The 71,790-nt window shown below is 42.9% G+C and overlaps 3 protein-coding genes across 7 annotated transcripts; 2 read left to right on the top strand and 1 right to left on the bottom strand.

The window, feature by feature from the left end:
• Positions 1–14,770: 14,770 nt before the first annotated feature.
• On the top strand, positions 14,771–18,876 carry TOC64-III (translocon at the outer membrane of chloroplasts 64-III). Its single transcript, XM_087331338.1, has 13 exons — positions 14,771–15,153; positions 15,647–15,799; positions 15,884–16,008; positions 16,174–16,299; positions 16,393–16,575; positions 16,667–16,829; positions 16,925–17,093; positions 17,209–17,343; positions 17,593–17,796; positions 17,903–18,030; positions 18,119–18,170; positions 18,256–18,325; positions 18,422–18,876. The coding sequence occupies exons 1-13, from the start codon at positions 14,786–14,788 to the stop codon at positions 18,505–18,507; spliced, it is 1,962 nt and encodes a 653-aa protein (XP_087187464.1). The 5' UTR covers positions 14,771–14,785; the 3' UTR covers positions 18,508–18,876.
• A 2,542-nt stretch (positions 18,877–21,418) lies between these two features.
• LOC147854181 (protein SEMI-ROLLED LEAF 2-like) lies at positions 21,419–30,463 on the top strand. 2 transcript variants are annotated; one of them, XM_087330937.1, is made up of 18 exons: positions 21,419–21,934; positions 22,842–22,916; positions 23,030–23,145; positions 23,221–23,335; positions 23,486–23,614; positions 24,038–24,085; positions 24,787–24,935; positions 25,051–25,244; positions 25,421–25,854; positions 25,932–26,336; positions 26,863–27,012; positions 28,506–28,581; positions 29,002–29,129; positions 29,206–29,394; positions 29,467–29,604; positions 29,724–29,846; positions 29,923–30,078; positions 30,149–30,463. In XM_087330937.1, the coding sequence occupies exons 1-18, from the start codon at positions 21,809–21,811 to the stop codon at positions 30,302–30,304; spliced, it is 2,907 nt and encodes a 968-aa protein (XP_087187063.1). In that variant the 5' UTR covers positions 21,419–21,808; the 3' UTR covers positions 30,305–30,463. The 2 variants fall into 2 exon arrangements, with proteins under 2 accessions (XP_087187063.1, XP_087187064.1); XM_087330938.1 differs by lacking the exons at positions 21,419–21,934; positions 22,842–22,916 and having other exon boundaries at positions 23,033–23,145; positions 23,213–23,335.
• Positions 30,464–31,432: 969 nt separating this feature from the next.
• On the bottom strand, positions 31,433–44,187 carry LOC147854180 (uncharacterized). Of its 4 annotated transcripts, XM_087331210.1 has the most exons (7): positions 43,950–44,187; positions 42,870–43,128; positions 40,369–40,575; positions 33,848–34,118; positions 33,573–33,761; positions 31,585–31,853; positions 31,433–31,456 (listed from the first exon to the last, which is right to left on the bottom strand). In XM_087331210.1, exons 1-6 carry the CDS (start codon positions 44,098–44,100, stop codon positions 31,599–31,601), a joined length of 1,332 nt encoding a protein of 443 aa, XP_087187336.1. In that variant the 5' UTR covers positions 44,101–44,187; the 3' UTR covers positions 31,433–31,456; positions 31,585–31,598. The 4 variants fall into 4 exon arrangements, with proteins under 4 accessions (XP_087187336.1, XP_087187335.1, XP_087187338.1 ...); XM_087331209.1 differs by lacking the exon at positions 31,433–31,456 and having other exon boundaries at positions 31,545–31,853; XM_087331211.1 differs by lacking the exons at positions 31,433–31,456; positions 31,585–31,853 and adding an exon at positions 32,477–33,324.
• Between the last annotated feature and the right edge of the window lie 27,603 nt (positions 44,188–71,790).

Raw genomic sequence — 71,790 nt, 5'->3', positions numbered from 1 at the left:
CGAGAGGATCAGTTGGATCCGTCTCTCTCGTCGCTGCAGTCACCCGAAGCAGAATCGGTCCAGACAATCAGATTCAATAATCGGTATTTGGCATATATATTCGGAAGCGAACCGGGCTCACTCCGACTCGGCAACATTCGGGAAGACCAGTCGGTTCTGTCCCTCAAGTTACCGGAGTCAATTCGAGCAAGTTCAACAATACATATATCCAAAGCCGAAACGACTCGGGTTCAAATCCGACTAGAACGATATCGGGTGAGCCAACCGGCTGCACTCCAACAAGGTTCGTAGTCAACTCCGAACCGAGCTTCGTCAACCGAAACCAAATTTGATGGCATCAACATCCGGCTCGTCAGAAATGAGTCTACGAAAGTTCGATGGATCGAACTTCAACTTCTGGAAGGAGCAAATGCAGGACTATCTCATAGTCAAGGGGCAAATCGATCCCATCGAAAATGAAGAACCTCCAGAAGGATACAAACCAATTGAGTGGCAGAAGCTGGACAGAATCGTCCGCGCCACGATTCGGATGCACCTATCGGAATCGGTATACTTTACGGTGCAATCGTGTACGACAGCATTCGAACTGTGGAAAACACTGTCGGACACCTACGAAAAGAAGGTCGCTGCAACGAAGATGTTTCTGATCCGGCGCCTCTACAACTTGCGGATGAAAGAATCCGATTCGGTTCAAGCACATCTCAATGAGTACGAAAGCATAAGCTCCCAAATCTCGTCACAGGGGACGGCAATCGAGGATAAACTCAGAGCAATGATACTCATGAGCAGCCTTCCCTCATCATGGGAAACTTTCGTCACAACCGTGTGCAACGCGTCAACCACGGCTGTTAAATACTCCGAAGTCACGAGCGCAATCCTGACCGAAGCAGCTCGGAGAAAGTCTTTCGCCAAAGACTCAATAGACGACGCTTACATAGTACAAGGTTCGACAGACCGATCGAACATACGAGGAAGAGATTCCTCACGGCCGCCGAACAATCAGCGAAGACGGAGCCAGTCACGGGATAATCGAATCTGCAACTATTGCAAGAAACCCGGACACATCAAAGCCGACTGCCGCGCACTCAAGAACAAGAACGACAAGTCTCAGAGATCAGACAAGAAGAGTGGCCGGCATGAGGAGATCAATTACGTCAGCTTCTCAGCTGATGTGCTACCAAACGACCCGAATATACTATCAATCGAAAATCCAGTCGGATCAGAAGTTCTGCTCACGACTGAAGAATCGAGCACATGGTTCTTAGATTCGGGCGCGTCATTTCACGTGACTCCTCATCGATCCCAATTTCGGCAATATACGATCCGTCACTCCGACTCAGTTCGAGTCGGCAACTCGCAACACTGTGACATCATTGGAATCGGCACAGTAGAGCTCAACCTTGCAAGTGGCTCTACACTTGTACTTCACAATGTCCGACATGTACCCGAGCTCTCAAGGCCATTGATCTCAGTCGGACAACTAGATGAAGACGGCATTCGTGCCGGTTTCCCTTCGGGAGGGTGGACACTCCACAGGGGGAACCTCCTGCTTGCTAGAGGACCCAAGATACACTCACTGTATCCGTTACATGTTACGCTCAGAGAGGGTAACCTGTTTTTGGTGGATATTCCTGTGTCATCACTATGGCACAGAAGATTAGGACACCTCAGCAAGGCCGGCATTACGCATCTATCTAGAGCCGGATACATCCCTAAACTCTCCTTCTTCGACCATCAATTCTGCGAGCATTGCCAGTATGGCAAACAAGCAGCCGCATCACACCCGACATCAACACCAAGAGAAACGAGACCTCTCGATTTGGTCCACTCGGACGTCTGTGGCCCAATGCCGCATCAGTCTCTCGGCGGTGCCTCTTACTTCGTCAGTTTTATTGACGATTCGACTCGAAAGGTGTGGGCTTATCCAATTCGCACCAAAGATCGTGTCTTCTCGATCTTCTCCGATTGGCTCGCTATGGTAGAAAATCAAACCGATCGAAAACTGAAATGCTTTCGGACCGACAATGGGGGAGAGTTCAAATCAGAAGAATTCGTCAAATTCTGCCGACAACGCGGCATCCGACGTGAATTTACGGCACCACACAGTCCGGAGCAAAACGGGATTGCCGAACGCATGAATCGGACAATCCAAGAATGGATAGTTTCCATGCTCCAACACTCCGGACTGTCGGATGGCTTCTGGGCAGAGGCTCTACTCACGGCAGTACACATAATCAATATGTCGCCAAGCAGACCTCTAGGACTTCAAATTCCTCAGGAACTATGGATCGGCAATAAGCCGAATTATGACAAGCTGAGGATCTTCGGATGCGAGGCATACGCCCTTATTCCGAAAGATGATCGCCGAAAACTTGCACCTCGGTCCAGGAAATGCATTTTCCTTGGATATGGATCAGACGGCGAAATGGGATACCGACTCTGGGACCCTGAACGCAGACAAATCGTTCGAAGTTCGGACGTTGTGTTCAACGAGTCGGCTATGAATCCATCAGTCGAAAAACCGATCGAAGTCCGAAGGGTAACATTTTCCGATGTGCCGACCCTTCAAGAAGGCCCCGCTCTTAACACACGGTCAGCTTCACGGGTAGCTGAACCTTACACTACCGACTCGGACAACTCCGACTCGGCACAGCAGAATAATTCGCTTTCGGACCATCCGACCTCGATACCCGATGCGACCAGTCCAATCATACCTCGACGATCCGAGAGACTGTCGCAACCTCCGGAGAGGTATTCTCCTGGAATTTTCTTCACCGACGCCGGCGAACCGACGTCTTACGAAGAAGCATCGACATCTGTCGATTCCGCCACCTGGCATCTGGCGATGGAGTCGGAAATGCACTCCATTCGGGCAAACAAGACTTGGGATCTAGTCGAATTACCTAGGAACCGACGTGCTCTTCCTTGCAAGTGGGTTTATCGACTAAAAGAGACGTCTGATTCGACCACCCCAAAGTACAAGGCCAGATTAGTTGCGAAGGGCTTACGACAAGAATATGGCGTCAACTTCGACGAGATTTTTTCACCAGTGGTGAAAATGACAACCCTTCGTTTTCTACTCGGCGTAGTGGCAGCCGACAACTTGGAGCTGATTCAGCTAGATGTCAAAACAGCATTCCTCCATGGTGATCTTGAAGAGGAAATTTATATGCAGCAGCCAAAAGGCTTCGTGGCAACTGGCCAAGAACATCTAGTCTGCCGACTCAGGAAGAGTCTATACGGCCTCAAACAGGCACCGCGACAATGGTACAAGAAGTTCGACGACTTCATCCAATCGATCGGCTTCTCAAAAAGCGATGAGGACCATTGTCTTTTTACCAACACAGCTCAAGATGGATCACCCATCTTCCTCATCATTTACGTGGACGACATGCTAATTTCTGGACGCCACGCGGGCGAACTTGCCGATCTCATTCGGCAACTGCGGTTGAAGTTTGCCATGAAGGACCTCGGTCCGGCACGACACATACTTGGCATGAAGATTAGTCGGCATCGCGATCAACGACATCTTTTTTTGTCTCAGACCGACTATATCGGACGTGTCTTGGAACGCTTCAACATGCAATCAGCCAAATCTGCTTCAACCCCGCTCCCCATGAATCTTCGGCTCTCTCAGCGAGACTGCCCGACATCCGGTCCGGAGGGGGAAGATATGAAGTCGGTACCGTATGCACCGGCAGTCGGCTCCCTTATGTACATGATGGTCGCGACACGGCCTGATATCTCTCATGCCGTAGGAGTCGTTAGCAGATTTATGCACAATCCTGGCCGATCGCATTGGAACGCAGTCAAGCATGTGTTCAAATATCTGGCTGGCACAAAAGACCACGGCATTCTTTTCGGTCCGAACTCAACTACAGGCGTAGTCGGTTACACCGACTCGGACTTCGCTGGCTGTATAGACAGTCGGAAATCAACAATCGGATACTGCTTCAAATTCGGCAATGGAGCAATTTCGTGGAAGTCGAAACTTCAGGAGTGCACAACGACCTCAACGACCGAAGCAGAATATGTAGCTGCGTCCGACGCTGCAAAAGAAGCTTTGTGGCTCGGCCGGCTGGCGCACACGTTTCGGCAAGTCGACCATGACTCGGCTCCAGTTGTCTATAGCGACAGTCAAGGTGTTGTTGCCTTGTCGAGAAATCCGGTTCACCACAACGCCTCCAAACATATCGACGTTCGATATCACTTCGTTCGGGACTGCGTCATTTCAAGGAAAATCGGTCTAGAGAAAATATCCACAACCGACAATGTCGCAGATGGAATGACCAAGTGTCTTTCGGCAGACCGCTTTCGGTCTCTTCGGCATCAGATGGGCGTAACGACAAACCAGTCCGGTTAGAGCCGGACACAGCGCAGGATGGTTTCCGACAACCGACATCAGTTCCTTAATGATCGGCTTCAACTCTCTCGAACCGACCAGTTCGGTCTTCTGCCTTCGGACCCTGCCGACTCGAACAAAACTGATATGTCCGAGAACCTAGGTTCATGCCTGTAATCTTAGATAACCCATGTATACGCCCATTACGGGGGAGTGTCGAATACAAGTGTATAATGGACGTATTCACACTATCCTTTTGTATAGCTAAAGTTTGGGCCATTTGTGTAATTAGCATAAAGGGTAGTTGCCCTAAGTTTGTCACTATATAAAGTGACCTTGTAACCTCTTTGTAAGGTTGGGTTGTATTATTGCTTTATGGAATAGAAAGAGTCGTTTTTGTGTGTGTGTGTGTGTGTGTGTCTCTCTCTCTCTCTCTCTCTCTCTCTCTCTGTGCAACGACCTTGAAACTGTCATACGCAGGTACAGAACAGAATCGAATGCTTCTTAATCTTCCGCATAGACGACCTTGTATCTAACAAAAAATGTCGGTGCTGGCGTCGGCGTCGGTTTGCTCACGGCGGCTTGTAAGTCTGCTGTAAACCGCGGCACCAACTCTAGCAACCGTGCCAACGGCAGCACGATCTGACAATCTTGTAATGCTTGCCATGTCGGGTTTTCTCCTGGCTGTACGATTTCCTCATCCTTTGGCATATTTTGGTCTCTTACTTCCGCCGCACCTTGTTCGTTGGCTTCTTTGATCCATTGTGCCGCTTGTTTTTTGATTGCTTCCTGGGCTTCCCATTCGGCGGCCTTCCCCTTCGACCGCGTGGTAACCTGCTGTACTTCGGCTGTCACCATGTTGACTGTCGGCTGCTTGTCGGTTGTTTTGCTTGGGCATTGATTACTGTAATGCCCCTCTTTTCGGCAGTAATAACAGTACACCCTGTGCGTGTTGCTGGATTCTCCTTTTTCCCCTGTTTGGGGAAGGGGCATTCCCCGGCGGTTGTCCTCGGTTTGTCGGTTCTCCGGTGCCGCTACTGGTTTGTCATTCCTTGCTGCCTCCCGACGCTCCTCTCTACGAAAGAATCCACGCCTTTGGTTCCGTCGGAAATTCCGGTTCCCTGGCCGCCTTTCTTCTCTGCGTCGCTCGTATTCCGGGGATTCGTCTCGGTCGTACCGGTCCCGGGGGTAGCTATCCCTGCGGTTCTCCTCTCGGTCATAGCTGTCGCGTCTTCTATCGGGGTATCTGTCGCCGCGTTCTCGTCGGTAGCGGTCGTCCCTCCGGAATCGATCCTCTTCCGGGTCCCGGTTGCGCGGTTCTATGTGTCGGACCGGTGCCGCTTGTCGAGTTAACAGGTTATACTCGCATCGGTTCGTTGTGTGGGCGCGAGAATTGCATATCATGCACTGTGCACGCAGGGTGCAGTCGACGGTCGAGTGCCCCGAATTTAGGCATGTTGTGCATTGTAGGGCTTGTCGGAACCGGAGGTCCTCCTCCTTCGGAAGCGCCTGGTGTAACGCCCCCATCGGCAAGAAGGGGCTCGTCTTGTCCATTTTCAGGACCCGATCAATGACTTGGTCCATTGTGCTGGTGCTGAAATCGAGGATTCCACACATCGCTCGAAGTGGCTCTTTCAACGCAGCCAAAAAGACTGCTTTGGCCTCCTCTTCGGGTGGTGCTCTTGCTAATTGACTGTGTAAGGTCTGGAAACGAATGATAAATTGTGGGACCGTCTCGTTTTCTCCCTGCCGGGTGGTGTAGAATTGTCCGACCAATTCCCTTTGTTCCACTCGTCTGTGAAACAGGCGTAAAAACTGGGTTTTCAATGCCTCGAACGTGGCGAAGCTGCCTGGTAAGTGCTTTGCGTGCCACCGGGCCGCCGGTCCTTCTAATGTCATGCCGAATTCGGCGACTTTGGATCGGTCGGCCTCGGGCTCCGTCAGTCTCTGGGACACGTGGTTGGCTTCCCATGTTCGCAGGAATGCATACACATGTGCCTCTCCGTCGGGCTCATCCCGATACTTTGGGTACGGATACGGCATCGTGTCGTCCCACTGATTCTCCTACGCTGGTTCCTCCGAAGTCGGTATCCGCTCCTGCGGTTCCTCCGCAGGTGGTGTTGGTATCCGCTCCTGCGGTTCCTCCGCAGGTGGTGTTGATAACCGCTCCTGCGGTTCCTCCGCGGGTGGTGTTGGTATCCGCTCCTGCGGTTCCTCCGCGGGTGGTGTTGATAACCGCTCCTGCGGTTCCTCCGCGGGTGGTGTTGGTATCCGCTCCTGCAGTTCCTCCGCGGGTGGTGTTGATAACCGCTCCTGCCTCCTCGGCAATTGCCGGTCACCGAACTCCAGAGTTATTTCCTCCTCTGGCTCCGATGTTGCTGAGTAATCCGACTCAAAGGGGTTGTTCTCGTGGCTGCTTTTATAACGGGATCCCACGCTTTCCCCGCTATCCGAATCCGCCTCTAATGTTGCAAATGCCGCTGCGTCCCCGTCGCCGCCGGCGAGAGTCTGTAGTAGTGTCTCCGCTTCTTGGAGGCTGGTTATGCTACTGCCTTCGTCGGAAGCTTGTAGAACCTGGAACTGCAGTGCTTCTTCTGCGATTTGCCGAAGCGTTTTGGAGAATGACCGATCGCGCCGGATCTCGTCGACGGCTTGCTGCAAGGCTTCCCGTCGTCGCTGCCGTTCGGCGTGGCGTCTCCCTCTTTCGGTGATGTGGTCGTTATTTTGTCTAGACATCCATCCCCCGGTTGTCCTCTGCACTCTGCAGGAAATCGTGGTCGCCAAAATAGTGTTGTATGTATGGCTGGACTAGCCGCAACACAGGTGTCTATCCGACACTTCTCCAAAGGGGTGGTAGGGATAGGATGTTAATACACGCGTATGATAATTACACTTAAGCACAGACGAAGACAAGATCAATAAGCATAAGCAAAACTATATTAATTCTTCGTCACTTCATTACAAAACATCGGATCCTTTTATAGGCATCCGGCCAGATTACAATCGGTGCTCTTAGGCAACCGTTAACCGAAACCGAATCGGTTCGGATCCGGATCGGTTACAACTACCGGATCCGTCCCTCCTAATAATTCTATTCCTATTTCTATATTTATCCGATCCGACCTTGCTTTCCCATTTGCCTTCTCTGACCGGTCAACAGGAAGCCGGCAAGACAAATCCGCTACGGAATGCTGGTACTGTGGCAAAAAGGGCCACAGGGAAAGCGAGTGCTGGAGAAAGCGTGCCGATTCGGACAAATCCGGATCCGGCAAGACCGGTAAGGATGGCCGGCAAAACTCGCACTACGCAAACGATTCAGAAAGATCCGGAACCGGAAAGGCCGGTAAGGGGCCAGCCTTGGTGATGAATCACAAGGCAAACTCAATGAAGAAGACCACTTCCGAAACGGAGGAAGTGTGGTATGTTGATTCCGGCGCGTCGAACCACATGACGAGCCACAAAGAGTGGTTCTCCTTTTTGGAGAGACCGGATCAACCAGGAGTAGTCGAAACCGGAGACGACACTCCTCACCCAATCGTGCACGTCGGAGAAGTCCCTCTAAGCCACGTCGGACAGAAAGGGAAGCTGATGAACGTGTTACACGTTCCGACGATCACGAAGAACCTGGTGTCCGTCGGTCAGATTGTCGACCAGGGGATGCAGGTGCGGTTTACGCACCTCGGGTGCTTCATTGAGGATGAGGGCAAAGTCATTGCGCAAGGGCGCAGAGACGGGAGGATGTTTATCCTCGACACCAATGACTTTGGCACCGCTCTGTTCGCGAAACGACAGAAGGTCGAGTTGGACATCGACATGTGGCACAAGCAGATAGGCCACGTCAACTACCGGAGGCTTCAAGCTCTGCAAACGAAACAAGTCGTTTTCGGTTTGCCGAAGTTCAGTGGCCGGAGAGCCGAAATTTGTGAAGCCTGCCAACTTGGGAAGCAACACTGGCTTCCATTCCCCACCGAACGGAACCGGAGCCGTAATAAGCTTGATCTCATCCATTCGGATGTGTGGGGACCGACACAAAGTGTAAGCCTTGACGGGAGCCGATACTTCGTCTCCTTCATCGACGACTATACTCGGCATACTTGGATCTACCTCATTGAGCGGAAGAGCGAAGTATTCGACTGTTTCCGGAGCCTCCAGAAGATGGTGGAACGGGAATCGGAGAGGAAGATCAAATGCCTTCGGTCGGATGGCGGAAAGGAATATTTTTCCGGCCAATTCACTAGTTATCTGCAGCAGAAGGGAATTCGGCGAGAGTTCAACTGCAAATACACACCGGAGCAAAACGGTGTGGCCGAAAGGAAGAACCGGACACTCGTCGAAGCGGCAAGGACAATGTTGGAGGAGAAGAGCATGCCCCGGTTCTACTGGGCGGAGGCGGTCCGGACGGCCGTCTACATACAAAACCGCATTGGTGACAAGGTGTCAGCTCATGAGCTGTATTTCGGGCGCAAGCCGAACTTGAGACACCTTCGGATATTCGGCAGCATAGCGTATGTGCATGTGCCGGATCAGAAGCGGAGAAAGTTGGATGCAAAATCGGAAAAATGCATCCTAGTCGGGTATGCTAAAGAGCAAAAGGGGTATAAGTGCTATAACCCCCGGACGAAGGAAGCCCGAGTTAGCCGGGATGTCGAGTTCGATGAATCGGCATCCTGGTACTCTGTACCGACTCCGACTTCCGATCTCGACCCAATGCCAGAAGATCAGGCCAGTGAGCCTGAATCAGCCCTGGCAGAGGATGATGGAGCCAGGACTCAAGATGAGAGTCCGGAATCATTACGGTTGAGTGGACCGAACGAGCGACTGAGTCGGTTGGACCAGTCGGATGTAGAGACGGCAAGTGGTGGAGACTCTACCGTGCTCTCCCCGCGCAAGGAACCGAGGAAACGGTTCACGCGCAAAGAGAAGGGGAAGAGGAAGATGCCGGAATTCGAAACCGGCAACGATGAGTCGGATCGGTGCGTATCCGACTCAGGAAAAGAAAAAGGCGGATCTTCGGCAACGAAGACCGAACTGGCCAAGAAGGGACTCAAATCAGGTGACGGTGCGTTGCGCCGATCAACCCGCCAGAAGGATCCCGTCATGCGGTACAGGTACAATGAATACATGGCGCATCATTATGTGTACATGACTAAGGTGACAGAAGTGTGTGAGCCGGAGAGCTACGTAGAAGCGGCAAAGGACGCAAATTGGCCTGCCGCTATGGACGAAGAAATGCGGGCACTCGATGCCAACGAAACTTGGGACCTAGTTGATCCTCCCCATCACTGTACACCGATCGGATGCAAGTGGGTGTACAAGGTCAAGTACAACGCCGACGGTTTTGTTAACCGGTACAAAGCCCGGTTAGTGGCGAAGGGATACGCGCAGACCCACGGAGTCGACTACGAGGAGACCTTCGCTCCTGTGGCGAAGATGACGATGGTTCGTGTGGTACTGGCGGTTGCTGCGGCAAGGGGGTGGCATCTTCACCAGATGGATGTGAAGAACGCCTTCCTTCAAGGAGAGCTTGAAGAAGAAGTCTTTATGACTTAGCCCCCCGGATTTCACTCGGAGATGAACAAGTCGGCGGTATGCCGACTGAAGAAGTCGCTTTACGGCTTGAAGCAAGCCCCCCGAGCTTGGAACGCGAAGATCACGCACCGGTTGCGTAAGCTGGGATTTGTTGTCTCTAAGTCGGACTCTTCGTTATTCCTCCGGCAAGGCTCTGACGGTCCGGTATGTATACTCTTGTATGTGGATGATTTAGTCATCACCGGACCGGGTCTTCCCGAAATCAACCACGTCAAGTCCCAGTTGTCAAACTCATTCGAAATGAAGGACCTGGGGGACCTTCATTATTTTCTTGGGATCGAAGTGATTCGGACCCCCGACGGCATATTGCTCTAACAATGACATTACGTGTTGAATATGCTGTATAAGTTCGGCATGACGGATTGCCGACCTGTCTCCACACCCCTGGACCGGAACCAGAAGCTCCGTCCCAACTCCGGACCGGCCTGCAATGAGAAACGGTTCTGACAGGTTGTCGGAAGCCTGATCTACTTAACCATCACCCGACCCGACATCAGCTATCCGGTCGGCATGGTAAGTCAGTTCATGCAGAAGCCGACCGTGGAGCACCTTCAGTGCGTGCAACGAATATTACGGTATGTCAGCGGCACTAAGGACCGGGGACTGCTATACCGGCGAGGTATACCCGAAGAGCTTGTCGGTTACACAGATGTTGACTGGGCCGGCGATGCGTCTGATCGCCGCTCCACTTCCGGATACATGTTCTCTATAGGTAGCGCGGTCGTTACGTGGAGCAGCAAGAAGCAGCCCACAGTGGCTTTGTCAAGCACTGAGGTTGAGTACCGGGCCGCTACCGTTGCCACTTGTGAAGCCATCTGGCTTCGGCGACTGCTGCGAGACTTGCGGATCGAGGTGCCGACCCCGATCCCGATTTACTGCGATAACATGTGCAGCCTGCAGCTCGCCAGGAACCCTGTGTTCCATGCTCGCACAAAGCACATCGAGGTGCACTACCACTTCGTGCGTGAGCGGGTCCTGAGCGGTGAAGTTGACCTACAGTATGTTCATATGGATCGGCAAGTTGTCGACATCTTCACCAAGCCACTCGGATCGGACAAGTTGCAGCACTTTACCGACATGCTTGGTATTCAGCATCTTGACGTGCCGCACTTGAGGGGGAGAAGCAAGGGCAAAGTTTCTACCGAAACCGGCAAAGGCAAAAAGACTGTTGAACCCGTCGGTAAGAGGAGAGCCGGAAGAAGAGGAGACAAGAAGATGAAGGAAGCCGAGTCGACGAAGGAAGTCGATACATCCGAACAGGTCGGAGCAAGCGGCTGTGAAGAAGAGTTGTGCACTCAGGAAGAGAAGTGCATGTTGTGCGGAGGTCATCACGACGGTACTGACCATGATGCGGAGTCGAATGAAGAATTCGATTTCGGTTCACCAGCTGAAGAAGCCGAGGGAAGCATGGAGAAGGCCAAGACTCAGAAGTGGTCCAATGTGGTGAGAGGCCTGAAGCCGGAAGTCGAATCGGAGTGTACCGATTCGGACAAGAGCTGGAACGAGTCGGAGACAGCTGACTCGGATCAACAGATGGATCCGGATGAGACGGATCGACTGAAGGCCAAGGGGACACGGACATAGCGGAAGTCAATGCCATCGTGGGAGAACCGACGGATCGGCAAGCGCCGGAGTCACAGCAACGTGAGTGCTGAGATGGGCCTATTTAGCAGACATGCCGACCGAGAGGGTCGAGGCACGCAGAACCAAAGGGGTCGCGGCAAACGGGACCGGACCAGACGAGGAGCGCGAGCAAGGCGGAGTGACGCCAGGAGGAGTCAGTTGAAAGAACCGACTGCCACAGAGGTCGACACTACGACCCCACCTCAGGTTGAGCTTGAGGGGGAGTGTTGAGCGGCAATCTCAACCGGAGCCGGATCGGCTGAATAAGCCGGAGCCGGTAAGCGAGACGGATCGGGCGAAACGGATCGGTATGACGGTGTGCAATCCGTAACCGGCAGTCCAATCGGAAGCCTAGAATAGGATAGACTACTAGGTATCTATAGTCTCGTAGTAAGTGTCAGATGCTCGTGTGAGCATTGAAGTACATGGTACTTCTGTCAGTCCCAAGAGGACTTGTATAAATAGTGCTACTTAGCACAATGTGTAAACACTGAGTCTTAATATAATTTTGAAATTGTGTCCTGCTCTCTCTGTCTCTCTCGCTCTCTCTTTCTCTCTCTCTCTGTTGTTCTCTGTTTTACGCTTCCGCAAACACTTACGTTTACAACACTTAATTCAAAGAAAGGTTGAAACCCAAGTGTTTTATTGTAATATACTTTTATGGCTTAAGGGTAAATAGAAAGTGTTAGGAATATGTCCCTCTAGTGGGAGGAGCCGACTGCTCGGAGAGAGTCGACAGTCGAAGACAGGGAGTAGCCAACTGGTCGGATGAGATCCAACGGTTGAGGAGTCGACTCAGAGAGAGTTGATGACCAGGCCGACAAGTCGGACCGACCCAATAGTCAACAAATGAGTCGGTTGATTAGAAAGACTATTATTAATATTAGAAAATAATAGGAATGGCAGTAGTAGTGGCTACATTTGTAATTAGTCCATGCAGGGTATAAGTATAAATACACTTAGGGCAAACAGTTTGTGTTATGTAGAAAACAAGGAAGAGCATGGATGAGAGAAGTAGTGAGAGCGAGTGACGCTATAGATGTGTTTAGTAACAACATACGCTAAGAGCCCTACGAGGTTGTTTACACTTTGTGCAAAGAATGTTGTACTCTGATCTCGTCATTGTATATCCATTGTATAGTGAAGCTCCTTTCTCTGTGGTTTTTCTCCCGTTTTAGGGTTTCCACATTAAATCTATGTACACTGTTTTCTGTGTTTTCGAGTTGTGTATTTCAACGTATTCCTTTTGTTGTGGATTGACGATTCATTACCCAACAAAAAGAAATATATATTTACGTCTTCTAAGGCCAAATTTTGGCCCATGAGATAGTTGGTGTACAATAAAATAGGGTGTTTACCCAATCATTGAAATACAAATAAAAATAAAGAGAGAGAGAGAGAGAGAGAGAGAGTGAGTGATAACAAGGCTCAAGCTCCACTCGAGTCTCCATCACTAGATTTTTTCAAGAAGAATAGAAACAAGACTCACCTACGACGACAAAGAGGGGGAGTGAGGACAAGTTTGGAATTGAGGGCATTGTTTTGTAGCTCGTAGCTGATGGTGGATATATATTTAGGGAGTGTCAATGGGCATATTGTGTCTGGCAATGGTTTTAGGAAAACTGTGGCATGATTTATAGTACCCTCGAAGTATGGCATGCTTGACAAAGATCGAGGTAAGGTACATTGAAATCCATACCATGTGTATGAGGATGAAAGTTGTCTTTATCATTGTCTTGAATTCATGGCCACAACCCTTTTGAATGTTTGAATTTGAATTGAACTAGCAAGATGAAAGACGATATATGCTACAACTTGAAACCAACAAAGTTGGAGCGATGATTCAATCAACCTCGCTATGAAGATTCACATAAACGCTGCACCTTAATTCCACTCCACTCACATTGTTAACCCTTGATGGATATCTAGGGCCACTCATTGATGAAAAGCATAACTAAGTGGCATACATGATCATAATATGGGAAGGAAAGCATAAACAAATTCACCATAACCAAAACAAATGTTTCGACAATAACATGTTCTCCTCAACATGTATGGTAAAAAGATTTTGACAACCAATTGCATATTTTCCCCATGATCAACGCTTTCACCACACATGATATTGAACAATAATGGGACACTAAGATGCTCATACAAAATATTTCCATGCACCAAAAGGCCATTCAACAACATTCAATTTGCATGACGACAACTTGTCAAAGCATTGTCAATAACAGAATACCAAGCTACCAACTAGAAAACAACCAAAGGTCGCTTGCCAATCTCAATAGAAAATCATGCTTGTTATAGCGGAGTTGCACAAGAAATTATAAAAAACCAAAAGTCACAACGAGTCTACAAATAATGTCGATGATGGCAACACACAAAGTCACAACACGAGACGATGAATGTACATGAGTCAAATTTCAATGGCCTCAACGATTTCAAAGATGCATATAGAACAACATGATCCACAACCTAATTGAAGTATGTCGCAAAATGGAGGTTTCCACATATGCTCAAGCAAAATCATGAACCAACATATAACCACACAATTAAAAGTGAATGAAGGCTTCAATAGGCCATTTCAGAATTGGATGAGTTCATAACATAATCAAGGCTATAAATTGCTACAATAGAGTAGTAGTTACATATTGGCTCAAACGCATGAAGCTAGGTGTTCGAAGCCGGTTAGCCTAGATTTGATAAACATGGGGATGCATTGTGTGCCTTGTTTGCTGCGTCTCGGCCCCGAAGGTCCGATGATAGGCGGCCGGCTACATTACAAATTTACATTTGTTGGGCCCATTGGACAAGTCGTGGGTGTGCGGCATTTTGCTTGCTTGGTTTGGCCCTTTTCTGCGTAAAAGAACTAGGAAGATATTCCAAAACCTAATTACTAATTACACACACACACACACACACACACACACACATCATAAGCGAAGAAAGAATATATACATATACATACATACAGAGAGGAAATACGCGCAGCTTGCGACTGACTGCTAAAACCCTTGAGAGAGAGAGAGAGAGAGAGAGAGAAGAGAAGAGAGAGAGAGAGAGAAAGAGCAGAGGAGGGTTTCTGTCTTTGCAGCAGCAGAGCATCCATCTCCATCTCCATCTCCATCTCCATTCACCCCCGTCTCTCTCAAACGACTGCACACACACACATAGACACACACACACACACACACACACATTCTTTCTCTTTCTCTCTGTCTCTCCATCATGTCCTTCAGAAGAGAGACCAGCATCATCAACAGACACACTCCTGCTGCCACATCCCCTGCTCCTGCTGATAGCACCTCCACTTCCACTTCCACCCAAGGCTCCGATGGTACTCTCGTACTTGCTAGCGATGCTCCGATCCCCGCCTCCAAATGGTACTCTGCCATTGCCGCAGCCGCAGCTGCCCTCCTTGTGGGCCTTGGCATTGCTGGCACCGCCGTCATCTTCACCCGCTCCCGCCGCAAGAAACCCAACAGCACGGATTTAGACGCCTTCATCAAGTACCTGGAGCTTCTCCCTCCTTCCCAACCCGCCCCCCCTGCCGCCCCCTTACCTCTTACCTCTCTCACCTTCGCGGTTGCAGACATGTAAGTTCTCATGTGTGCGTGCGTGTGTCTCGCTTCTCTTCTCTTCCAAAATTTGATCTTATTCTTTGTTGTAAAGGTCTCAAAATCTTTTTATATTCTTAGGAAGACACCACTTAATCTGAATGGCGATGCATCCTTTCTTGCTTGTGTGCTACAGATTTGGTGTTTTATTCTTTTGTAATTACTTATAATGCATCCTTTCTTGGGATCAGCATTTAATTTAATTATTCAATGTTGTTGAATCAGCATGTAGATAGACGAAGATATTTAATCTGGACGATAATGCATCTATTCTTGGTCGTATGTCATAATTGTGATGTTTAAGCTCTTCCAAAGCTACTTCTTTTCAATGCTAAATTTCCACATTTTAATTTGGATGACAAATGCATTGGTCTTCATGTTTCAAAGGTCTTGAAATTACTGAGATGTTCAAAAAGAATTAAACGTATTTTTTCCGGACAGTAACATGAAAATCTCCTTTTTTCATCAACAGATTTGATGTGGAAGGATTTGTTACTGGATTTGGTTCCCCTGATTGGCAGGCGACACATGAATCTGCTTCACGCACAGCAACTGCAGTAATGAACCTGATCCAAGCAGGAGCCACTTGCATCGGTAAAACCCACATGGATGAGATGGCTTACAGGTTAGTTATGACTTATTTTCATGTTGTTGTGCTTGATTTATAAAGAGCTAGTTATTATATACATTTCTTTCATTCTGTTGACAGCATTGATGGGCAAAATAAACATTATGGAACCCTTGTGAACCCAGCCATGGCTTCTCGTGTTCCTGGGGGTCCATGTAGCGGCTCAGCTGTTGCTGTAGCTTCAAAATTAGTTGATTTTGCCCTTGGTAAGCGTCTCACCTACTGTGTTATGATAAAATAATGCCAGAGTTTTTTGCATTGTGAAAAATCATTTGATTCTTCATAGAATATGTGTTATCGGGTCCTCAAAATGACTCCTTTGCCGCGAGTCATGAGTTTAACACAATACATGTTTCCCTTTCCTTGTGCAGGCATAGATACTGGTGGTGGGGTGAGGATACCAGCAGCATACTGTGGTATTCTGGGCTTCAGACCTTCTCATGGAGCAGTGTCGACCATTGGGATGATTCCTGTTTCCCAAAGTCTTGACACTGTTGGTATGCATTCTTAACCCCTATTGTTGAAATATTAGAATTCTTTAGATTTGAATGTCCAGCCCCCAAATTTTTTACTTACTCAAAAATTTTCAGGTTGTTTATCAAGGGATCCAGAGCTTTTGCGCAAAGTTGGCCACAAGATGTTGCAACAACCTACTTTAGAAGCTAAATTACCCAAGCGAGTTGTTATTGCTGAAGACTGCTTTAACCTACTTAATGCGTCTCAGAACAGGGACCTGTGGATAACTCTTTCTGCCACTGAGAAGGCATTTGGAAGTGAGTGAACAAATTTCACAATGTTAGACAATGCAGGTTGTTTCTTTTTTTTTAGATCTAAGAAAGGGGTTTATGGTTTGCATTGTTGCAGAACAAGCGGTAACACGAGTGAAACTTGGAGAGTATTTTGCATCCAAGATTTCAAGTCTTAGGATGTCCCTTGTTTGCTTTCGAGTGGATGGAGAGAAAGGAAAAGCTGAACGTGGTAATTCAGCTTTGAAATCTTTGAAGGATGCATTTCTACTGCTTCAAGGGTATTCTTCAGACTTAACCATTTCTATCGTTAGACCTGGACGTTGTAAGTCCTATTTCGAGTTAGTGAATTTCTTGTATCTTTTCAATTGTTCAGTCATGAATTCAAGCTAAACCATGAGGAGTGGATTCAAAAAACTATAGAGAGTTCAAATTCAGGGGTGTCTGAACACATCAAAGAAGCACTAGAAACAGAGTCGGAGCTTGTGTCGGAATGCTTAAAGTTGAGGAATGAGGCCCGTTTGGCGATGAATGAGCTTTTAATGGTATACAATATACCCAACTTCAATATTTTTGGTTTAAGGTCTCTGTAGGTCTTGAGATAATGTAAATGTGACTCTGTCTTTGTGCTGCCGTTCATGCATCCTCTCTGATTCACAGAATGATGGAGTTCTAGTTATGCCAACAGTTCCAGGTCCACCTCCAAAGATACCAGTAAGAGAATTGGTACAAACAGATTATAAGGATCAAGCATTCACTCTCTTATGTGTTGCAAGCATGTCAGGATGTTGCCAGGTAAATTGAATAGATTAAAGGCAGGAAAAAACACTACAATAAACTTTACTTGCTGGGTATTGCTCAGAGTGTTCCCAGGTTTGAATCAGTAGAAACATTTTGTACTATGTAAGGTTATTCTATTACTTTTTGCAACACTAAGATATCTAGCAAGTTTGCAACATTTTGTTTTTTGGCCTTCTAACTAATGTGAGGCCCAGTGTTTGGAAAATTCTTAATTGTACAAATTTCATATCTCTGTATGCTAAGGTGAGCATCCCCATTGGAGAACATGATGGATGCCCTTGTGCTGTCTCATTGCTCGCTAAAAATGGAGCTGATGGAATGTTGCTGGATACCACACCTCTCCTTTTCCCAGTTCTACAGAAGGAAGTAAAGGCTTATCCAAATAGAAAAGAAGAAGTGGTTAAAGAAGCTCCGAGGCCAGATGATGCTGAGAGTGCTAAAGAGAAGGTCAAAAGTCTAGTCTGTGGTGCCTATTTGCGCTTATTTCATTGTTGTCTCAGATGTTGTGTTTCTTATATTTGTTGCCTATTAAGTGCCAACTATCATTATACAGGGAAATCTAGCATTTAAGAAAAAGGATTTTAAGGTAGCTATTGAGAGTTATTCAGAAGCAATCCGATGTGATGAGGACAATGCAACCTATTACAGCAATCGTGCGGCAGCGTACCTAGCTTTATACAAGTACTTGCTAAATTCTGTTTGTATGGCATGTTCGTTGGCTTGTGATGGGTTTTGTGTTCTGTTCTCATATGTTGTGCTATCCTTCCAGTTACCATCAAGCAGAGGCAGATTGCTGTAAGGCCATTGAACTTGATAAAAAGGTTGGCATTTTTGAAGTTCTATGTATGTCAGACTGTAACTTTCTGCATGGATAAAAAATAAAAAGTTTGTTTTATAAAAATGCAGAATATTAAAGCTTACTTGAGAAGGGCTACTGCACGAGAGTATCTTGGCTGCTATAAGGAAGCCAATGAAGGTGATAACGTTGTTTCAGTGAACTTCTATTTCGTTAGGAAATGCATTTTTAATGTGGAAAGTAAATGTAACCTTCGTTTGGTTCTCTGGTCTACAGACTTCAGATATGCCCTTGTTTTGGAGCCGACAAACAGAACAGCTATTGATGGTGCCAAGAGGTTAAGGAAACTGTTGTCTGACTAAAATCGTTATGAGAGTATAGAAAACTCTTATCAGAATGTGGAATGTAGAAAATTGGGAAACATCCAGTACTATTTTAAAAAATGCGTTGCAAGGTTTTGGCCCAGTTTAGGTCAAGTGTTTTTTCCAGACAGAAGCCTGACTTACTGTATTTAGGAGTGCTTGAAATAACCCGGCTAGGTTTTTTGATAGCGATATTTAAGAGGTTCCCAATGGGGCATATGACTGTACAATCAAAATACATGTATATCTTATAGAAATGTTTTCTGGATTTTACAAACTTATTGCAGAAGCTTTACTTCTGTTCATGATACTTCATACCTTGGATAATTTAACTGACATATAGTTTTCAGCAAACAAGCTTTTGGACAATGAGTGGTCTATATTGAAGAGTTCACCTTGCCCTATTTTGATCTAGTGGAAATAAAAACATTGAGCTGGGTGTCATTCCCAATTGCAGATCATAGGCTTGAATGTTGTCCAATCCTCATCGCAGAAGAGACTCTCATGGGGAATATATTATTTGCAATTTTTTGGTTGTGAGGCGGTTTAGAGTCTGGGGTAACATGTCCTGTTATCAAGTTGACTATACCTGTTAGTGATGGCAGATTTGTGGTAGATTCTGGTGCTTGCATTTTGACATTTTGTATTAACACCCACTGAAAAATGTCAGCAAAATTCAGATCCATGTTACAGCAAGGAACTTGCATTGCAAGATGTGATAATTTTTTTGAGTGTCCAAAGTATCACCTGGTCACTGGTAGCTCATGAGTGTTGTTGTAAGTATCACCTGGTCACTGATTGAATTCAGAGAATGGGATTGGTTTCTCTATCTTATCTTTCCTATTCCTTGTGATGTATTTATATGCATGGTTAGTAATTTGCAATTATGGATTGTGGTTCGATAGTAATGAAAAAATTTATATGCATACAATTTTGAGCTATTTAGGTCTTTCCTTGGTATGCTTAAGTTGGTTTTGGTTCATGAAAGATTAGGTTTGACGATAGTCTATGTTAGTGTCTAAATGTTAATCAAATGTGTTGCTTTTGTTTGTTTCCTTGAGCCTACCTTGTTTAAGGAGTGCACCTCGGAGAATTTTTGACATGCTTGAGAATAAACTTGAAATTAATACTTAACAACATAGGTGCCAAATATAAGTCTGCATTTGCAAACTTGTGACTTGCAATATATTGGGGGTTATAGAGAAGAAAATATTCTGTGCTTATTTGTATCTGTTTTTGCTTCGGACAGTGAAACCTAACTTCTTATGATGTGCCTTCTTTGTTGGTCAGTACTCCCCAATTGCAAAATTGCACCTTGAAAGCACGGCCCCATGAAAGTGTGATTGTGCTGATTGCACTAATTAGTTTTTTTATTTGTCTAAAGAACTGCCTTGTAGTTATTTGTTCAATGTGCATGTGATTGTGTAAATGGAACCCGATCTTGTAGTCAATTGTTTTACATGTGAGGGATATTTGAAAAGATAGATGACGGAGCACATTTTCCTATTAAGGTTCAAAACTTATCTTTTTTAAGCAACTTACACAATTGATGACTATTTGGTAGCTTGATAATCATGTATGTTGACAAGCCATGTCCAAACCACCACCAAAATTCATGAGTAAAGTTGTTGTGTGGCATCTATGTGGTGTTGGATGGAGTGATTCATCAACCCATTATCTTGGGGGAAGGCTTTAACTATTGCAGTTTTTTGAATGAAAAAGTATATCTTGAGTTATTTAATCATGGCAATGTTTGAAGAACCATATCAATGATAAATTGTTTTCATGAAATGATAACGAGTGAACACTTATTATCGAATTACTTGTCCACACACTCAACTGGAGAAACAATCAAAACATATAAAAAGGTCAATGTGATAGGATTACTAGGATAAGCATATGAAGAAGATGGTAAGGTGTACTACTTGTCAATATTCATAAAACAATTATAGGGGAGGCTAGTAGGGTTTGAGCTATGGTGCTCTTGATGGGCATGTATGCTTGAGGTTTGGAGGGGGTTTGCAAGTTGACAAGAAACAACCAATCATGCAAAGAAGAGGATAACTGTGTTTTGATGACCACAATGATGATCATAGTAAGACAAAGGAAAATATTGAAAGCTAATAAGACTTGAGCCATGGTTGTGGTGGACATGTATACTAGCATAACAACTTGTGGAAATGCAATTCAACATGTTAGCTTTCAATTGACCATGGGATCTATAGATATACATGCATGCATGTTCTTTCCCTATGGTGCCATGTAATTAAGTCAAATAACCTTGCATACTAATGGAATCCCTAAATGCTAGGAAAGAAGCACATTTTTCCACGACAAGTAAACATATGCTTTTCGAAGTGACCACTTGCCTGCCCAATGCATGTGAACAATGTATACAATGAGTTAGTTTGAGGACCATGCGTCTCATGATAATGCCCTACTAACCACACACGTACTTTCACGCACACAATATAACATGTTATATAGAAGCATGGCCATGTATGTTTTGAACTAAGATACAACCACATTGAAAAACCATCGTGCTCTCTATCTCCCTCCATTCTAGATCAACCTAAATATGCAAGGGAACTTTCGAAGGCAATTTTTTTTTACAATATATCAATCTGATTTGAGAATCATATACGTATAGATGACGAGATTCTTTAGTGACATTTTGGTCTATGCATGTCACATTTTCATTTTTGCTTAGTTACATTTATGTACTTAATTTGGTCCGTAAAGACAAGACAACATTTTAAGATATAGTAATCTCTTGTTGGTCGTGTATTATTATTACATATATGATATATGTATAGGCCATTTTGGTCCTCTTCAACCACAGACACGACACCAATATATGTACATATATGTTTCTTCTTCCTCTTCTCTCTTTCTCTCTGCTCATCGACGTTTTGACTTGAACCTTCTTCAGAAACCACATCGCATTTCGTTGCATTTGCATTGCGACTAACTCCTCCTGCCCGCGGCGACGAAGGCAAAAAGAAAGCTCGATTCCTTGGAAATATGGCTTATCATCCATGAATGAAATGCAGCTTCACAGGGAAAGAATTTGGCACGTTCCTGCCATGGAAGGTGGAAGAAACGAAACAGTTTCACCTCCTTGATCGTTGAAACAAACGGCCTCCTTTCTATGGCTTCTCCCTGTGATCATTAAAGAAACAGATGTGATTCTTTCTTTGATCGAGGAGTAGGAAACGGCTATATATTTTCTCTCTCGGATCTAGAACGCAAGGAAGCCGTTTTCTCTTGTTTCGCAATTTTTTCTTTGTTAGAGTAGAGTATGGGGTTCATGTCGAGGAGAGTTCTTCCTGTTTGCGGAAGCTTCTGCATTTGCTGCCCCTCTCTCAGGTCACGGTCGCGGCAACCTGTGAAACGCTACAAGAAATTAGTTGCAGACGTCTTCCAGGTAGGATTTCTTCTACTTTCTGCTCTAGTCACTTCTGTAAGAAATTGATAAACAAGAGTACGAGGGAAATGTGCTGATGTTATAAATTGCTAGTAAATACACTCCACTTTGGTTCAAGAAGTAGGACAAAGTTTGTCAACCGTTTGGTTTATGTGACATCAACATTAATAGCAAGGCTTGGTGGTGCATCATCATTATTTTGTTACAATTGTTAGGATATACGTAGCCACCGGGATGCATGTAAGTGTAATTTTACGTGCTGGGAAATTTAGGTTAGAGCATGTTTCGAAGTAGATTCATGATACTACTATATTGTAAGGACATATATAATCATTTGGATATATGTATGTATATGAATTTATAGTAAGAAGCTTAGATAGAGTGTGCTATGAAGCTCTCAGTGTCTGAAGTTTCATGATAAAAACTAGGTGCCTCAAATCTTAGGGAGATCTTTAATCATCTAGATGTATATAAGCATAAATCTGCAAAGTTGCGTTATGATCTAGGTAGGAGGTTCTTAGTAAACTAAAATCTTCATTATGGTTTAGTTAAGGGGTACATGGGCGTTCATGATACAACCAGGTGATGTGCTCCATGTTGACAGCAATTGTTCCAAAGAATTGTGATATCCGAATAAAGGAAGAGGTTACCCTAAAGACATTATACATGTTGAATAAACGTGTCTTTGTCAGTCTTGGGATATCCTGCAATTGTGGCTCTCCTTTCGAAATACAAATTCTTATTATTTTTCTTCTTTATTAGGCACATCAATCATTCTTCATTTTTAAAAAAGTCTCAAAGCACTAATGAAGTTCTGTCTCCAGGGCATCTTTCTTCATTGGTTCCCCCCACCTCAACCACCCATTTTGCCTCGTTGTAGATATTGACTATTGGTTTATGATGATAGGAGGAGCTTCCAAATGACAGAAAAATATCGAAATTGTGTGATTATGCGTCAAGAAATCCTCTACGCATACCAAAGGTTTGATTCCCAATTGAAGTTAAGAATTGTGTAGGAAATTTTCTGAATCTTCTGCTGCTACTCAGCTTTTGGAAATCTTAAAAATAACTGGATAATCTGTTTGGATTTTGCAGATCGCAACATCTCTTGAACAGAAGGGGTATAAGGAGTTGCGAAATGAACATTTTGGTGCTGTGAAAATCGTCATGGCTTCATATATGAAGTTGTTTTCTTCATGTAAAGGTCAAATGTAAGCTGTGAAGTTTGTCGACATGTTCTGCTTGAAAATTTAGTAAATAAATATCTGATTTGACCAGGATTGCAGGCCATTGTTTGCTGTTAGTGCTATCAATATAATCAAAACACTCCTGGAGCAAACACGACATGATGATATGAGAGTGGTTGGATGTGATGCACTTTTCGAATTTGCATATAATCAGGTAAGACGCTTGTTTTTATTTAATGGCTTAAAAATTGGCATATGCTGTTATATTTTTGTTTGATTTAAATGTGGTTCTATTACCACTGGCTTGAAATGTTTGATCTGTTGCTGAGGCAAATGATTATCCTTGTTTTTGAGTTGACAACAGGTTGATGGAACTTATATTCACCATCTTGATGCACTACTACCAATTCTGTGCTCTCTTGCTAGAGAGACCGGAGAAGAACAAAGGCGAAACAAGCTACGTTCTGCTGGCCTACGAGCTGTTTCAGCGTTGGTTTGTACAATGATCTTCGTTTAGATATATACTAATTGAGATGAATTTCTCTTGTAATGTAAATTCGATACATATATTTGTATTAGTTACAATACCTTTAGTATGGCTTTTCACTATCTACTCACACTTCAATTGTAGGCCTAGGCTATTCTTGATCTTATAAGGCGTGTATATATATATATATATATATATATATATATATATATATATATATATACATACATACATATATACATATCTATATATCTCTCTCTCTCTCTCTATGTGTATATATATATAGGTATGTATATTTGGTTTGATCTTGTTGTCTAGCTTCTACTTTAAAGCAAATCAGAGCAGGTTTGTTTTTTATCTCTAGTGCAGAAGGCTATTTTTTGAGACAAATGATTGAAGTTGTATTGCTTCTCTTAAAATGTGGTGCAGATTTGGTTCATGGGACAGCATTCATACATGCCATCTGAATATGACCATGTAAGTCATTTTTGAAATCTCTTAAAAAGTATAACCTAATGAAGTTTGATGTATATTCTAGTTGCTACAAGCTGTGATAACGCCCTTAATTTATGGCCCCAGATTGGAGTACTCCTGAGCTTCCGTTTTGGCGTTGATTTATAGCATTACTGCACAAATGGATAAAAGAAAGAGACTTTTCTAGCAAAAGGGTAGCGTCCTTGACTCTAGTAAAGGTTCACTTAATCTGCTGTATTTAGCGTATAGAAAAACCCTATGAATTGGAAATTGTGACCAGTTATTGATACATCAAAACGTAGAGTGATGTGATTGCATGATTCCTGGGGTAGTACCTCTGGATGTAACATACCAAAGGGCCAAAAAGAGTGAAAAATAAGGAAAGACGATGGAGTTTGAAAGAAGTTCTGAATCTTTCTACCAACTATTCCCAACTATCCATTTTGTCCCGGCATGCTATCCCCTGCTACAAGGACATACTGAACTTCCCCAAATGAATATCTACAGTCCTGGGCACATTTTGATGATGGCTCCTCCTCTTCTGTGCCATGGCTCTTCCATAGGTCTCAGAAAATCCATGGGGAAAAAATGGAGATCCTATTCTGATTTCTTCTCTTTTTAATCGTAACGTTATTTGTGTTGATAAAGCTAGATAGGGTTAGCATCCTTTGTTGTAATGTGTTTGAATAAATTTCTGGATGCAGGTAGTTTCTGCTATAATGGAGAATTATGAACTCTCTTCTGTCAATGAAGATATCGATGGTAAAACTGAGGTTGTTAATTGGGGTGGAAGAGCAACAGCCACAGACACATTTGTGATGCTTCCCTCTCGTAAAGAAGACTTTTTCTCAGGGTAGGTAGTTATGCTGATAATAATTTCGGAGAGTTACATATGGTATGAGATGATTAATCTATCAAATGGCATTTTTTTACCATCAAGGAATTTCTGAGTTATCATATTCAATCAGGAAAATGGAGATACCCAGTGTCTGTGCACATATATGTATAGAGAAGATTGCTCAATTTTCTAAAGAAGCAACGACGACACGCCGCTTCCTTGAGCCAATGTTCTGTTACTTTGACGTGGGCAATTATTGGTCACTTGAGCGAGGTTTTGCTTTGGATATTTTACATCAATTTCTACATTCTGCTGAAAAATTGGGTATGTGTCCTTTCTGAAATACAGCTTAGGCTAGACGCTCACACCATTCATAGTTTTTATGCTGCAAGATAATTAAGTATTGTTATTACATCTGTAGTTACATTTCAGAAGTATCCATAAGATTTCACTATTGTTATTGAGTTTCCATTAAATCAGACACTTTTCCCATACTGCAGGTAATTATTGCTTTTTGCTACCGGTTTTGGTTAGGCACCTTGATCATAAGAATATGACCCAGCAACCCCAGATGAAGGCTGATATAGTAAAAGTTGTTGCAAGCCTTACTGAAAAGTCGAAGTCTGAAGGGACCATAGTGGAAACTGGTATATTAAATGATATGCTACGACATTTACGCACCAGCTTTCATCCTGCTGGGGAGGAGTTTAACAGTGTTGAGTTAGGATGGAATAACAAATTGCAGCTTGCTATTCAAGAGTGTTTGCAAAGACTTGCAAAGAAGATGGGTGATCCTACTCCTATTTATGAAATGGTGGCTTTAAATCTTGAAAAATTGTCATCAGTTGCAGCCATTTCTAGAAGTACAATTAGCTCCTTATTAGTTCTGAGCCATATTATGGTTTCTGTTCCTGAGCTGATGCAAATGCAACAAGTAAATTTTCACGTTATTTTAATTACTGATAATTCCTCTTGAAATTATGTTTCTCTGATATTCTGCTATTATTATAGTGTTTTTCAGAAACTTTGCTTCATCAATTATCACTGGCTATGGGTCATTCAGACGCGCAAACTAGAGTTGGAGTACACAATATCTTTGGCACTGTTGTGATTCCAGTATCTGCATGGCTTGATGAAAAATGCACGCCTTCTGGATTAGAACCTTTCATAGAGAATGTCAAGGAGTATCTTTTGACAAGTGCATCCAAATTTTCTTCTGTAAAAGTTTTGTTGGAAACACTATGGAAAGATCAAAATGCTTCTAAGCAGCTAATTAAGCCGTCTACCTGTGACAAGTTTATATTAACAGATGGGAACCTGAGGACTGTATCAACAGTTCAAAAACAAGATAGCTTAAAAATTAAACAAACTGAACCTCTAATGGAATTGGAGCTGAAAGCTAATAGCAAAGAACTCGTAAGTTTTCAGCAAAGAAATCCATTGTCAATCTAGTGTATCTAACACTGATCTCATTTTGTAAGGCAAAACGTTTTTAAAGAGAAGATTTACTAGTGAGCTCTTAATTTTTTCCTTTTAACTTCAGTTAATATTATTATAAAGAACTCTATATATGGGCCCTTGATAATATAATGCATATTATTTAAATTATTGAGAAATCTATTCTAAAAGATCAAGCCTACAGCAGGTTTGGTATTATTATTCAGCAAGTATGAAAATCTGTATATGGAGATTTAAAGAGTCACATTTACATGGCTGCATATCATGTAATAAAATACTGATGGTTGTGTGCTTATCACACCAGAAAATGAGTAAGGATCATACAGTCTCTTGACATGAAATTTGGAATAGTTTCATCAACTAACATATGCTATTAAGTGTCTCATCAAAATATAGTGTGTGCCATACGTCAGTAAATAATCAGTCATCCTAATATCTGAATTCGGTGGTCAATACTGTAGTTTTGACTTCGCTTTCATAACAGGAAATGACTACAGTCAGGTTAACTGGAGATCAAGCAACTTTGCTGTTGTCATCATTGTGGAGTGAAGCAAACATGGATAACAATTTTCCATCAAACTATGAAGCCATCTTTGTGACTTTTAGTTTGATCTTGCTGTTTTCACCTTTAAAGGTTAGTAACAAATGCATGCCTCTTTAGTTGTGTAACCGTGTACACTTCTGTAATGGAAAATTTTGAACATATGATATGCATGGATATTCATTTATCAAGGGGCCTCTAGTTTTAATATTCAAATAACGTTTGTTAGTTGATGCTGTTGTTGATGTGTCATTTGACTTTTCTCTTGGGCTTGTTGGGATTCCTTATCAAACAATGCCTCATTTACATTACCGTATGATTTAGTTTCATTTCCGTAGTTGCATTTTTGTTATTAATGTTGGATTGTTTTCAGTTTTACTTTCTATCTATATTCTTTTTTCACTTATTGCTTATGGAAAATATTACTTCTTAAAGGTCAGCTTTTCCTGTTTTTTCTGTCAGTTTGTAAGCTTGAAATGTTTTCCTCTCAGTCTCTGATAGAGTAATCTTACAACCATTTTTTCTTACAATTTATGGGTCTCTTTTGTGAGAAAAGCTGTTAATAGCAGCAGCGGAAGACTTAAAACAAAATAGACACAGCCAAGCTGTGAGAAGGCTGTTAGACAGCAGTAGAAAAAATTGTTGCAAAGAGCAGAGACACAGCCAAGGAATAGAGCTTGCTTTAAGTAGCAAAATGGAAAATGAAAACTATACAAAAGAGGCTGGTATAGCCTATTTATACAAAATTGGGGAATGTGGGTGAAATGGCTGTTTGGTAGTTAAGTGACTCTTGTACTACCAAACAGGTACAAAAAACTAGGAATAAAAGGGAATATCTTGGAAAAAGTAGAAGAGAGAAAAGGTATTTAAAGCATTGCAGATTCAGAGAGAAAAAGCATTTAAAGAGTTGCAGATTCTAGAGAGAGAATAATCTGGGAAAAGAGAGAATGTAGTACAGAGATAATAAATATGAAAGAGAGTGCAGGTCTGGAGCTGCCACCCTCCAACATCTTTATAGACAATAATATAGTATTTCTCCTTGCAGTTCTAGTTGTAGGGTTTCTGCAACTGGTTTCTTTTCTGAGATCTACTTACAAGCTCTCTTCCTTGACATGAAATTTTGTTCAACCCTACACCTAAGGCCTGGTACAGAGTATCACCAGCCCTATAGTGGTATATAAGTGTTAAGATCCACCTCTCTCATCTTCTGTAAAGATTTGAATCAAGAAATTTTGGATGCTATAGGTGTATATAGTCAACGAAGAAATGTGACTGCATGCACTAAGTATATGGTCGGACTATATTATTTTCAGAGAATTTAATACTCGTACGTTAAACATGGACTTTCATGTGAATGTCAAAACGTAAAGTTTTTATCTCATGAAAAATGACTAGTTTTTCATGTAAGCCAGTACTTCTTCATTGGTTGAGCTTGACGGACTAAAGTAGACCCTTAAATCCATTATTGTGTTTTTATTGAATCACATCACTTGGCCTTGGCCTTCATTTGCTTTCCCCTGTTTGTGGTCTGGTACACATTTACATTAATATTTCTATGTATGAACCTTTTCTTCAATCTATTGCAGGATTCAGGTCACATTGTCTTTATTAAAGTTTTCCAATTGGCATTATCCTTGAGAACAGCAGCACTCCATACCACTGGTAATGAATCATGATCTTAATTTTGACTGTTAAAGATTATGTTTTTGTATTTGGTTTTTATATGGAGGACGTTAGACTATTTTAAGTCTTCATAATGTCAGCAGACAGTACCAAGTATATCATAAATAGTGACCTTCGGGCCTTCAGGTGGCTTTAGTTGTTTGATATACTCCTTTATTATACTAAGTTGAAGTGACAAAGAAGGGGGTAAAAGAGGTAGGGAACCGTGATTCTGAAACTCATGTAGGCTGATGTTTTATTTATCCGACATTCCATGTGCAAGGTTACCAGATGCTTTTCTGATAATTTTCGACATTGTCGTAAAAGATGGTTTGTTTAAGTGTAAGAATTTAGTTTTAGTTATCTATTTTATTTAAGATATGGAAGAGCAACTATCTGAAACTGCTATGTTTGTTTTAGTTTACTCGTGTCCTTCAAGGCAAAGGTCCGTTTTTGTGCTGTCGATGGCGATGCTAGTTTTTGCATCAAGGATTTTTAACATACCTGGCATTACTGCTCGGAAGAATGCTCTTGTGGGGAAAGGCTTGGTAAATATGAATTTAAGTTTAATATGGACATGGACAGGTGCCAAAGTATTTTTTGTAATTATATGTACATTGATAGGTGGACCCTTACTTAGAGCTTGGTGCGTATGATTTAAGAGTGCCTACAAATATGGATACCTCTCACTATGCATCATCTGCTGATAATGCATCCGCGTCAGAATTTCTGGATATAGTTAGGACACAGAATGATATTTCCACTGAATCAATGGTTTCATTGGTTTTAAGCAACCTGTCCACATCTTTTGGGGTAAGGTTTTCAGATCAATGTAGAATGTTCTGTGTGGGTACGTTTTAACCTCATCCTGACCATATTTGATAGATGGAACTGCATCGATTGCGGGAGGAGCTTCTCCAACCATTTTCTCCTGATGAAGGTATTGCAGGTCTAGATATGCAGTTAAATAAAGCTCATTCTTGGACCTCTGCCCAATTCCAGAGGAATGTTTCGTTTGATGAGGTAACCCAAGATTTGCCAGGTTGCACATATCTACAATGTCCTGTGTAATTTGCTATTTTATTATCTATCAATGTCCTTTTTCCAGAGGTATTTAATTAATTGGGATCACGAAATTTCAGGTTGTAGAGCCCAAAGAAGACCTCATCAGCGATGTTTCTTGTACAGACCTCCCTCTGTTTCTGCGAACACCCATCCACACCCCGTCAGCAAATGTTATTAGTGTCAACCAACTACTGGAATCTGTACGAGTGCTAATGTTCTACAATTTTCATTGTGTGTTTCTCCATGTTGCAACTCTGACAAGAATTGCAACTACAGGCTCTTGAAACAGCTGGACAGGTAGCTGGTGTTTCTGTTGCTGCATCTCCTCCTCCCTATTCTGATGTGGCGATGCGTTGTGAAGCTTTTGGCGAGAGTGCCAGGAGAAAAATGCCTATATGGATGGACATAGGTGGAAGTGATCACATAGGAAAGGTAAGTCATACACACTCTTTTATGCTCTTTAAAATATTCTTATCAGCTCTTCAAACTATGTCCTCTGCAGGAAAACAATGGAACAAATGGCAAATACACTGGTCATGTCAATCAAGCAACTGTAGCACTGAACCCGTTATATGTCTCATCCCTGGATCCATGGCAAATGTTGCAACTTCCTCCTGTCAGCCATTATGACAACTTTTTGCGAGCTGCTGGATGTTGATTTGAATAATCATGCGATATTTTATGTGGTGTAAGTTTAACCTCCCTGTTCAAGAAAAGAATGGAAACAATTGGCAAATACATGGGTCATGTATTGTTACATTCAACCTATTGTATCTCTCATTCCTTAATCCATGGCAGACCTTTCAACTTCCCCATCCATCATTTCTGTTGTAATCTGCTAAGAGTTTTTCCTCTGATATTTGTGTGGTTGAGCATTTGGGTCTACGTAATAATAACAGGTGCTATCCAACATTGTTAAATGACGCGGTTACAGTAAATTTTCATATGTAAATGTTTTTCAAATGTTCAAACTTGCAATGGCCACTAATATTTTTAAGGGAAAAGTACCAGGATACCCCTGGAAGTTCGTCTATTTACCAGAATGCCCTTGGAAGTTCCAAATTTACCAAACTACCCCTATGTCCAAAAAATTACACTTTATAAAATAATTATACACTCAAATCTACAAGCCCTATTTACCAAAGATGGAAGAAATGGGCCCGAACTAACCCTATTTACCAAAGATTTGAGTGTATAATTACTTTATAAAGTATATTTTTTTGGACATAGGGGTAGTTTGGTAAATTTGGAACTTCCACGGGCATTTTGGTAAATAGACGAACTTCCAGGGGTATCTTGGTACTATTTTTAATCTATTTATGAATTAGTTGCAATGAAGAGAATAGACTTGTTACACTCAGATCCATTGTCTCCAATGCATGATACCCAATCTTGTAATGCTATATTTTATGTTACACTTGTAGTCAAAGTTCTTTGCATTGTCAGCATAGCTATGTGGATGACAGCGGACTGTTACTACCATCAAACTCAGGTAAAGGTGGTACTTTGGCCTCAGACATGTATAAGAATTCAAATTTGTAGTTTTTCGTTTCTTGGTGTCTTTATAAATATGCTATTCAAATATTTAAGATTCATTCAGCGATGCGAAAGAATACATTGAAAATGAACGTAAACCATCTTAACCAAGTATGTCCTTGCATAGATATGTCCTTACATGGGTAAGCTTAATCTGTTATTGTATTATGAAGTTCACAATACCCATATATCACTCATAGCAGACCTCTTCTCCTTAAAATTAAACCTTTTCAAATAGGGATACTGTGACATTTCCTTGTTCATTGACAGATGCCTGCATAACAAATCAATGGTGTAAAAATAATTTATGGAACCTCTTTGCAAAATACGTTTTCGGAGATGAACAATAATGGAAAATGCTCCAAAAATATCTGAAATATAGAAATACCATGATTAACTCACTTTCATGATCAACTTTATGTTGTGACTTCACGTAATCTAGTACATGTTAATCGGCTATAGTTGTTGGGTACATCAATGCTGGCCAAAAATGCTGGAATAGTATGACATGTGCGAAGGTAACCCTCTAAGAGTGCCTCATCTGGTATATCCAATGCAAGCCTTATATGGATCATGGCTTGGCTTGTGGCATAGTCATTGAGATCAGTTCTTATCTTTTCAAGATGTTTGAGTAACTTTACATAATCATCTGCACCAAATGGTGACCCAGCCTGCATCCATATCACAAACTTACAAATGAATTTTGAATTTCATAAACTTGAAGATTTCTGAAAACATGCTTAAGAGATTAATTTGTGTATGCAAGACTATCTTTTGTTTATGTTCCGAGCAATGCACAAAACTATTCAATGGAGAATGAGATAAAATGTACAGTAAAACATACAATCAAAACACTTATCAATACACATTACTGAAAAGGGGGCATGCCAGAATTTGTTCCCTACACAATTTGAAGAAATGGGCATTTTCGCAAATAGAGAAACATACCCAGAAACATATGGTTTAGGGTTTAAAAGACATTATATTCAAGCTGAATAGAGCATCAAACTGTGTTGGTGGCAGTTGAAGTAGAGTAGAAGTGTCAATGAATATAGTGCAATTGTAATTGCCCATGTAAATGAAGAAAGTGCAATTGTATTGCTCCCTTAGGAATAACTCTCCCATTTATTGCATAACATAGTTCAACATCATTTAATTCATGCTTTTGTAATGAGAAATAGGGATTAAGTTGAATGACTTAAGGTGCGGCCAACCACTTAGCTATTGTTGTGAAAATCTTATAGTGCTCTTTGAAAACTTCCAATCTACCTTTTCTCAAAGTTGAGCAGTACCATGAAAATCATATACGTTATTCCACATTCATTTATGAAAATTCAACGGCAGCATCTAACATTTTACACATTGCTCACAAGAATTGAAAGCTTTCTGGTTTTGATTTGTTTGGTTGGAGCATAACTCGACCAACAATGGAGAACCTCAATGTTGAACAAAATGTCTGTAATTGTCTTCTTGCAAGTTCAGTATTTCATGACCATAGAAGAAGCTTTTGTGGACTGAATGCCTAATCAGGAACTCAACTATGAGTCATCCAGACAATAAAATAGAAGTTCTGATACTAATATCAATTGCTTGACTTGAATTTCCTGGTTAGGAATATTTACACAATCTTTCTAATAGGAAACTTAAACCCTGGCTACTGGATTGGAGCATCTAAAACTGTACAATAAATCTGGATATGTGTTGTGACGAAGCCAGGGGAAAATGCTCCCAGGTCTAGGATGCTTGTATATCTCCTCCCTGGGAATAACAAAATCTCCTGGTATCTGGGTCTCTCCAGTAAAGATGGCTCCAATAAGTAAAAATTTGATGACTGTCTCTTCCTCATTTCGCAGTCTTTCTCAAAATTAAGCCTGCTGAATAAGCATACTTGCTGGCAAGGCAGCAGAGTGAGGAGATGCAGGTATGGAGTTACACGATAGTTTGCTTTAAGTACATGCATATTCGTGGATCTGCTCAATCTCCAATCAACAAAATCACCCATACTCTATGAAGACCATAATACTTATTTAACACCTCAAGCATAATAAGTAAGTTTGTCCTCATGTAATTAATGGGCTCATTGATAATGCCATTCACGTTGTATTCCAAGCTACCCATGCTCAAGCAATGGATTCCTTTTCCCTGCCAAGCACCCTAATAGTCTCGAGCGTGAAAGCATACAATAAGGAAAAACGGCTTGAGAAATGATAGGCAGAGAATCAACATGGAAAAAAAAGCAAGGACTAATTTATTTCAATTATTTCATTCCCCTCCCACAAACCAAATTTCTGCATCAATGTTAGAAATATGTCACAAATAGGAATCCAAAACTGGAAAATCACATTTCAAAAAAAACTTTAATATTTTCTGCATCATGTGAGAAATATTACCTCAAGGATCTTGGCTATGTAAGATAATATCTCCAATTCTGGTTTTGATGGTGATCTGTTTCCTAAAAACATCATACCAATGAGTTCGTCATACCATTGATGAACTTCAAGTCCCTTCCTAAATGCTTCTATCCGGTGAGGGCTGTCAGTTGGTCTGTTATCCCAACTCTGTCTAGCAGGACTCAAATGCTGCATCCAAGAGGAGACATTAGTAACACAATTTCCCCTCAAAAGATATGAAAAAACTTTATGAATTGAAAGTGGAGATTGTTTACCTTCAAAGACATGAACTGGCGAGTATAGGAGAATGGGCGAGTTGAATCTATGGCATTCCCAATTTGTTTGGAATGTTCATTGAGATTGTTTTGAACTGCTTTAAACCTTGTTTCTTTGTCTAATATATTGCTTAATTGTCGCAAACTCGCATCTGTAACTGCGCTCGGAGGTATCACACCACAAGAAGGTCGTTCTGTAACCAATCCATTCTTCAAAGATGCAGAAAATTTATTTTCAATGTGAAATATTCCTGGAGAGATACACACAGACCTACATAACCATTACATTTTTAGAAGCAATCTGCTGCAACCCCTCCACAATCATGTATGAGAGGTATGGGCTAACTTCACAAGGAAAGAGACTACTAGAAAGATGAAAATAAGGATCAAGAATTTAACATGGGTTACACTATACTGACATAGATAATTCATAAAGCTACTTATAAATGTAGTATGATATACACTGTTACTTTATTTAGCAATTTTCTCCCTTTATTTAATAGGTACCATAAAAAACTATGCACAAATAGGACTATGATGTATACTCTTTCCCTCTCCAAACAATTGACAGGAACCTTGTAGCCATAGATCGTTAGGGATAAAGGCCCCGAGGACTCTTTTTTTGTATATTTTGACTGAGCTTTCCAAACATTTGTACTATATTTTTGGCCCCAATTTGGGGGCTTATACGCATTAATGTTATCTTTATAACTTTTGGTCATTGTCTGTATGTTAACATGCCCAAATGACCTAAAAGTTACTTATCAATAACAATCGGTTCCAAATCTCTCATAATGAGATAGGGACATTTAGCAGCTAGGGTTTTCTCTTCATTTTTCTGCACAATTTTCTCTACTTTCTCTCTCCTCACACAACAACTAATAATGCCATGACATCTCTTTTCAACTGGGATCAGGTCTAGAGAGTTTCATAGCGAAGAATTTGTCTCATCGGGTGATTATGCACAAGATAGCATGTGATTTTACATTTTTTTGGTTATCCTTTTTTTTAAAACTGTTGACCGTAAACATGACTATTACCTCTAATCTGAAAAGTTTGTTTGAGATCAAGAGATTTGAAGGTAGTGGTTTTGATTGATGGAAAGAGAATGTTAGGAATTCTCTTTCTTAAAGATTGTGAAGGGGCACTTTTTGAAGTCAGGCCTGAAGATATCACAGATGTAGCATGGATGAAACTAAATAAGAAGGCCATCACTTATATCAAGATGATTGTATTAGATGAGATAAGGGCCTCACAATTGCTTTCGAGGTATGGGAGAAGTTGAAAGCTACTTATGAAATTACCACACCTGTAAATCAAGTGCATCTGATGTGTAAGCTAGTGTGTATACAACTTAATGAGTCAAAAAGTGCAACTGAGCACTTATCTGCCTTTATAGGTTCTCTCTCACGATTGCAAGACTCTGGATTACCTTCCTTTTATTATAAGCTTAAGGCCATCTTCTTGTTGATGACCTTATGTGATTCGTGGGAAACATTGGTTGCTACACTCTCAAATAAATCTAGTCTTACCTTTGATGACGTAAGGAAGAAAGCTAGTGAAGAGGGAAGTGGTTCAACCAATGTAGCTAGAGGAAGAATAGAAAATAAAAGTGGAAAGGTACAGAGGAACGAGAGCAAAAGCAAAGGCAACGCTGAAGTGACTTGTTATCAATGTGGTAGGAAAGGTCATAAGAGACCTTATTATTGCATACACTACAAAGCTAAAGTAGAAAGAAAGAAGAACACAGGTGACAAGAAAAAAAAGGATAGCAAGAATGAAGCACATAACCGCTTTAGGGACAAGGACAAAGAGAAGACCAATTGGCCTCTAGTGTCAACAATGAGGAGCCATTAGATGCAAAAGATATTCTTTGTGCTACTATGGCAGCAAATCATGCTGCAGTTAATAATGCTTCTGTTAAATAGGATGTGCAGATTACAAAGAAGGATCTAATTGATGCCTTGCTTACTTTAAATGATGCTTTGCCACAAACATGGATCCTGTATTCAGGTGCAACATTTCATGTTACTCCTATTAAGGAGTGTTTTAGTACCTGTCATGTAGGCAGCCATGGACATGTATATCTTGGAAATTACCATGCTTGCTCTATAGAAGGTATTGGCACAATGCATCTCACACTGGATGGTACTAATGATCTGGTTTCACATGATGTAAGGTATGTACCAAGCAGCAAGAAAAGTTTATTGGACAAATGGATATGCATGGATATAGTACCTCTTTGAGAAAGGGTCATGGATGCTTATCAAAGGCTCTAGGCTACTTGTTAAAGGTACAAAGAAAGGGACGCTATTGCTTGCATGGTAAAGCTCTAATGGGCAAGTTTATTGCTTTGGCTGCAATCCATTCACATATGGAATTATGGCATAAAAGGCTTGGCCACATGAGCCAAAAATACCTTGATAAACTATGTAATTTGGACAAATTTGATGCTAAAGGCTCACAACTTGATATTTGTAATGAATGCCAATATGGTAAGCAAGTAAAGAATTCCTACTACTCTGGTATCTCTTGTAAACCTAATCTGCTTGATCTAGTTCATTATGATGTTTGCAACATGCCCACAAATCGATGGGGGTGCTGTTTATTTTATTTCTTTTTTTGGTGACTATACTAGGAATCTTTGAGGAAATTTCATAAATTCTAAGGATGAAGCCTTCGTTGCATTTGTGACCACCCAAACAGGCAGAAAGCTGAAACATTTGCGCACAGATAATGGGGGTGACTGTACAAGAGTTGAATTTAATAGATTTTGTGAAAATGTGGGTGTTAAGAGGGAGCTAACGGTTCCATACAGTCCATTTTCCAATCGTGAGGCTAAAAGGTATAACAAGACTTCATGTGAGGGTGAGATGGATGTTGTCCACATCTAATCTCCTTAATGGATTTTGGGGAGAGGCCTTGAAAATTTCAATTCATGTTTGCAATAGATCCCCTCATATGTCCTTAAAAGGTGACATTTCTAAAGAGGTTTGGTCTAGCAAACTAGTTTCATATGACCACCTATGCATCTTTGGTTGTAATGCTTTTGTGCTTAAGGTCTGAGTTGAGAAGAAGTTAGATGCACATTGCAAAGTCCATGAAAGTAATCTTTATGGATTATGGAGATGACGGTGATATGGGCTACAGGATTTGGCTACCTCAACTCAAGAAGGTAATAAGCAGCCGAGATATTGTATTTAATAAAGCAAGTCTGCTAAAAAATGATTGTGCCTCTTAACTGTGACCGTAAAAGAGTCAAATTTCAGCATGTACAGCCACAAGTAAAATCTGATATGGACCCTCGGGATGCACTACATTTGGCTGAATGATAATGAGCCAAATGATGCTGCTCATAGCCACTTATTCATGCTGAAAACAGGGCTGGAAATGATGTACAGCAGCCAATTAACAACAAAGATGTCAATGTACCTCCTGATGTATATCCATTGCCTCTTAAGTGCAACCATAAAAGAGTCAAATTTCAGCATGTACAGCCCCACGTTAAATCAGACATGAACCCTTGGGATGCACCATATTTGGCTGAATGATAATGAGCCAAATGATTGGACAGCAAAATGATGCTCATGATGGGCATATGCAGCCACCTATTCATGCTGAGAACAGGGCTGGAAATGATGTACAGCAGCCAATTAACAACAAAGATGTCAATGTACCTCCTGATGTATATCCATTGCCCGATAATGCGGATCATTGGGTAAGACGATCTACAGGTCCTAGGAGGCAAGTGAATAGATATGATTTCTCTATACATTACATTATGTTATCAGATGAGGGTGAGCCTCTCACTTATAAAGAGGCAAAATTATGTGAGCACAAGAAGAAGTGGGAGTCAGCCATATAGGAAGAGATAAATGCCTTGCATGCAAATGATATGTGGGGTTTGGTTGAGTTGCCCAAAGGTAGGAAGGCCATTCCAAACAAGTGGGTATACAAAATCAAAATTGTTGGTACAAACCCAGTATAAGGCAAGGCTAGTCACTAAGGGATATGCCCAAAAAGAGGGCATTGATTTCCAAGAGGTTTTCTCTCCAATGGTTATGATGACCACACTAGTGTTTTGTTTGCTCTCACAGCCGCCTTGGATTTGGAATCATTCCAAATGGATGTTAAAACAGCCTTTTGGCATGGTGATTTAGACAAAAAACTGTACATGAAACAGTGAGAAGGATATATCATTCCTGGAAAAGAGCATCTGGTATGGACACTGAAAAGGAGCTTATATGGGCTGAAACAGGCCCCCATGCAATGGTATAAGGAGTTTGATGCATTTATGCTCAAACATGGGTCCAAAAGAAGCCATGCAGACCACTATTTGTACACAAAAAAGAATGAGTATGGCAGCCCAATTATTCTCGTACTATATGTAGATGATATGCTGCTGGCTGGGAAGCAAAGAGCACTCTGAATGCTCTAAAACAACACCTGGACTCTGCATTCTCAATGAAAGACCTTGCGGAAGCTGAGAATATTATTGGTATGCAAATAAAAAGATATAGGCAGCAGTATACTTTGCATTTATCTGAAGAAAAGTATATTGAAAAAGTGCTGGACAAATTTAAGGTGGCTGATGCTAAGCCTCTTGGAATGCCACTGCAGCCACATTTTAAGCTTTCCAAGCATGATTGTCCCAAAGATGATGATGCAGACACATGAAGAATGTTGCATATGCATAAGCTTGTGGTTCACTTATGTATGCTATGGTTGCCACTTGGCCAGACATTGCTCATGCAGTCGGAGTTGTTAGCAGGTGCTCATGCACATGAAGAATGTTGCATATGCATCAGCTTGTGGTTCACTTATGTATGCTATGGTTGCCACTCTGCAAGACATTGCTCATGCAGTCGGAGTTGTTAGCAGGTTAATGGCTTATCCTTGTATAGCTCATTGGGAGGCAATCAAATCTATCTTCAGATATTTGAAAGGGACCAAAGGTAAATGCCTATGTTATGGAAAGGGTCCATTAGAGTTAAAAGGATTTTGTGATTTAGACATGGCAGGTGATGTGGATACACGCAAGTCCACAAGTGGCTATGTATACACCCTTGAAAGCGGAGCTATTTCATGGTGCTCTAGACTTCAGAGGATAGTTACACTATATACTACAGAGGTTGAATATATTTCAACCACAAAGGTTTCCAAAAAAGCCATTTGGTTAGCCTGCTTGTGCAATGAGTTTGGGATGCCTGAAAAGGCACTTGTTCTTGAATGTGATACCTAGAGTGCCATATGTTTTGGCAAAGAATGCAACGTTTCATGCTTGCAGAAAGCATATTGATGTGAGATACCACTTCATCAGAGAGGTGCTAGTGGATGGCCTAATCCTTGAAGCAAGGTCAATACTTCACAGAATCCTGCAAATGCTCTCACAAAGTGTCTACCCAAGGCATAACGTCAACTATGTGATACAGATGGTGGGGGTTGCTTAGCTTAAAGGAGTTTCCTTGGTCCTTTAAGTGGGAGGTTGTTGGGGATAAATTCCTGAAGGACTCTTTTTTCGTATATTTTAACCCTTCCATGTCAAAGCTCTTAGAGAGCTTTCCAGACATAGTTTTACTATATTTTTGGCCCCAATTTGGGGGCTTATAGGCATTTACATTATCTTTACAACTTTTGGTCACCGGCCATGTGTGAAAATGCCCAAATGACCTAAAAGTAATTTATCAATAACAATTGGTCCCAAATCTCTCATAATGAAATAGGGACTTTTTGCGGCTAGAGTTTCCTCTCCATTTTTCTGCACACAAAGGCTCACACAAAGGCTCACACAAAGGCTCACAAAGGCTCACAAAGGCTCACAAAGGCTCACAAAGGCTCAAAGGCTCACACAAAGGCTCACACAAAGGCTCACTCCTCACACAAAGGCTCACACCCTTGGTGTTTTGGAGCAATCGATCACGCCATCACATCTCTTTCACATACCCATATCTGTACTCAACAAAAACCAGTCCAACATCCTTATCATGAACCCCACTATATACTGCAGGTTAGTAGATTTGATAGAACAGATCTTTGCCTTGATTCTAGAGGGTGTGCTACAATTGACCTAGATTATACATTTATGAGTCCAGCTATACCTCTAAGCAGATTTCTATGCTCTACTTCTAGGAGGGATCAACATTTTTGACATGGAGAATTTCGTTAGAGGTTCCCTATCAACCTAACAAAGCGGATGGAATTCTCTGTCATGGAGGTGCACTTTTCAAGATAATAGCAGAAGCAGACGCCCTCATAAATCAGGGACTAAAAACCAGAGAGATCAGTACTACTTTTTTATCCTCAACTTACTGGCAGCACTCATAGTTACCAACCCTAAGCACTCAGATTTATCAACCATAGGATGGGTAGACACACTTGGCTTTTGATTGATGAACATTATGAGGCTCTTCACAATTTTCTGAAAGTCAAGTCCCCCGAGGATAGACTTGACTCTCCTCTCACTTTCTAATCACTCATATTAGATAATCATAACTTACAATACAAATTGGCATGTCACTTACCTAGCAGATGCAATCCGTTTGGCTTCTGAACGATATGCAAAAACAAGGGCAGCATTACTTGCAAGTTGCCGAGAATACTCAAAATCTTGATTAACATGTCTTAGATTTAACTTTGGAATCGCTGTCCGAACACATCCTAGCCTACGATCTTTAGAGTTAAACTTTGGTTCTGTCCAGTTCGAGATTTTCAAAAAATATTTCCCATTCCTAGCTTCATAGAAAAAACTGATAGATAACTTAGACAGCATTTATTGGGTTTCAAAAAGTTCACTTCATGAAATTTGTATTAAATAATGTTCAAGTACAAACTGCTAAGACTCTTTTTACATTATTATGGTAGTCAACAGTTTAGAATACAGGAGCATGCTTAGAAGAGATCCAAATTCATTTGTTAAATTGAAGCCTAAGCTTGATTCTTAAACCCTTTCTCAAAGCCTGACATACATGCATTCCACACTGGGAAAAATAAATCCGTTTGATCCACCTAATTCACACATAAATCCCATATAGAAAAATCCTAGAAAGGTTACATTTAAAAACTATGAAATGGGAATATGTTGTCACTTCACACAACAATCAAATGACAGCCAGAGGTCCAGACATACCATGTTATGATGCTAGTAATAATCTCTAATGTCAAGAAAGATAAACTCGGGTGACGTGCAGCCACATAGGAGCAGATGACTGCTTCATCTACTGCTTGAAAACCATGCTATCATCCAAGCCATTTTCCCCGGTCTTCTGATTTGTGTCATATAATGATTATCCAAGTTAATCCCAGATCTCCTGTTGATAATTGTCGTGCCAAATCCCTATTGACACACTTCTCCATAGCCAGACCTAGAAAATGAAATTGAAATCATGATATAGACAAACATGTGGGCTCTATGAGAAATCATATAATTGTTACTAGGTCTATAGCTCTACCATAGTCCCCTCCAAAGATGAGATATGAATTATCAAGAACCCCCTATATATAACTAATTTAGCCACACTTTCAGTTCTCCTGTTGTTAGGTGCAGTCCTGAATATCTTTATCAATCTTTTCCATAACCATATGTAGAATACACCATTGATGTCTTGGCATTTCCCAACCATGTACAGCCTGATTGAGTGATTAACCAACAGAAACATATAATCAATCATCGTAATGGTTATTGCTCTTCCATAGTCCCCTTCAGAGATGGGGTATTATGAACTTGAGATGCCTTATCTATGTCAATAAGCTTTTGCTGACAAGCAGCCTGATTGGTCATGCACTGCAACCATCAAATTGTCCTGTCTAGTTGCATTTGCAGGAAAAGCAAGGGTTAGTAAATGCAATTTGGTTTTAGTTAGATTTCTTTTCCCTTGTACTGGAGAATGTGTGTAAATCTTCGATTGATAATGTATCTTTATGCAGACCATTCTGGCCTCAACAAGACATTAATATATTCTCTTCTATGTTTATTCACACTCATAAGGACTTTCATATAGAGGGGCCTTTTGGTGAACATATGGAAAACCAAATACATGATAGTCAAAACCAAACAGCCAGGTGTTTACCAATGCCTCAAATACAAAGAGGTGAAGGTTTTGAGTCTGTGAGATCCTTCAAATACTTGGGCATAACTGGGGCAAATGCATGACATCATTTCAAAGCCAAATGCGCAAGTTACAACATTTTCAAATCCAAATGCAATCTCAATAACCATCAGAGATGGCAGACAAAGATTGGGCATTTCAATCCTTTGGTAGAGACTTTTTTCATGTTAGTTTCTTTTTGCCATAGTACATGGAAGCATCCTTGACATAGATATTCAGGTTGGAATCCACTGTACAGTTCGGGAATGTGGCTGATATTTCATCTTGATGGTGCCCAAATGGCATCATGACTGACATTTCAGCATAGAAAAATTAACTCATTTCCGGTACTTGGATGCACAAATTCAATTACGATATCCCAGGAGGTTCACTATGGAGGACATTGATGGCATATGGCATCTGCTTATTCTATCAGAGTGTGTGTGGGCAGATCCACTTGTATTCTATCTCTCCCACATATATATTTATTTAATTTGCAGATTGTATTCTGCTGTTTTATTATATCCATGGTTCCTATATCGTTGTACATTGGGAGCAATCTAGTTTAGTACAATTCAGATTTGTACCTCCACAAGGTTGACATGGATGTAGCTTTTGGTTTTACCTCATTTCTATATCTTTAAGAAAAACAAGGCTATATTTTAATTGTGCCAGAAAACCACCAGATTTTCCAAGTGGCCAATTTCTGATTATTGAGCAAAAGTAATATATATAAGTACTATATCTACAATAATTCTGATTATCATGTAACAAGAGAACAGCTCCCCAAGTAGATTCTTTATATGTGATCTTGTTGCAAGTGAATGTTAATCGAGGCCATCAAATATATGAGATTGCTAAGAATCAATTAAAACTTAAGTTGAACCAAAAACCTGCATCAAGAAAAATATCCTGGTTTAAGATAAAGTGGAAATTACCTACATGCTATCAAGTGTTTATTTGATGCTCTTATTTTATCATGTAGGTATGCATAACCATTCCGAGCAGAGGCCAATCTTGGTAAAAAAGGAGTACCACACCAGCGTTCACCATTCCAATAACATTCTCTCAATCTCATTGGCAATACAAAGTCTGTTTGTATGTCTTCAAACTCGCCTCTATTTTGGGAGCATTGAGAATGGTACAGTTTACCAATTTTCGGTAATAATGACCCATCCCGCTTGACATCAGGGGTGCCTGATTTAATAAAATGAAAATATTACATATTGATTTCTGGAATACTTAGAAAAAAAATCCAAGTCCAAGTCTCATCTTAGTTTTCTATGTTATGGAAAGAACAATTTTGGATTAGGATCTATGTTGATGCATGCCAGTTACTGAGTATATATTGGTTATACATATTCTCATCTTTGTTAACATAGAAAAATGCCTTGCATTTGTACAATGTGTGATGTTTATACATATGATGAGTTATGATGATGATCATCATGGTCAACCAGCCTTAGAGTACATTGCAATTTGCTTCTCATTACATCAATATATTCAATACATGTGTAAATTGCATTCTTGCATCATCTTGAAGTTTTCTCAATGCATGCATATAATAAATATATTGAAAGATTTTGCATCAACATCCACAATATATGTACATGGTGCAATTTTTGTGTTTGATCTGTCCATTCTAAAATACCACCAAGTTTTTCTTCATATCCCAAAATGCCCCTTTATTTCCCCAGATTACCCAGGTCAATCTCTCAAAGAGAGACGAAGGTTCTATTAAATTTCTAAAGCAGCGTATTTAACTAATAAAAAAGGCATGACATGACTACATAATTGTTCTGATAGCTTATATGAATTGCTTGAGTTGGGATTGACAAAGGGCATTGAGGGGAAGTCATTGAAAAAAATACTGCAGTATTTTGGAGTTTTTACCACGTACAAAGGTCCTGTTTTTATTACTATCCGTTGTTGCAAATGCAGGATGATGACATGAAAATGACAATAGATGATTGCTTTCTGAATATTCCTTCACACATATCTGGTTCTTGCTTGCTTACCAAGAGGGCGATAAGTGGAAATGCGAGAAGAGGCAAAGCCTTTGGCGGGGGAGCGGGCGGAGTAGAGTTGCGCCTGGACACCAGTGTGAGATCTTCTTCCTGCGTTGCTGCGTCCATCCAAGGATGCAGAGGAACGCCCCTGCATATCCATGTGGCTGCCCCCAGAACGGAACGTCGTCTGTGTCTGTGTCTGTGTCTAGTCTTCTCTGTCTGTCTGTCTGTCTATTCTTGCACCCTTCATATACATACATATAAAATATGTACATACATCCTCTTTGATCTGCTGTTGATTTGCCACATATATACATACATACATACATATAAAGACGAGATTAATATGTGCAGAATGAACCATACATACCATACTTGGATTCGCATTCGAAAATGATTGAATCAAACGTGTATGATAAATCATAAGTTCGATTGGATTTATAAGTTGAATTTCAAAAAATGACTATGGTCTATATTATATTGCGGTGTGCATGTGTTCCTTTGTGCCACCCTTTTAGCACACCCTTTTTAGCTAACCCAACCCAAATGGGTACCTTTGTATGAACTATAAATTGAGTAAGAGGTAAGAAGCTAACTAGATTGGTTTTGATCTCTTATGTGCATTTCACATATTGGTGGAGATCCAGGGTACCAAGTCCCCCACGTCCAAGCATCCACCTCTTCCCCCTCACCTTAGGTTGCCCACTAACTTCTTGTCCCACGAGTTTCCTCGATTCCCCTCCGACATGATAGCCCTCTTGTCCCCCACCTCAGCCAAGTCTAGGTGGCCCTCAGTCCATAGGAGCAATTGATCTCTATCTGCTTATAGCCCTCATGTCCCCCACCTCAGCCAAGTCCAGGTGGCCCTCAGTCCACAGGAGCGATTGATCTGTATCCGCCTATAGCTCTCCTGTCCCCCACCTCAACCAAGTCCAAGTGACCCTCAGTCCACATGAGCGATTGATCTCTATCTGCCTATAGCTCTCCTGTCCCCCACCTCAGCCAAGTCCAGGTTGCCCTCAATCCATAGGAGCGATTGATCTTTATCCACCAATTGCTAGCTCGTACACGATAGCCCTCTTGTCCCCCACCTCAACCAAGTCCAGGTAGCCCTCAGTCCACAAGAGCGATTGATCTTTATTCGCCGATTGCTAGCTTGTTTTCCGTCACTAGCCTCTTCCAACTATCAGGGCCGATAGTTCCATGGGGATGTCCTCAACATTGTTGTAGCTCAACTCGGTGTCCAACTGATGTTTACGTCCCCATACCATCCTCAAACAAATGACCTCACCGAACGCCTCAACAACACCCTCAAGAAGGAGATTGCCGCTTACATCGATCCATGCCACAAAACCTGGGAACAAATCTTGCCTTTCGTTACCCACGCCTACAATACATTTGTACATGCGTCGACATGGATCAACCCTTTTTGAGCACTCTATTGGCATAACCCTCACCTCCCACCAGAATCGTCCATTGATGTCCAATTCAAAACTTGCCAGCATGGATAATGCCACTTGGGAGCTCTGTCTCCAACAGATGCTCCCCCTCCTTCAACAAGCCACTACTCATGTTCCTGTTCATGTTCATGCTCCTTAGTGTCTTGTTTCTCTCATGGGGGAAATGTGGTGTGCATGTGTTCCTTTGTGCCACCCTTTTAGCACACCCATTTTAGCTAAGCCAACCCAAATGGTTACCTTTGTATGAACTACAAATTGAGTAAGAGGTAAGAAGCTAACTAGGTTGGTTTTGATCTCTTATGTGCATTTCACAATATATTGATTGAATCACATGGCAACACAATTGAAACTTCAAAACTTAGGAATTACCTAACTACTAAACATTAGAAAGCACGAACATACAAATCAAATAGTACACATATATAATTGTATTGATGAAGAGCGCATCTTGCAATTAATTATTAATGTTCTCATCTTGGAACTAGTGAAGGTATCAATTTCTTCACTTTAGAACTTTACAAAAAAATGAGTATGAACTATAGAGATTGATTACTATGACATGACACTAACAAGAGATAGATAGATTATATTATCGTCTTCAGAGGTCAAATATGACCTATGAGACCAAAAATATTACATTTCACGTGATACATGTGAAAGTGAGTAGTGACTCTCGATGTTCAAGAACTTTACCAATGAATGTTGCAATTGAGAGTGCACATTGTGGTTGTGAGAGGAATTCATGCAAGGATTGAGCTCGGTTGAAGATATGTGGAAAGCATGGTCGAATATGATCAAAGGCAGAGCATTGTATCAAAGTGTGATACTCAGACTCGCGAACTTGTTTAGGGCAGAGAGAGAGAGAGAGAGAAAGAGAGGGAGGGAAAAAAGCGATGACGCTCCACGAATGGTGTTGAAACATGTTTTTGATGTAACTTTGTACTCAAAACTCCGTTTTTTATGATTTTTGGCTCGTTGCGAATCTCGTTCAGAGATATTTCCAATAATTATTTGGAAGTTAAGTTTCTTTATCGTTACAAGAATCTACAAGAAAAATTGTCATCGTCTCAGGTTAGTTCTCTCAATCTCTATTCGGATGACTGACACAACAACAGGAAGTGAGTTGATGATTGTTGATGTATGAAGTAGTAATGATGGTTGTGAAAATTACAAGAGGCAAAAGTGTATCGATTCTACAGAACATCATATGATGTTATTCTTAGTGGGAAAGATGTTTATTGGAGATGATTATGATATTGACAGTCGTCGTGATTTTGTTAAGGCTTTGCTTTCTGATTTTATGGAAAAAAAATGAGAAAGATACTAAAGATTGTGTGGAGGAGGATGTTGTAGAGGTCATGATGGAGACCAAGTCTATGTTAACAACTTTTGGCAAGTTGTATGATCGTGGTGTTATTTTGTATTTCACTAGCAAACTTCCTTTGGTATCATGGATTAAGCAATGGTTGAATTCATTCATAATGTCTAATTGTGTTGATGATGTATATATATGTGGGTCCAAGAGGTTTCTATGATGTGGTTTTTCGATCGTCAGAACACCGTATAGCTTTGATGGCAAAGGCACCAATCTTTTTTGATAGAAGATTAGTGCATGTGATGGAATGGGTTCTGGTGGTGGATTATAAAGATTTATTAAAACAATAATGTCCAATTTGGGTAACCGTTGATTGTAGTAACTCATTCTTTTGGGATTTACTACCGGGAGTGATGTCTCAAATTGGTAAAGTTCTGGTTGCTCCTCATGTTAATTCGTTGAACAAATGTAGATTTTGCATGTTATGGGATACAAGTTGTAAACTTCCAGGGTGGTTGAGTATAGATACATCTCAATTTGGTCAATTTCGTTTTAAGCTTCAATGGGAGACTTTTGTAGAACATTGTTTTAAATGTGGTAAATTGGGGCATTTTATGGCTGAATGCCAATATCATGGTGAACTATCCCTAGAAAATAATGTGAAAGGGAAAAATAAGGAAGATGTTGAGAAGGATATTGTCTCAATGGTTGATATGGTCATGGATGAGGGAACATCTCATGGGTTAGAGCGAGATCCTAAAGTTCATGTTCATGTTCATGTTAGAGGTGTTGGGGAGGAGAATGGAGTATATATTAATGATGACCTAGATGTTGAAGATAGAGAGTGGCATCAAGTGAAGCATAAGATAAAAGGGAAGGGTGTTGCCATACAAAGGAGCACAAAAAATACTAATGGTAAGGCATTACCAAAAGATAATTTGAGATTGAATGAGGGATTTAAGAAAAATCATTGGCAAAAACAAGTGCGAGATCAGAGATTGTCCAACCAATTACAATTCGATTCTTTCGGAAGGGTGGTACGACCTCAATTAAATCAAGGATTTCATTCTCATGGAGCTAGACAAGAAAACCCTAATATTGGTGGAGGGGATGTAGTACACATGAATCCTTATGTAGCTCTTGAACAAGTAGTTAGTACATTCATGAATACACTTTCTCATAAAGAGCAAGTTCTTACTAAAGGTGTTAAATGAAAGTGGTATCATGGAATGTGAGAGGGGCATCTTCTTCTCAAAAGAAATATATATTATGGATAACTTTATTTGATAAAGAATGGGATGTTTTATGTGCAGTTGAACATAAGTGTCATGATTTAGTAGGATTTGTGTTACATTTGCGTGGATATTCTGCATATTATGCAGGATAGTTATCACATCATTACTCAGGGGTTGTCATGATTATTCATGATTTGTTTTGTCCACATATAGTCTATAATGATCCATATGGACGTTTTTTGGTGATGGAAATCAAGTATTTTGAGAATTTGATATGGTTGGTAGGAATCTATGCACTCAATAATGCTAATCAACGCATTGAGTTATGGTCTTCAATGTATATGTTACCGTACGAGATGTACGGAGAGTCGAGTGTGATGAGTGAGGGTGGAAGACTATAATGTTGTTGATGTGTACAAGTGTAATTGTGAGTGTTATATATTTAGGTTTAGGGTTAAGGATTACAATAGTGATGATGATTGATGATGAAGATAGACATGGTGGGTGTGATGACTAGCGTTATAGGGTGATAACGAGATTGAGAATCATTGCGGGGTGGGGGGTGGTGCCTAGAATGGCTCCACCCCCCTCCCAAGGGGTTTAGCATAAGAGAGAAGGAAGAGAGAGAGAAAGAGAGATGACAGGAGGGAAAGATTGAGAGAGAACTATTCATTATTCATTCATTCCCCATAAGTTACAAAAGGGTACATATACAGGGGTGCAAGCCCCCGTCGCCATTCACACTAATCACTCACTCACACCTCCTCGTATCTGTCTACATCCACACACACATGTGCATGTGTTCACATACACAACTACTCACACTCACAATTACACTTGTACACATTTACACATACACATCAACAACATTATAGTCTTCCACCCGCGCTCATCACACTCGACTCTCCGTAAATCTCATACGGTAACATTGTTACATCAGACTGTTAAGGCATCTGCTTTTCTCTTAGATTTTCCCTTGATTCTCTCCCTTCAATACCCTTTAATCCCTCTATTCGTGTGACCATAAAGTACCTATCAAATTCTTACTACCTAGTATTCCTCAACACTCAACTATTACTATGTTATTTACACACGTTTGTACACCAAAACCTATTTCGTGTGCATCCGTGCACACCCCTGTTCATGTGCTCTCCGGCTCCCTTTTTCCCAATAGTCGGAATTCCCCACGACACTGCGTTGTGATGTTGATCTCGTCATACTAGAGCAGACGGAAAAGAAAATTGCAAATCCGGGAAGTAAGCACCGAGCTTCTTGTCAAAGAAAGACGAGTTCCGAAAATAGCTTGTATTGATATCTCAAGATGATTACCAAGTATTTCTTGTTAATCTTTCTTACAATAATATAACTTGTCTCTCTTATACAATAGTCGTTTTCGTCTATTATTATCCCCCCCCCTTTGATAAGATTACTCTTCCCCTTTTTATACATGAGGAAGGTGGGTGCATGAGTGCCAAGTGTCACCCATGCACGGAAAAGTGGGTGCATGAGTGGCAAGTGTTACCCATGTATTAGGAAGGTGGATGCATGAGTGCCAAGTGTCACCCATGCATAAGAGCCACCTACGCGAGGACTCCATTCGACACGGCGAGCCAGAGAGCTCCCTGACTGGAGACTTGCCAGCAGAAGGCCGTTGTAACCTGGTCTGCTCGTACAGATCGAAGCTGGTGTTATAACCTGTTGTTATTGTACATATATATATATATAAGAAGTTGTGTATAACTCTCTCTGTCGGTGTCGCGTGTGTTTTTCTTTCACTCCGGTTTCTGTATACAAGAAGCATGTGTTGAGTGGGTGTTGTGCGAGTGTTCTCTCTCTCTCTCTCTCTCTCTCTCTCTCTCTCTCTCTCTCTCTCTATGGGGTGGAAGTATGGGGCGGTAGCATCCCTAAATCTACGTGGAAAGAGTTTGAAAATGTCCAAAAACATTTTCTTACAAAGTTTCTACAAGTTAAGAAACAAACACCCTACACCCTCCTCCTCCTTGAGACGGGATCACTTCCCATTGAGATCATGGCCATTGAAAGGGTTGTTGAATACATGCTTAAGGTTCAAAAAAATCCCTCACATCGACTTCCTAGAATTGCATGGGAAGCAAGCAAAAAGATCCAAAAGACGCATAAAAGAAAAATTTTGTGTTCCGGTTGGATGCAAGATATAGAAAAATGGTTTGGTAGATGGGATGTGAGACACTTTCTTCATGATGCATCATTAGATTCCTATGTAAATGAGGCCTTCTTGCAACGCCAATGTATCATGACATGGGACAAATGTGGAGGCTCATGCTTCACACATTATACTACACATGTTGCACCTAACTACAAAACCATATTCTTTGCGGAACGGGGAAATCGTACACATTGATACATGTTAGAGCCCATACCGTTATCTACCATTCAAACCATTGCTTCCATGTGACTTAGCTCACATGCATTGCGATCTGAAACAGGGCGTTGGGGCACAAGTGATGAGAGTGGTCGACAATGCACACTTTGCCCTAAACAAGTTCGCGAGTCTGAGTATCACACTTTGATATAATGCTCTGCCTTTGATCATATTCGACCGTGCTTTCCACATCTCTTCGACCGAGCCCAATGTTTGCATGAATTCCTCTCACAACCACAATGTGCACTCTTGATTACAACATTCATTGGTAAAGTTCTTGAACATCGAGAGTCACTACTCACTTTCACACGTATCACGTGAAATGTAATATTTTTTGGTCTCATATGTCATATTTGACCTCCGAACACGATAATATAATCTCTCTCTCTCTCTCTCTCTCTCTCTCTCTCATCTGGTTGCCTCCAGTACGCATCTGGAAATGCTCCGACCGGTGCCTTAGAGGAGCAATTGGTTCCGACAAAACTCGGTCTTTCTTCCGCCGTCTCTCTTCGGTCCAAGACCCCGATGGTCCCGCCCCGGATCCTACACATACACTGTTGCGTATTTCCGCGTGTGTGTGTAGAATAAGGTGGGACCACGGGGGACTTGGACTAGGGAGTAGATGGGAAGACGGGAAATCGACTCTAGACACGTACCAGAGGCAACCGAACACGAGAGAGAGAGAGAGAGAGAGAGAGAGAGAGAGAGAAGAGAGGAGGAGGAAAAAACGCAAGAGTGGAGAAGGGAAGAAGAAGCGAATTTGTTTTTATTGCTGCACTCTCTATCGGTAACAGAATTGAGCATAAAGACAAACGTTGGAAAGCCATCGAGTAGAGCTTCGCAACGAGATATAACAAGTTGAATTTGGCGGTTTGTACGAGAAGCAGTGATAGCAATAAGGAATCTTGTGTTGTCGGCATCCACATACTCAAAACTCATTGTGGGTCTTCGATTGCTTTCAAAATCTTCGACCTCTTCAATCGGGTGAGTTCTGATTTTCTCTCTTGTTCATGGAAAATTGTTTTTATCCCGGATTGATATAATGATGGACATAAACATGAATTCCTCACAAATTGTGGGGGATATTGATATGGAAACAATTGATCCAAAAAAGAGTAATGTGATGGTTGAATGTAATCGTGAAAGGGAAGACATTGGAAGCTCTAAGAGGTTTAAGGGAATTGAAGAAATTAATGAGAAAAAAATTAACATATGCCGAAATAATACATGTAGATGAAGTTGACAAGGATCACTGTAATTGGGATAATTTATAGGGAATTGCCAATACCTTATTGTCGGATATTGTGGAAGAAAATGAAAATGCAGCGAAAGAATGCATTGAAGAGGATGTGCATGATGTGGAAGTTGATGCTAAGGCAGTTTTGCAATCATTTGATGTATTCTATGATCGTGCTGTTATATTATTTTTTACTGGCAAACTCCCATATGTTAATTGGATTAAACAATGGTTGAACACAATCATGTCACCAAATTGTGTTGAAAATATATATGCGGGACCATGAGGGTTTTATGATGTGGTATTTCGTTCACCGGAGCATCGAAGTGCATTGTTGGGTAAAGTTCCTGTGTTTTTTGATAAACGATTGGTGCATGTTATGCAATGGTCCCCCGTAGTGGACTATCCTGCTTTGTTAAAACAAGAATGTCCTGTTTGGGTTACAGTGGATTGTAAGCATGCTTTTTTATGGCCACTTTTACTAGAGTTGATGAGTCAAATGGGTAAAGTGTTGGTATCTCCACATGCAAATGCTACAAATAAGTGCATATTTGTGTGTGTTATGGGATACAAGTCATAAGAGGCCAGGATGGGTGTGTATGAATGGTCCTGGTATGAGAAGTCTTTGTTTTAAACTGAAGTGGGAGACATTTGCAGGTCATTGTTTTGGATGTGGTGAATGGGGTCACTTTATGGCGGAATGCCACGACCATTGTCCTTCAACTACAGAGGTTCCTATTGAAGGGAATGATAAGGAAGGAGTTGGGAGAGATGTTGGTGTGTCAGATTTTGTGGATGAAGGAACATCACCTAGAGCAGGTTATAAAGAGGTCTCACTTCAAGGTTTGGGCCCTAAGAATAAGGGAATTGAATCTATGGATATGGAAAAACAAAGTTTAGTGGTTAAAGATAAGGGGAAAAAACCGTTGGATAGAGCTAGTAGTGATGTTGTTGACAAAGATTGGCATGAGGTTAAGGGCAAGCCGAAAGGGAAATCAATGAATATGCATCGTAGTAGCTTGCCCACTACTCGTGTGACTACTTGGCAAGGTAATTCAGGAACTAGGGAGGGCCCTCGAAAAGTTCCTTGGCAACGGCAATCTAGGGATAAGGGGTTACCCCTTCACCTTCAATTTGATTCATTGGGACGAGTTGTAAATTCATCGAATTCTCGAGGTTTTCGTCAAGCGGGAGGACCTAAAAAAAAGATTTCGATAGACAACCCTAAGGATGTGGTGCATGAAAATCCATATGCAGCATTGGAGCATGCTTTGACTAGTTTCATGACATCGGTTGCTCTAAAGGAGCAAGTGCTCCCATAACATTGTTGATTGAATGGAAGTGGTAACATGGAATGTGAGAGGGGCATGTTCTCCTCATAAGAAGTATATACTATGGGAAACTTTGTTAAGTAGAGAATGGGATGTAGTATGTGCAGTTGAGCATAAGTGTCATGAGTTAGCAGGATCCACAGTGCATTTGCATGGATATTCATCATTTTATGCAGGACATCTTAATAATCATTATTCAGGTGTGGTATTAATCGTGAGGGATAAGTATTATCCTCAAGTGGTGCATAATGATCCTTATGGTCGGTTTTTGGTTCTAGAAATCACTTTTTTTGGCGAGGTTGTGTGGGTGGTTGGGATTTATGTCCCTAACCAAGCCACTCAATGTATTGCATTATGGGGTTCACTCCTTCAAACCTTGTCTATTGGACGTCCAAGATTACTTATGGGCGATTTTAACATGTGTGTTGATGCATTTCAATCCACGTCTGAACATTCAATCATGGATGATACTGAGCAACTTGCTTGGGACTCATTGGCTATGGAGTTTCTGAAGTTGGATGTTTGGACATGGTTGCAAGGGAATGATCCAGGTTTTACCTTCCAATCTGCTCAACATAGACAAACATGGAGTCGGTTAGATAGAATGTATGTGATGCATGATGATTCTTTTTTACCGACATCACTTCGTATGAACGTTCTACAAGATGTTGGAACTTCAGATCACTTTCCTATTTTCTTGGAGGTGTGTAATCATGCAATTGAAATGTATAAATTTTTACTTAGAAAACCTCCACTACGCTTTAACTCTTCTCTTTTGATTCAACCTCACTTTCATTCTCTCATGGAGCAAATTTTGGTAAATTTTTCTCAACAAGTGAATCTTAAAGGAGTTAAAGCATGGGATATCACATTACGAAACATTAACATCATTCATCGTATGTATGGAGTAACCAATGCTCAACGAAGAAGAGGTCTTATTTGACAATTCTCACAAATTCTCTCTAGGTGTAATGCATTATTGATACATACACCATTAGATGAGGAGCTTTTGGATATTCAGAGTCAATTGCATATTATTATTTCTCAGTTGCAATGCCAAAGTTATCGTTATGCTAAGATGCGACAACTCAGGGAAGGACTCATTGATAATCAATGTCAATCTCATTTGTTTTTCCAAGCATTACATCCTACTTATGCTCGATCTAACGTGGTACATGTGAAGCAAGGGGATGAATTGATAGTGGATCCTACAACAACAATTGACATATGTCTTCATTACTTTAAGGAGTTGATTGGTACACAATTTTTAATGACAGATGAGGTGAGTAGAGCATGTCATGAGTTTTATGATGTGGTTGGATGTATTGTGCATGATCTCATTAGTCATGAATTGGATGCGGATTTCACTGAGGATGAGGTGGATGTAGTTTTAAGGCATCTTCCTAGTGGTAAGAGCTCTGGTTGGGATGGCTTGACAAATGAAGTTTTTAAGAGATATTCCAACATTTTAAAGGGGTCCTTGACTTTGATGTTTCAACAGTCTTGGGATTCTGGTTGTATGCCTCAAGCTTGGAAGATTGGTCTAATTAAACTAGTTCCAAAGGTGGCATCTCCTGAGTCATTTCATCAATGGAGACCTATTTCTTTGATGGGGGGGTTGTACAAGATATTTACGAAGGTCTTGGCAAATAGATTACAAAAGTATTTGCCAAAGTTGATACACCCCACCCAATATGGTTTTATTGCAGGTAGAAATATATTGCATAATGTGTTGAATGTTCAAAAGGCCATGGATTATGCTCGGAACACTCATCAAGAATTGATTATGGTGCAATTAGATTTGGAGAAAGCTTATGATCATGTTAATTGGTCTTTTGTTTCCGGGTTAATGCATACAATGGGCTTTGGACCTTGTATGTCTCGCCTCATATTTTTATTAGGACAAGATGCAGTGTCTCGAGTAATGCTTAATGGGGGAGTTACATCAGATATTGCCCTCACAAGATCCGTTCATCAAGGATGCCCTCTTAGCCCATTGTTGTTTGCTATTGTTACTCATCCTTTGTTAGTGATGTTATCAAGACTTGCAATAAATGGTGACATTGTGGGTTTACACCTTCCGTTCGGAGGGCAAATAGTAGCACAAGCTTTGGCGGATGATTCTTTCATGTTTTTACAAGCCTCACGGGAGAATCTTGAGAAGGGGATGCTTGTATGGAATCAGTTTGCATTGGCTTCCGGATTACATATTAATCGGAAGGAGTCTAGTCTCATATCATGCACTGAAAGGGATTTGGAATGTTTAGGATGGCAAGGATACGTGGTGAAGAAAGGCTCTATTTTTCGACACTTGGGCTATCCATTAGGAATGAATGTTACAAATGGTCAATTGATTGAATGGATTTCTAGTAAGTTGAGGGATAAGTTCATGTATTGGAAGTCACAATCTTGGCCATTTCATGTTCGCTTGAAGGTTGTACAATGTATTATGGAACCCATGATATTATATTACTTGCCATTATTGCCATGGAAAAAGAAGGCGTTGAATTCTGTTTTGCAACCTCTTCGATATTTGTTGTGGAAGAAGAGGGATAAGATGGGAATCACATGGATTGCTTGGAATCATCTAGCAACCCCTAAGCGATTGGGGGGGGTTGGAATATTGAACTTATCTATGCATATGATGGCTCGTAGATTTTCATTATTACAAGACATGTGTTCAAACTCACAACCATGGATATCTATTGTTCGATATTTCATTGAGAAGAAGGGTTTAACACATGGGAGGACAACGATTAAGGCTTCATGGTGGCAATTACTGAATGAATGTATTTAACTTAAGATTCCGGGTTCTTCACGTGTTCAACACTTAGTTACCTCATGGCAAGAAGCACTCTTGTTATGTGTATGGAAACCATGATCTAGTAGAGAGCATTGTAACTCTTTGCAAAAAGAGTTACTTGTGTCTTCTCGGTTATTATGTTGACCAGGAAAGGAGAGATTGCGTTCTCAATTTAATCGTTTGTTTCGTTTGGGGGTCAAAGAGGTGGGAGATATAGTTGAGGTTCCATCTCAAAGAATTTTGGAGTTTACTGAAGCACGACAATTATTACACATCCCGCCTAATTATGGGTTTATTTGGCAACAACTACAAAATATTGCATTGATGCAAGGTCCCTTACCTCTACAAATAGGAGAACAACCGTGGATTGATTGGACTTTAAGTGGTCAAACACCATTGTTACAAGTGACTACTAATCTTTTGTATCATTGTTCCGTTGAGAGTCTTGGATGGTTATCATCTAAGGCTGAAGAAGAATGGAAAATACACAAATCTGATCATGGGTGGTGGCAGATCTTACAACGTAGTTGGCATTCTAAATTGCCACTTGTTGCAAAGGTATTCATTAGGAGAGTTTTGATCGGAGGATTGCCTTTGGGATTAGCTTTAAAGCGTCGTGGACTAGCAACGGGTACCTGCTTCTTTTGCATAGTTTAGATAGAAGATAGTACTCATCGATTTATACAATGTCCAATTGCTTGTCAAATTTGGAGTTACATTTCTCAAATTTGGCAAGTTTTATCACGGAGTTATTTGACACCTAGACAATGGGTGTTTGCACAATTTACACAGGTTGACCCAAAATCAGAGATGGAGATTGTTTTCCTATTTTTGAGATATTGGGGATTGCGTCATAATTGGAACATGCGCAACGCTTTTGTATTCAATGGTAGACATGGAGTGAAAGCATATCTACGAAAGTTGAAGGGAGTACTAATGTGGCAATTTTCTTTATTGGAACAAGTGGAAATTCTTTCCTCGGTGGAGTGTTCGTCTTGCCTATTGGCAATTCAACATGTTCCACTACCCATGTAGTGTAGTGTGGTTAGTGTGTGACCATACTCCATTGTCACACGTATTGTAAGTACTGTTTGTCACACACATTTATTAATATAATTGTGTGTTTTCACCAAAGAGAGAGAGAGAGAGAGAGAGAGAGAGAGAGAGAGAGAGAGAGAGAGAGAGAGAGAGAGAGAGAGAGAGAAAGAAAGAAAGAAAGAAAGATATATTAACGTCTTCTAAGGCCAAATTTGGCCCATGAGACAATTGGTTTACAACAAAAGAGTGTTTATCCAGTCATCATAACTAAAATAAAATTAGTAAAAAATAGAACTTAAACTAAAAGAGTTCTAGTAGTGTACAATATGTAGTATACTCGAAAGTGACTATACACTAAGCCTAATTTTATTTCCACCCAAGCCTCTCGAAAAGAAGTGGGGGGTCAAAGGGTCTTGATGTGGGTTCCAATGTAGAGAGTGCCCTAGCCATGGCTTCTAGGCAGTGTAGCTCACGTTCCCTTATTTTCAATATTGCTTCCACATCACGTCGAGTTGCTTTGAAACCTGGCACCCGAGGACGTCTGGTTCTTCTCTGGTTTTCTGCCTCATCAATGGAAAGGCCGAGTGGTGCAAGTGTGTCGGCATTCGTTGTCTCCTCATGTTCCTGAAAAACTTCATTTGTTACATGTTCGTGATCATTAGCAACATTATTGTCAACATTTTGTAACTTATTCTCTCTGTGTTGTTTTAGCTCTAGAATGTATTTGCCTAATTTCTTTATATCTAGAGTATCTAATAGTTTGGGGAGGGTGGGAGACGAACCAAGTATGTCTTGGTATTTTGCCGTTATCTCGGCATAGGTTGGACACTTGCATGTAAAGTGGTACTCATCCTCTATCTCTATGTGACATAACCTACATATCCTTTCCTCCCTATGGACTCCACTAGTACGGCCATTCTCAATCTCAAGTTGGTGAGATGATATTCTAAGTTGTCCAATGGCAACCCTTAGGGCATGTGGTAAGAATACATCTAGATATTTTGGCCGCGTGATAAAACCTAACTCAGAGAAGTGCATGAAGTGTTTCTTATAGTACAACATTTTAGATGGGAGTGGCTCTAGTGGGGTGATCCATTTACACCGAGTGTAAATTTGCCATATTTCTTGGCGTATTACTTTATTGCGGTCCTCATGAGAGATTAAAGTGTTATCACTCGTGTGGTTGTACCTAAGGGGAGGTAGGTTATTAATGTCTAGACCATTCGCAAGAAGCCAACTCACCATCATGCCATACCATGAGCTAGTATAGCCGGACTCATACAATGATCGAGAGGCCTTAAAGGCTTGATGAGATATTCTATCATGTGGTTGGCTATGTATCCTGTGAATGAAGACTACAAGTTGAAAAAGTGCCTCTACTAACATTGGGGGTAACGTTGTTGTAGTGTATTTCGTACACTACGTGAAAAAGTAAAAATAATATAACCGATTTAATTACATATAAATAAATAAAATAATATATCAAGATATTTATCACGTGCATCGGGCAGGATTCGAACCCTGTACCTCCACGTAGCCAAACCTCAACTTTACCATTATGTTACCTTATTTTTAGTGTTTTATAAATAGATTTAATAGCTATAAGTGCTTTATTTGCGCCTACCTTTATTAAAAGGTAAATCATGCATTTTTAGAGTGCGTGAATATTTTATAGGAAAAACGCAAGTAACTAAAAAAGTGACTCATGCACATCTAGCATGCATGAGCACTATATTTAGCAAATAAAAGCAAGGATTAGAAAAGCATCACATGCACATTTAGTGTGCATGAACATATTAGAAAAAGCATGTAGCTATGCTTAGTCTCTCCCATCACTATATAAGGATGGGGAGCACATTGTAGTTTTTGTTGATTATTTTTCTATAATGATCAATCAATCTAAAATATTCGTGGGATTCACGAATTTGCTAAAATAATTCTCTCTTACTACCTAAATATTGACTAAATATACTAAACTCGTGGGATTCACGAGATTCTTATCTTATAACTCTTTATACCTATTCTATACTAGCCTTATTTGTATTTTTCTTTCTCCTAGTCCAAAACCTCGGTGGTTCCCACCCGACTCACGCAAACGATCCGGAGCCGAAAGGCACGACAACGTGAACTCGACCCTAATAATGTCATGTGGTACAGTCGATTTGCTTCGGAGTTGGAATGATAGCATCATCACCAATGGTCTCTCTAATTGCGTCCACATGAAAGATGGTAATCCTGGAGCCCAAACCGCTGATGCATACATGAGGGAGGGGGTCACTAATGAGTCAAAGAGCCACCCTTTAGTCCGTGGCACTTGAAAGTGTGCTTGGTGGCATTGTCTCTCTAGGAGTGAGAGGGATGCATGTCCTCTCGTGAGTCTATCCTTCGCTGCCAGCGTCATCGAAAATTTACCTGAGCGGGCACTAAAAGTGACTCCGAGATAGACGTATGATCCAACCACCTCGACTGGGCTATGGGAGATAGTTAGGTGACACTTAGCTCTAACTTGGGCCGATGTGTGGAAGATAAGGAATTTCGTTTTCCCTAGATTCACTACCAATCCTCGTTGTACACAAAAGTCATCTAAGGCATTAAGGTGCCTTTGTAGGTCGTGTTCGGATTCAGAGGGCAAAACTATGTCATCCGCATAGAGCAAGATACGAACCTGCGTATCCCCAAGGACCACTCCGGTGCCTCCCTCACGAGAAATAAAATCTGTGATCTCATCAATGTAGATCCCAAAAAGCGTCGGTGATAGGGGGCAACCTTGTTTTACACCAATAATGCTAGTGAAATGATTGGATAGGCCACCTGGGCATCGGACACACCCGGACACTTGTTCATATAGTGCGTAGATGGCCCATACCATATCATCTGGTATCCTCAAGCTTTTAAGTCTATCAAACAACCGCTCTCTAGGGACTGTGTCAAAGGCTTTGTGAAAGTCCACAAAACAACAGTATAATTTCTTCTTGCGAGCCTTAGTTTGGTCAATTAGGCATCTAAGTGTGAAGATATGATCAATAGTGGAGAAGGCTCGTCTAAAGCCAGCTTGTTCAGATGCATGAATGTTTAGGGTCTCCATATAGTCGCTAAGCTCTGCTTCCATTACTGCACCATATAACTTAGCAAGGGTATGGCCTATCATAATGGTCCTATATGTATTTGGATCCATGGGGTCTGACGAGAACCCAACGTTCCTTATGTCCAACACTCGGCCACAACCGAGATTCTTTTCATACACAGAAAAACAGGTAATAAAACACAACACAAAAGGAGAGGAAGATACACAGGAGGTTAACGTGGAAAACCCCAAACTAGGGGAAAAAAAAACCACGGCAGCCCACAGGCTGCAAACTGTCACTATGTATGAATGTACAAAACAGTGAGTACACGGAGGCAACGACCTCGGACTCACGATCTTCGCCACAGGCGGCGGTTACAACAGAGGCAACGACCTCGTCTCTCTCTCTCTCTCTCTGTACAGTTACACACTCTCTCTTTTTCTTGCACCAACAAGAAAAATGACAACAACTTCATATTAGTTTGCCCTAAGTCATATTTATACTAATATGACTTTTCGGCTATTTACAAATATAGCCACAATGGGCTCTCAGAAACATATTTACGAATATGTCTCTTCCTCCGGTTCATACCGGGTCTGCACCATCCGGCTCTCCGTAGCCGGGTACTCCTCATCCGGTTCATACCGGGCCTGCACCATCCGGCTCTCCGTAGCCGGGTACTCCTCATCCGGTTCATACCGGGCTTGCACCATCCGGCTCTCCGTAGCCGGGTACTCCTCATCCGGTTCATACCGGGCTTGCACCATCCGGTTCATACCGGGCTTGCACCATCCGGTTCATACCGGGCCTGCACCATCCGGCTCTCCGTAGCCGGGTACTCCTCATCCGGTTCATACCGGGCTTGCACCATCCGGTTCATACCGGGTACTCCTCATCCGGTTTCTTCTCCCTTCCCATCCGGAGGGACTTGTCTCCCAACAAACTCCCCCTTCACTCCGGCATGGGGTGTCTTACCAGTTCGATCCTCTTCCGGCATGCGTCCAGCTTGTCGGGTGTCAGCACTTTGGTCAGCATATCTGACCCGTTCTCGGCCGTGTGGATCTTCGTCAGTGCGAACTCCTGGTCATCTACTCTTTCCCGGATCCAGTGATACCTCCGCTAGATATGCTTTGTCTGGGAATGGTAGGCCGCATTCTTAGCAAGGTGGATGGCACTTTGACTGTCGCAGTAGAGTCGGTATTCCTCTTGCCGGATACCGAGCTCTCTGATGAAGTCCTTCATCCATAATATTTCCTTGCCGGCTTCCACAGCCGCCATGTACTCCGCCTCTGTGGTTGACAATGCAACCGTCTTCTGCAGCCTCGACTGCCACGAAACAACTCCCCCTGCATATGTCATCACATACCCAGATGTAGACCGGCTGGTATCCACATCAGCCGACATGTCCGAATCGGTGAAACCGTCCAGTTGAGGTTTTCTGGAGCCGAATCGGAGACACATATTTGAAGTGCCCTTCAAATACCGGAGTATCCATTTGACCGCGTTCCAATGCTCCTTGCCGGGATTACTCATGAACCAGCTCACCACTCCGACTGCGTATCCTATATCCGGTCGGGTACACACCATAGCGTACATCAAGCTCCCGACGGCAGAGGCATATGGAATCTTCATCATATGCGCCTTCTCTGCTTTCGTCTTCGGGCTTTGCTTGCCGGATAGCCTGCAGTTTGCCGGAAGTGTCGATCCGACCGGTTTCGCTTTTGACATGTTGAACCGGTGAAGCACCTTTGTCACGTACTTCTCCTGTGACAGCCATAATTGCTTCGCTTTCCGGTTACGGATGATGTGCATCCCCAACATCTGTCTTGCCGGACCCAAGTCTTTCATTGAGAAGGTCCGGTTGAGAGCCTTCTTCAGCATCCGTATTTTGACTTGGTCCCGTCCGACGATCAACATGTCATCCACGTACAGGAGGAGTATCAGGAAGTCCCCTCCTTCAAACTTCTTCACAAACACGCAGTGATCGGCCTGCGTCTTGTGGTACCCTTGATCGGTCATGAAGGAGTCGAACTTCCGGTACCATTGCCGGGGAGCCTGCTTCAGTCCGTACAGGCTCTTCTTCAACCGGCATACCAGGTGCTCCTTCCCTTTCTCCACAAATCCTTCCGGTTGCTGCATGTAGATCTCCTCTTCGAGGTCGCCGTGAAGGAATGCCGTCTTCACGTCCAGCTACTCTACCTCGAGGTCCATGCTTGCTGCTATACTCAGCACCGTCCGGATGGAGGTCATGTTTACTACCGGGGCAAATATCTCGTCGAAGTCCATGCCCTTCTTCTGCTGGAATCCCTTCACCACGATCCTGGCTTTGCATCTCGGGGGGTTGCCGGCATCTCCCGGTTTCAACTTGTACACCCACTTGTTTCGGAGTGCCCGCTTTCCTTTCGGCAACTCCACCAATTCGTATGTATGGTTCTCATGCAGGGAATCCATCTCGCCCTGCATGGCACTTAACCATTTTCGGCTGTGGGTGTCTTCCTTCACTTCTTCGAAGCTTTCCGGCTCCCCCTCATCGGTCAGCAGAACATGCTCTGCATCCGGAAATCTCCGGGGGTGTCGAATACAAGTGTATAATGGACGTATTCACACTATCCCTTTGTATAGATCAAGTTTGGGCCATTTGTGTAATTAGCATAAATGGTAGTTGCCCTAAGTCGGTCACTATATATAGTGACCTTGTAACCTTTTTGTAAGGTTGGTTTGTATTATTGTTTCTATTGAATAGAAAGTCTTTTGTGCCTCCTTCTCTCTCTCTCTCTCTCTCTCTCTCTCTGTGCACGATCTTGCAAACTGTCATACGCAGGTTCTCAACCCCAATCGAATGCTACTTGATCTTCCGCATCGACACGGCCTTGTCTCCAACATCTGGTATCAGAGCCTGCACAGTATTTGGTCCTTCATCCCGCTGTCGGCCGTCGTCTCAGCCTGCACAACATTCGGTTTCTTGCGTCATTCGAAGAAGAGAGAAGAAGAAGAAAAACGAGGCTTGCATCTCATCGCGTTAGATCATCTTCGCTTGGAGTAAGCCAGCAGGTTGTACTCTGTTCCTTGTGATCGTAACCGCTCGAGGTGAAATCCCCCTGTGCAACATTGACACGATCGTGCTCCACTCGGTTAAACGGCATCCGAAGAGGTCATCAAACGCTGCTCGCCGCTCATTGTAACCACTCGGTGCAGATCGGTCTCAAGACAACAACCCCAATTCGTGCTTCATCCGACTGATCGACATTCGGGAGGATCAGTTGGATCCGTCTCTCTCATCGCTGCAGTCACCTGAAGCAGAATCGGTCCAGACAATCGGTATTTGGCATATATATTCGGAAGCGAACCGGGCTCACTCCGACTCGGCAACATTCGGGAAGACCAGTCGGTTCTGTCCCTCAAGTTACCGGAGTCAATTCGAGCAAGTTCAACAATACATATATCCGAAGCCGAACCGACTCGGGTTCAAATCCGACTAGAACGATATCGGGTGAGCCAACCGGCTGCACTCCAACAAGGTTCGTAGTCAACTCCGAACCGAGCTTCGTCAACCGAAACCAAATTTGATGGCATCAACATCCGGCTTGTCAGAAATGAGTCTACGAAAGTTCGATGGATCGAACTTCAACTTCTGGAAGGAGCAAATGCAGGACTATCTCATAGTCAAGGGGCAAATCGATCCCATCGAAAATGAAGAACCTCCAGAAGGATACAAACCAATTGAGTGGCAGAAGCTGGACAGAATCGTCCGCGCCACGATTCGGATGCACCTATCGGAATCGGTATACTTTACGGTGCAATCGTGTACGACAGCATTCGAACTGTGGAAAACACTGTCGGACACCTACGAAAAGAAGGTCGCCGCAACGAAGATGTTTCTGATCCGGCGCCTCTACAACTTGCGGATGAAAGAATCAGATTCGGTTCAAGCACATCTCAATGAGTACGAAAGCATAAGCTCCCAAATCTCATCTCAGGGGACGGCAATCGAGGATGAACTCAAAGCAATGATACTCATGAGCAGCCTTCCCTCATCATGGGAAACTTTTGTCACAACCGTGTGCAACGCGTCAACCACGGCTGTTAGATACTCCGAAGTCACGAGCGCAATCCTGACCGAAGCAGCTCGGAGAAAGTCTTTCGCCAAAGACTCAACAGACGACGCTTATGTAGTACAAGGTTCGACAGACCGATCGAACATACGAGGAAGAGATTCCTCACGGCAGCCGAACAATCAGCGAAGACGGAGCCAGTCACGGGATAATCGAATCTGCAACTATTGCAAGAAACCCGGACACATCAAAGCCGACTGCCGCGCACTCAAGAACAAGAACGACAAGTCTCAGAAATCAGACAAGAAGAGTGGCCGGCATGAGGAGATCAATTACGTCAGCTTCTCAGCTGATGTGCTACCAAACGACCCGAATATACTATCAATCGAAAATCCAGTCGGATCAGAAGTTCTGCTCACGACTGAAGAATCGAGCACATGGCTCTTAGATTCGGGCGCGTCATTTCACGTGACTCCTCATCGATCCCAATTTCGGCAATATACGATCCGTCACTCCGACTCAGTTCGAGTCGGCAACTCACAACACTGTGACATCATTGGAATTGGCACAGTAGAGCTCAACCTTGCAGGTGGCTCTACACTTGTACTTCACAATGTCCGACATGTACCCGAGCTCTCAAGGCCATTGATCTCAGTCGGATAACTAGATGAAGACGGCATTCGTGCCGGTTTTTCTTCGGGAGGGTGGACACTCCACAGGGGGAACCTCCTGCTTGCTAGAGGACCCAAGATACACTCACTGTATCCGTTACATGTTACGCTCAGAGAGGGTAACTTGTTTTTGGTGGATATTCCTGTGTCATCACTATGGCACAGAAGATTAGGACACCTCAGCAAGGCCGGCATTACGCACCTATCTAGAGCCGGATACATCCCTAAACTCTCCTTCTCGGACCATCAATTCTGCGAACACTGCCAGTATGGCAAACAAGCAACCGCATCACACCCGACATCAGCACCAAGAGAAACGAGACCTCTCGATTTAGTCCACTCGGACGTCTGTGGCCCAATGCCGCATCAGTCTCTCGGCGGTGCCTCTTACTTCGTCAGTTTTATTGACGATTCGACTCGAAAGGTGTGGGCTTATCCAATTCGCACCAAAGATCGTGTCTTCTCGATCTTCTCCGATTGGCTCGCTATGGTAGAAAATCAAACTGACCGAAAACTGAAATGCTTTCGGACCGACAATGGGGGAGAGTTCAAATCAGAAGAATTCGTCAAATTCTGCCGACAACGCGGCATCCGACGTGAATTTACGGCACCACACAGTCCGGAGCAAAACGGGATTGCAGAACGAATGAATCGGACAATCCAAGAACGGATAGTTTCCATGCTCCAACACTCCGGACTGTCGGATGGCTTCTGGGCAGAGGCTCTACTCACGGCAGTACACATAATCAATATGTCGCCAAGCAGACCTCTAGGACTTCAAATTCCTCAAGAACTATGGATCGGCAGTAAGCCGAATTACGACAAGCTGAGGATCTTCGGATGCGAGGCCTACGCCCTTATTCCGAAAGATGATCGCCGAAAACTTGCACCTCGGTCCAGGAAATGCATTTTCCTTGGATATGGATCAGACGACGAAATGGGATACCGACTCTGGGACCCCGAACGCAGACAAATCGTTCGAAGTTCGGACGTTGTGTTCAACGAGTCGGCTATGAATCCATCAGTCGAAAAACCGATCGAAGTCCGAAGGGTAACATTTTCCGATGTGCCAACCCTTCAAGAAGGCCCTGCTCTTAACACACGGTCAGCTTCACGAGTAGCTGAACCTTACACCACCGACTCGGACAACTCTGACTCGGCACAACAGAATAATTCGCTTTCGGACCATCCGACCTCGATACCCGATGCGACTAGTCCAATCATACCTCGACGATCCGAGAGACTGTCGCAACCTCCGGAGAGGTATTCTCCTGGAATTTTCTTCACCAACGCCGGCGAACCGACGTCTTACGAAGAAGCATCGACATCTGTCGATTCAACCACCTGGCATCTGGCGATGGAGTCGGAAATGCACTCCATACGGGCAAACAAGACTTGGGATCTGGTCGAATTACCTAAGAATCGACGTGCTCTTCCTTGCAAGTGGGTTTATCGACTAAAAGAGACGTCTGATTCGACCACCCCAAAGTACAAGGCCAGATTAGTTGCAAAGGGCTTCCGACAAGAATATGGCGTCGACTTCGACGAGATTTTTTCACCAGTGGTGAAAATGACAACCCTTCGTTTTCTACTCGGCGTAGTGGCAGCCGACAACTTGGAGCTGATTCAGCTAGATGTCAAAACAGCCTTCCTCCATGGTGATCTTGAAGAGGAAATTTATATGGAGCAGCCAAAAGGCTTCGTGGCAACTGGCCAAGAACATCTAGTCTGCCGACTCAGGAAGAGTCTATACGGCCTCAAACAGGCACCGCGACAATGGTACAAGAAGTTCGACGACTTCATCCAATCGATCGGCTTCTGAAAAAGCGATGAGGACCATTGTCTTTTTACCAACACAGCTCAAGATGGATCACCCATCTTCCTCATCATTTACGTGGACGACATGCTAATTTCTGGACGCCACGCGGGCGAACTTGCCGATCTCATTCGGCAACTGCGGTTGAAGTTTGCCATGAAGGACCTCGGTCCGGCACGACACATACTTGGCATGAAGATTAGTCGGCATCGCGATAAACGACATCTTTTTTTGTCTCAGACCGACTATATCGGACGTGTCTTGGAACGCTTCAACATGAAATCAGCCAAATCTGCTTCAACCCCGCTCCCCATGAATCTTCGGCTCTCTCAGCGAGACTGCCCGACATCCGGTCCGGAGGGGGAAGATATGAAGTCGGTACCGTATGCACCGGCAGTCGGCTCCCTTATGTACCTGATGGTCGCGACACGGCCTGATATTTCTCATGCCGTAGGAGTCGTTAGCAGATTTATGCACAATCCTGGCCGATCGCATTGGAACGCAGTCAAGCATGTGTTCAAATATCTGGCTGGCACAAAAGACCACGGCATTCTTTTCGGTCCGAACTCAACCTCAGGCGTAGTCGGTTACACCGACTCGGACTTCGCCGGCTGTATAGACAGTCGGAAATCAACAACCGGATACTGCTTCAAATTCGGCAATGGAGCAATTTCGTGGAAGTCGAAACTTCAGGAGTGCACAACGACCTCAACGACCGAAGCAGAATATGTAGCTGCGTCTGACGCTGCAAAAGAAGCTTTGTGGCTCGGCCGGCTGGCGCACACGTTTCGGCAAGTCGACCATGACTCGGCTCCAGTTGTCTATAGCGACAGTCAAGGTGCTGTTGCCTTGTCGAGAAATCCGGTTCACCACAACGCCTCCAAACATATCGACGTTCGATATCACTTCGTTCGGGACTGCGTCATTTCAAGGAAAATCGGTCTAGAGAAAATATCCACAACCGACAATGTCGCAGATGGAATGACCAAGTGTCTTTCGGCAGACCGCTTTCGGTTCCTTCGGCATCAGATGGGCGTAACGACAAACCAGTCCGGTTAGAGCCGGACACAGCGCAGGATGGTTTCAGACAACCGACATCAGTTCCCTAATGATCGGCTTCAACTCTTCCGACCCGACCAGTCCGGTCTTCTGCCTTCGGACCCTGCCGACTCGAACAAAACTGATATGTCCGAGAACCTAGGTTTATACCTGTAATCTTAGATAACCCATGTATACGCCCATTACGGGGGAGTGTCGAATACAAGTGTATAATGGACGTATTCACACTATCCCTTTGTATAGATCAAGTTTGGGCCATTTGTGTAATTAGCATAAATGGTAGTTGCCCTAAGTCGGTCACTATATATAGTGACCTTGTAACCTTTTTGTAAGGTTGGTTTGTATTATTGTTTCTATTGAATAGAAAGTCTTTTGTGCCTCCTTCTCTCTCTCTCTCTCTCTCTCTCTCTCTCTCTCTGTGCACGATCTTGCAAACTGTCATACGCAGGTTCTCAACCCCAATCGAATGCTACTTGATCTTCCGCATCGACACGGCCTTGTCTCCAACAGGGGGGCCCTTCTCTCTCTGAGAGGATATCTACGTCTTTGGGCTTCGGTAACCGGCTCCTCCATTTGCTCTTCATCCGAATCGGATTCGAGGTCTTGGCCGGTTCCGATCTCAGCTTCCTCTACTTCTTCTTCTGCCGGTTCGGTATCCTCACCGTAACCGGCTGGTTCCTTGAGTGCTAACCGGTCTCTTGCCGGTTGGGTCTGCTCATCGTAGAGTCTATCCTTACCGGTCGACTCAGAGTTCATTATCTTCTTCTCCGACTCCCAGTCGGCGAGCGTCTTGTCCTCCATGAAGATAATATCTCGACTCCGGAATACCTTCTTGTCGACCAGGTCCCACACTCGGTAGCCGAACTCATCGTCACCGTAACCGAGGAATATGCATGGCCGGGTCTTTGGATCTAGCTTTCCTCTCCGGTCCTTTGCTACATGCACGTACGCGAGACACCCGAACACCTTCAGATGCTGGTAGGATACTTCCTTACCGGTCCACACTCTCTGTGGCGTGTCTCCGTCCAAGGGTACTGAGGGTGAACTATTTATCACGTATGTTGCCGTCGACAGTGCCTCAGCCCAAAACTTCTTGGGTAGTTTTGCATGCGCTAGCATACTCCGGACCCTCTCCATTATGGTCCGGTTCATCCTCTCGGCCAGTCCGTTTAGTTCCGGCATCTTCGGCACGGTAAATTCGAGCCGGATTCCCTTCGAGCGGCAGTACTCCTCGAACTGCCCCCGGTATTCTCCTCCGTTGTCTGCTCGAACCGCCTTCAGCTTCCGGTCGGTTTCTCTTGCCACTCTCGCGTGGAGCTCTTTGAAGACGGATAACACCTGATCCTTCGTCTTCAGCGGTGTGGCCCACAGCTTCCGGCTGTGGTCATCTATGAACGTCACGAAGTACTGCGCTCCGGCATGTGACTTCGTGTCTACTTGACACACATCTGTATGCACCAACTCCAGTGGTGCATTACGTCTCATTGGTGGCCTTGGTCGGAAGGAGGTCCGGTTCTGCTTACCGGCCAGACAATCAGTGCACTTCTCTAAGTGCACGTTCTTCACTGGAATGAGGTTATCGTCTGCAAGCCTCTTCATCCCCTTCTCGCTCATATGACACAGCCTCTTGTGCCACAGCTCACCGGCAGTGTCGAATGCCACGTTCACTTCTTCCGGAAATAACCGGGCATTCATCAGGTACAACGTGTTTACCTTCCGGGCCCGAGCCACAATCAGGCTCCCTTTGCTAAACTTCATGACACCGTTCCGAATGCTACCCATGTAGCCTTCATCATCTAGCCGACCGGCTGATATCAGGTTCAGACGAACTTCCGGAACGTGTCAGACATCCTTCAACAGCAACTTGCATCCGGTTGGTGTTGTTAGCCACACGTCTCCTATGCCGACAATTCGGCATGTACCTTCATTCCCCATCCGGACACAGCCGTGGTCACCGGCTGAGTAGGATGCGAAGCATTTCCGGTCCGGGGTAAGGTGGAACGATGCTCCGGAGTCTACCACCCAGGTCATCTTGTCGCCGGCAAGGTTTATCTCACTCTCCTCGGTGATGAGCATCAACTCTTCTTCACTTGCCGCGATTGCCGTCGTTCCCTTCCGGTCCGGCCCCCTCCGGTCTTTACCGTTCCGGTCCGGGGTTTGCTTCGAATCGGTACCGTCGGTTTCCTTGTCTTTACGGAAATGCCGACAGTTCTTTTGGAAGTGTCCCGGCTTGCCACAATAGAAGCAAGTAGGCCTCCCCCTTGACTTTGACCGTGTCCCCGACTTCTCCCGGTTCTGGGGACTACGGTTTCTATGTCTTCCGCGTTCCGATTCGGTAAGGAGCGCTTTGGAGTCGGAGCTCGTATCTTTGTCTTTCCGACGCGCCTCCTCATCTAGCAAGCTCGACTTTACTCTTGCTAGGGATAACCGTTTTCCTTCCGGCCCGGCGTTGCCCAAAGTGACAACTAACGTCTCCCAGCTATCCGGGAGGGAACCGAGCAGGAGTAGTGCAAGTACCTCATCGGCGAGAGGTACTTCCAATGAAGTTGCCTGGTGAATCAGCCCCTGGAAGGCATTCATGTGCTCCGCCATGCTGGAGCCATCTTGGTACCAGAGTCTTACTAGCTTCCGGAATACCGACACTTGATTGACAGCATTTTTGTTCTGAAACATTATGCCGATCTTCTTCGAGAGCTCATGATCCTTGCTCTCTTCATTGAAGTTGTTGTACAGGCTCATGTCGATGAAGCACCGTATGTACGCCGTTGTCTTCATGTGCATCACCTCCCATATCGCGGCGTCGATTTTGTCCGGTCTCTTGTCCCCGAACTGAACCGGCAGCCAGAGGTCGTTAACCACGAGCATGTCCCTCATCTTCGACGTCCACACTGAATAGTTGGAGCCGGTGAGCTTGAACATGCCGCCAAACGATTCGTCCATTTTCTGTGTCGATTTTGCTCTGATACCACTCTTGACGAGAACCCAACGTTCCTTATGTCCAACACTCGGCCACAACCGAGATTCTTTTCATACACAGAAAAACAGGTAATAAAACACGACACAAAAGGAGAGGAAGATACACAGGAGGTTAACGTGGAAAACCCCAAACTAGGGGAAAAAAAAACCACGGCAGCCCACAGGCTGCAAACTGTCACTATGTATGAATGTACAAAACAGTGAGTACACGGAGGCAACGACCTCAGACTCACGATCTTCGCCATAGGCGGCAGTTATAACAGAGGCAAGGACCTCGTCTCTCTCTCTCTCTTTGTACAGTTACGCACTCTCTCTTTTTCTTGCACCAACAAGAAAAATGACAACAACTTCATATTAGTTTGCCCTAAGTCATATTTATACTAATATGACTTTTCGGCTATTTACAAATATAGCCACAATGGGCTCTCAGAAACATATTTACGAATATGTCTCTTCCTCCGGTTCATACCGGGTCTGCACCATCCGGCTCTCCGTAGCCAGGTACTCCTCATCCGGTTCATACCGGGCCTGCACCATTCGGCTCTCCGTAGCCGGGTACTCCTCATCCGGTTCATACCGGGCTTGCAGCATCCGGCTCTCCGTAGCCGGGTACTCCTCATCCGGTTCATACCGGGCCTGCACCGTCCGGCTCTCCGTAGCCGGGAACTCCTCATCCGGTTCATACCGGGTACTCCTCATCCGGTTTCTTCTCCCTTCCCATCCGGAGGGACCTGTCTCCCAACAGGGTGCCCCCCTTTATGTATGGGGGCCACTGTATTCATAGTCCACTGTGGTGGAAAACCCTCCGCAAGGGCACGATTGAAGATTAGAGTTAGCAAGGGAGCTAGGCACTCTCTCGCATATATAATGTGTTCTGCTCGCATTTGTGTGTGGTCCATGGACTTCCTATGTTGCAATTTCTTTATGACCTTCACGACCCTAGAGGTCGTGAAATGTGTCCCTGTGGTAGGCCGGGGTGTGGAAGGCATTGGAATGGGTGGTTGGTTTGGGATTTGGTAAAGTCTCTCTGTATATGTGTGCCAAGTTTTGGGATCTTCGATGGGTGTTTGTGGTCTTGGCTCCCGTAGTCTCTTCCATGCCGTGGCGCAATCGCTACTCATGAGCATATGGTAGAGTTCCCAGTATTGGGATGCCTCCCATGCTCGTCTCTTACGACGTGTCATCTTACGCATTTCCTTGCGGGCTTGTATGGAGGTAATACTACCATTGAGTTGTCTATGTAAGTCCCTACAATCCTCGTCATACCATTTATTTTGTGGCATTGATCCTGATCTACCTTGATTTGAGTGTTTTGTATATGGGAAACTGCTAGCTGCTGCGGAGTGAAGGATGTGTGTGAGTTTTGTACTAAGGCTTTCTAACGGTAGGGA

The sequence above is a fragment of the Azolla caroliniana genome, unplaced genomic scaffold, assembly GCF_043228905.1.
Source record: "Azolla caroliniana isolate FFs.n. ecotype wild unplaced genomic scaffold, voAzoCaro1.0.p SCAF_15, whole genome shotgun sequence".
Taxonomy (NCBI): Eukaryota; Viridiplantae; Streptophyta; class Polypodiopsida; order Salviniales; family Salviniaceae; genus Azolla; species Azolla caroliniana.
Note: the sequence above shows the minus strand (reverse complement) of the source record. Positions and strands in the feature narration are given on the sequence as shown.

What these genes read in the sequence shown, in the direction of transcription:
- LOC147854181 (XM_087330937.1), top strand. Translation starts at nt 21,809, where the DNA reads ATGGGGTTCATGTCGAGGAGAGTTCTTCCTGTTTGCGGAAGCTTCTGC. An exon ending in TCTTCATGTAAAGGTCAAAT is followed by an intron (nt 23,146 to 23,220) that starts GTAAGCTGTGAA and finishes CCAGGATTGCAG; the next exon opens with GCCATTGTTTGCTGTTAGTG. An exon ending in GAAGTGATCACATAGGAAAG is followed by an intron (nt 30,079 to 30,148) that starts GTAAGTCATACA and finishes TGTCCTCTGCAG; the next exon opens with GAAAACAATGGAACAAATGG.
- LOC147854180 (XM_087331210.1), bottom strand. Translation starts at nt 44,100, where the DNA reads ATGGATATGCAGGGGCGTTCCTCTGCATCCTTGGATGGACGCAGCAAC. An exon ending in AAACACTTGATAGCATGTAG is followed by an intron (nt 40,576 to 42,869) that starts GTAATTTCCACT and finishes CTATGAAGCTAG; the next exon opens with GAATGGGAAATATTTTTTGA. An exon ending in ACATAGCCAAGATCCTTGAG is followed by an intron (nt 31,854 to 33,572) that starts GTAATATTTCTC and finishes ATATGGATGCAG; the next exon opens with GCTGGGTCACCATTTGGTGC.
- TOC64-III (XM_087331338.1), top strand. Translation starts at nt 14,786, where the DNA reads ATGTCCTTCAGAAGAGAGACCAGCATCATCAACAGACACACTCCTGCT. An exon ending in CCAAAGTCTTGACACTGTTG is followed by an intron (nt 16,300 to 16,392) that starts GTATGCATTCTT and finishes AAAAATTTTCAG; the next exon opens with GTTGTTTATCAAGGGATCCA. An exon ending in GCATTTCTACTGCTTCAAGG is followed by an intron (nt 16,830 to 16,924) that starts GTATTCTTCAGA and finishes TCAATTGTTCAG; the next exon opens with TCATGAATTCAAGCTAAACC.